The sequence below is a fragment of the Dipodomys ordii genome, unplaced genomic scaffold, assembly GCF_000151885.1.
Source record: "Dipodomys ordii isolate 6190 unplaced genomic scaffold, Dord_2.0 Scaffold43, whole genome shotgun sequence".
Lineage (NCBI taxonomy): Eukaryota > Metazoa > Chordata > Mammalia > Rodentia > Heteromyidae > Dipodomys > Dipodomys ordii.
The window spans coordinates 12,029,032-12,097,852 of NW_012267259.1; the positions used below are offsets into that span (position 1 = coordinate 12,029,032).

The 68,821-nt window shown below is 39.8% G+C and overlaps 2 protein-coding genes across 3 annotated transcripts in view; both read left to right on the forward strand.

The window, feature by feature from the left end:
* The window catches only part of Serpinb11 (serpin peptidase inhibitor, clade B (ovalbumin), member 11), a 9,073-nt gene extending 3,423 nt beyond the window's left edge, over positions 1–5,650 (forward strand). Inside the window, exons 4-7 of the mRNA XM_013018939.1 lie at positions 459–576; positions 1,619–1,761; positions 2,425–2,577; positions 5,246–5,650. Coding sequence (XP_012874393.1) covers positions 459–576; positions 1,619–1,761; positions 2,425–2,577; positions 5,246–5,650 — 819 coding nt within the window. The remainder of the gene's footprint in view (positions 1–458; positions 577–1,618; positions 1,762–2,424; positions 2,578–5,245) is intronic.
* Positions 5,651–37,121: 31,471 nt separating this feature from the next.
* Positions 37,122–53,293, forward strand: Serpinb7 (serpin peptidase inhibitor, clade B (ovalbumin), member 7). Of its 2 annotated transcripts, XM_013018936.1 has the most exons (7): positions 37,122–37,289; positions 44,358–44,408; positions 44,987–45,103; positions 47,908–48,025; positions 49,762–49,904; positions 51,248–51,394; positions 52,895–53,293. In XM_013018936.1, exons 1-7 carry the CDS (start codon positions 37,122–37,124, stop codon positions 53,291–53,293), a joined length of 1,143 nt encoding a protein of 380 aa, XP_012874390.1. The 2 variants fall into 2 exon arrangements, with proteins under 2 accessions (XP_012874390.1, XP_012874391.1); XM_013018937.1 differs by lacking the exon at positions 44,358–44,408.
* The last annotated feature ends 15,528 nt before the right edge of the window (positions 53,294–68,821 follow it).

Consider the following 68,821-nt stretch of genomic DNA (forward strand, 5'->3'; position numbering starts at 1 on the left):
TTCTTTTTGCTTATGTGGTGCTGAGGAATCAAACCCAGGGCCTCAGGCATGCAAGGCAAGCGCTCTACCACTGAGCCACCTTCCCAGCCCCAGCAATACATAGTTTTATTGAGTGTTGATATATACCAGTCACTCTACTTAATACACTATAGGCATTACTTCATATAATCCTCACAGTGTGCTCAGGTAGGCACAAAAAAATAACCATTTTAGAACTAAGAAAGGGAATGATATGCCAGAAGCAATCACCAAATATTTCTGAACACTTTGGGAGAAAGCTTTTAAATTTGCTTAAATTTATTTGCTTTGTTAAAAAGAAATACAAAGGATTTTGAATCTATTCAAACTTGGTTAACCGAGTTGCTTTTGTTTGTGAGGATTCTGTAATACATTAGCTATAAGTTTTCCTTTACATTCTTCTCGTGTCGTTGTTTGCTCAGCTGTCCTTTCTTTTACAGCAATATTTAAGCTGTTCTGAGAAACTGTACCAAGCCAGGCTGCAAAGTGTTGATTTTGGCCAGTCCGTAGAAGAAACGAGGAAATCTATTAATGCCTGGGTTGAAAGTAAAACGAATGGTAAGAATAAGGCACATACCTGTGTCTGCAAGTGTTATCTGAGCTGTGTTGATAAACTTCTGGAGGTAATAGGCCAGTAAGAAAGTTGATAATAGTCTAGAACCTGATAACCAGTCAACAAGGAAGGAAATGAAGGCTGTAATTTGGAATACCTCATTTATCCTAAATGATGCATACGAAGTGATGTCAAGAACCAGAATGAGCACTTTTTGTAATTAAAAAATTCTTCTATCTATTGCTAAGTATTTTTCTTTAAAAAATGGCCCATTAAATATTTGGTACAAAGGTGTGCTCATATATTTATTTAAAAAGATTTAGTTGAGAAGAAACTATTGTAAATGTATACATATTTTTAATATATGCCAAATATTATGTTAGGTCCAGACTAAAGCTCTTTCAAGAACAAAATCTTGATAAAATGCACCAAATATCCCTGAATTTCATGTTGTATGAATGACAAAATATATTGCAAAAAAGGCCTTTTAGATTGCAATGCATTAAAATGCATCAAGGTGACTGTTTCAATCAATGCACTTACAAAGCAAGCAACTTCTGGTATTTTAATGTAAACTCTTGGTTTAGAAAAAAAAAATGTTCCCTAAACTGTATCTGAATATTTGTGACCCATTAATTCTAGCACATTTACCAGTATGGGTGAATCTTTTTAATTTTTGATTTACTTGAATTAGTGAGCAGTTAGTAAGTATGAACTTGACGAACAGTAAAGATAATCTATGAGAAAAACAATTTTCTAAATAAGAAGCAATGCTCAGTGTATAACCATGGAAGACACTGTTTCACTATTAATATGCTACCTATTCCCTGAATGTTACTATCTAAATGAAAACAATAAAGTATTTGCGGTTCACTGGCATAACTTCCTTTGACAAGGAAGGCTCTAGCACCGGGAGACAAAAAAGTTGTTCTAGAACAACAACATTACAATTAATTTGAAAAAAAATGTCTAAGTTACTTGTGACTATTCAACTGTCTGATATCAATAAGTTCAAATTACCTTTTTTCTGTCTTGTTTTTATACAAGGAAAAGTAAAAAACCTCTTTGGAAAAGGCACCATCGACCCTGCCTCTGTAATGGTCCTGGTGAGTGCCATATATTACAAAGGACAATGGCAAAATAAATTTCAGGAAAAGGAGACCACGAAAACTCCATTTCAGCTAAGTGAGGCAAGTAATTCATTTTCAGACGAATGAGAAGTTTGGAGGCACACAGTTCACATTTCAGAATAGTTCAGAAAGAGTGAAAATATTGCTCTGAATTGGTGTACAATTTAATTCTTTCATATTTAAAAATAAGTTTCCCTTAGCAGCAGTAATCTTTCTCACAGGGCACGTAACGACCACAGACAATGCAACGCCTGGACAGCGAAATCTGTTGTGTGCATTCTGTCCAACTGCAGTGTGGGTAGTGGGTATTTTCTTTAGGAGCACAATAAAATGATCTGTTTTTTCCTTCTCTAAATATATTAAAAATAAAATGATCTTATGATTTTATTTTATATAAAAATCATTTTGCTGGAAACTCTCTTTGTTTTTGGTAGGCTTGAAGCTACCTCTTGTACATACACATTCTATCTAGTCTCTAACTTTGACCTATTTTAAAATAAAAATTCCTATCTTGAGGAAAGATATATCTTATCTTTTCTGTCTTGAGGATAGGTATGTTTTGTAAGGAACTTAAACAAGGATATAGTTTTATATAGTTTATACTTTACCCCTGCCTTTAGAGTACATTATAATACAGGTAGATATGTTATTCAAGAAAATGGTATAGTTACTATCCATTCACTTATGCAACATACTATCTAATTACCATCTTTCTTTTAACAGGGTAAGAGTGTGATGGTAGACATGATGTACCAAACTGGAACATTCAAGATAGCCTCCATAAAGAATCCATATATGCAAGTCCTTGAACTGCCTTATGTTAACGAGCTAAGCATGGTTATTCTGCTCCCAGAAGGTACAGCGAATCTAGACCAGGTAAGATCACTCGAGTGGCTGCATGCAGCTAAAAGCACACACACACACACACACACACACACACACACACACACACATGTTTTGTATCACATCATGTTTGTGTAGTCGAGCACTGATTTATGAGCTACGCATAGCAGAATAGTCTGAAAAGATCTAAGAAGAAGGAATCATGACTCTTCCAATCAGTACAACTTATTTAGTTAGGAGAGGCTGTACATCCAGCCTGTACATACACTGTACACACATACATACACACACAGGGGCTTTGACACTAGAGAGAGACTCCCTGTAGTAATGAAATCACAATGCTAGCTGGGCTCTTAGTTCATGGAAATCTGCTTTGACCACCTTCCTCCAAGGGGCAGTGATTCTGATCAAGTTGGAGCAACGTTCATGGCTAACCAATATTCATGTCTTGGTTTGGTGAGGAGAAGACCATGAAGAAAAGGTCATAATGTTGTTAGGAGATGACCCTTCTCTTTGTCTGCAGCAAAGTTTTAGCACAGAAAGACCAAGGAGTGACCCCTTCACTTCCCCAGACCTCCCTGGAAAACTCCTAGCGTTCTGTGGAATGATGGCTTCTGAGGAGATGAGCTGAGCCTGTTGGACCAGCAAAGCTGACTCATGGGAGAGCTACAGCAGGGGTTTCTCTAAGTCAGTGAATTGCTAAGCCAGAAATTGCTGGCTTTAGGATAAAGCAGAGGAGTCCGGGTGGGGAAGGGAAAGTGGGAGGGTTTCCTGAAAGAACTGGGCTGGGCTGTGTGCTTTGGGATTAAATGAGACAGAGGGAGTTGTGGTAAGAGGAGCACAGTGGTCACCATGGAAACCGGTATGTTTGCAGGTGTGGACACGCGGGAAGGATCAGGTGCTAGGGTGCCTGCAGCTAGCTTGGAGGGAAGGCATTTGGACCCATATGATGTTTGGAAGCAATGTAGACTCAGCAGAAAGTCCTACACAATTACAAAGGGCAGGTTTCCTAGCAGATAATCTCCACTTGCGCCTTGCAAAGGTGTAGTGCATAAATGCAGAAGCAGGTCCTGTCCCCGCCTTGGCAGGGCAAGGCTGCCAGATGGGGGTCACGAGGAGTTCCTGGTAACCTGGATGAGGGCAGAAAAGTGAAAATAATGAATGAAAAGACACTTTGGAAGATAAGCTCTTAGAAAAAGAACTGTTATTTAACATGTGCATTACAATAAGCTTAGAGAAGCAAAGAACAAAGTACGACTGAAAAGGGGTTCAGTTGGACATGGCTGTCTAGATCCTCCATGGGCGTGCGCGCATACACACACACACACACACACACACACACACACACCAATCCCTATTCGGTAACTGAGATTGTACTTCTCTTACACAAGATTTTCTATTGTGAGGCTGGCAGGTGAGGATGAGAATGCTGGGCCTGACAGCAGGGTGGGGGCTGGCTCTTGGGTGGACAGCTCCCAAGGGGAGTGTGTAAGGACTGACCAGGATGATCAAGGAGCAGGGAGGATGAGAAGCTGGCCTGGTGAGGCTGCACTGGGGAGCTGAGCAGGGATGTGGGGGTGAAAAGCTAGGGAGAAGCATAAAGAACCAGCGAGCACACAAGGCCAGCTTCCCGGGGCAGAGTAACAGAATGACAGATGTCCTAGAGGCCAATGAGAACCAAGGACGGGAAGAAGAGTGGGATTAACTATTTCAGGATAGATGACAGGGAACAAATGACTGAATTCATGCAGGAAATGATGGCCTCAAAGGCAACCAAGAGAGACATTTAAGCCTGGTCCTGGTGGCTCATGACTGTAATCCTAGCTTCTCAGGAGCCTCACTCTGAGGATCACAGTTTGAAGCCAGCCTGGCCAGGAAACTACATGAAACTCTTGTCTTCAATTCAGCACCAGAAAGCTGCATGTGTGGTTGGGGCTCCAGTGGTAGAGCACCATCCTTGAACAAAAACAGGTCAGGAATAGCACCCAGGACCTGAGATGAAGCACCAGTACTAACACAAAAAGCGAGGGAGAGAGAAAGAGAGAGAGAGACAGACAGACAGACAGACAGAGACAGACACACACAGAGAGTATATTTGGATATGGCCTAATTGCTGAGTGAAGCAAGAATGCACATTGCAGGTTAGTAATGAAACACAGATGAAGACGTCGTGCAATGCAACACGTTTGTTTTCCAGATAGGTAGGAACGAGAGCATGTTTTATTTATTTTATTTTTTATTTTTCATTTTTGTCGGTCGTGGGACTTGAACTCTGGGCCTGGGCGCTGTCCAGCTCTTCAGCTCAAGGCGAGCGCTCTACCACTTGAGCCACAGCACCACTTCCGTTTTTCTGAGTGGTTCCTTGGAGATAACAGTCTCACTGACTTTCTTTCCTGGGCTGGCTTTGAACCATGATCTTTAGATCTCAGCCTCCTGAGTAGCTAGGATGACAGGCGTGAGCCCCCAGACCCCCGCGTTATTTATTTATTTAGTGAAAACAAAAAAAAACATATTATTTTAGCATGAAGAATGTGACTCGCTGTTCTTGTTCTCCATGGAGAAAAGAACAGTCGTGTCAGGCCAATACAATGTAATACGGGAGAAGGGGATGCGCTGGAACCGCTCCCATTCACAGTCACAGAAGCAGGGCCTCAGCGGATCTGGCTCCTGTGGGCTCACCTGCGTGCGTTCTGTCTCTCAGATAGAGAAGCAGCTGAATGCCAGGACGTTCCGGGAATGGACGCGCCCCTCCACCTTGGTGGAGCGCGAGGTGGAGGTGCATATCCCCAGGTTCAAACTCACCCACAAGTACGAGCTGAACTCCCTGCTGAAAGCCCTAGGCATGACAGACATCTTCGACCAGGCCAGAGCCGACTTCTCTGGCATGTCCCCGGACCCAGGCCTGTTCTTGTCCAAGGTCGTCCACAAGGCTTACGTGGAGGTCAACGAAGAGGGCACCGAGGCCGCGGCCGCCAGCGGGGAGAGCGTGGCTGTCAAAAGACTCCCCATCCGAGACCGCTTTGTGGCCAACCATCCCTTCCTGTTCTTCATCATGGACATCTCTACCGGGGTGATCTTCTTCGCAGGCAAGCTTGCCTCTCCCTGAACAGAGGGGCAGAGGAAGGCTCGGAACCCCAGAGCAGGTGAAGGCCAACCTCTGGGCCGCAGTGGCCTCCTTTTGTGATCTCTTTGACTCCTCCTGTTAGCTGTTGAACCTGACTGTGGCTATCGTGGGGAAAGGCCCAGTCGTGCAAAACCTTTTCTGAGCTCTGCGTCTTTGCTGTTCCACTGGCGAACCCGGCAGGCGACACGATGGAGTGAACAGGGAAAACGTTACAGGATTCAATTCTCCTGATCTGCACGTGTCACGGATGCCACATGCAAGTGTCTGCTGTGCCCCCAGAAAACCAACTGAGTGGATTCTGCTTGGATGGATCTTTAAAGATTGTGTTTTCCCTTGCATGTTTAAATATGCGATACTGTGGATTTTAGTTCAAAATGCTGTACTTACCATAATAAATACCTGAAATTCTGTAAGCTCTTTGAAGATTTATAATACACCAGACGATTTAAATCACAGAGAAAGAAAGATCCTTGAATCAGGATAATGAATTCAATGAACATAAGTGGAACTTTGTGTCAGGTATCAAATATTTGTGTGCATAGATATCCATCCATATATACATATCACATAGGGAGGGAAGAGAGGGAGTAACAGAGAGTGTGTATATCAGAGAGAGGAAGGGAACAAAGGCGGACAGGGGGAAATAGAGAAAGAGATTGGTAGGAGAGTGAATGGTCACTATATGAAGTCAGGACTCTCCAGAATATAATTGGTGCATTTCTCTGCAAGGTGGTGACGAACACACGCCCCTATCAGCTCCCGTTTCCAGCCTATAGAAGGATGGGCACCTCAGCAGCCCTCCAGCCCCGTAGCCCTCAGCTCTCAAGATGGGTTTAGTCAAAGTCTCTTCAGGTCCTGCCAGGCGACCAAGTGTCCAGGTTGCCTCTTTGTTGTATTAGTCACCTTTCTGTCACTATGACAAAATAACTGAGAAAATCAACTTAGAAGGAGGACAGATTTACTGTCATGGTTTCATGGTTTGGGACATTTCATTCCACGAGCGCTTGGCTCTGTCTCCTTTGCAAGGCAGACATCATGTTTGCCAAGGCAAACACAGTGGAGGAGGCTGCTCACTTTGTGGGCAGCCACGAAGCAGAGAGCCGGAGCGATGGGGGAGAGAAGAGCCAGAGTCCCAAGATACCCTCCAAAGATGCCTCTAATGATGTCACTTTGCTGCACTAGTCCCTTCCCCCTAAAGGCTCCACCAGCTCCCAACAGCACCACATGCTGGTCACCAGGCCTTCTACACAGGAGCACAGATCTACATGATCTACATAATGTCTAGCTTGAGTCACAGAACCCAGCATTTCCCAGGGTGACTTCAAATGGTCCCTTTAGGATGTTCACAGCGCAAAGTAGATGACATAAATCCATTCTTCTTCCTACACCTGCCACTGTCGCTTTGTATCTCTCCATGAGACAACATATCCATGCACATATATGTATATACAAAGAAAGGAGAAAAACCTACTTCCTCTCTCTCTCTCTCCCTCTCCCGCTCTCCCTCTCCCTCTCCCTCTTCAGCTCCCTCTCCCTCCCCCCTCTTTCCCTCTCTCCCTCCCCTCCCCCCCCCCCCCCCCCCCCCTCCCCCCCCCCCCCCCCCCCCCGTGGAGTGGATGGCTCATGCAATCTCATGGCTGGATTTTGAATCACAATATCCTCTTTCTCAGGGAACCTCAAGGCGCTTTTCCTTCAGGCTCACCCTGCTTGCCTGAGGCCTGCTCACGGTGAAGGGTAATCCCCTTTGCTCTAAGTGAATTGATTCTATTACTCTTATGTAAAAATACCTGCAGAGAAACATCCAACCTGGAGCTTGACCAACCTGGAGCTTGACCAAATACCTCAGTCCTGTGACCCAAGCAAGGTGTCTGGGAAAATTCACCATGGCAGACACAAATGCTGGGAGACCACACTAGGAGCTATTTTCACCCTTGCAAAGAACTAATAGCACTGTAAAGGATACAATATCCCAGCTGAACTCATGACATTTAATATCAAAAATTGCCTTATTTTTTTCTCTATCATGGTGATTATAATACTTCTCAGTGGGAGATGTGCATGAAAGCACCAGCAGGTCTCATATCTTCCTGGGCACACTTGAACTCTAGCAGGTCTGTGATTGCATCACGTCACAGTTTTCAAATACATTTGGTCTCAGATAGTAATTCACACCCTCTCTGGTCCAAGCATGGTATGAGTCCATTCTGTTTGAAATAGAGCCTTTGGCTCCACTCCAGGCCTATGGAGAGGGTGGGGAGGGGTTGAGAGGATGGGACAAATCTGATTTCTCACAGGTGGAGTAGCCATGTTGTTTCTAGGATCCCTGGTGGGTTCCCTGGACTGGAGTCCCACTGTTTCACCTATCAGCAGTGCCTTCCAGCCGATTAGCAGCATCCTTTCCAATGACCTGGGTTTAGGCTGTGAAGTGAGGGGTTACCAAGCCAGGCCTCCTGGCTTATCTTGAGCAGATGCTGTAGCAATCTTCTTTATAGTGCACTGGGCGCTCATTGCTGCTAATATCTGCATTGAGACAAATTGCATTCAGACAAACTCAGTGGCCAGAAGTGTCCCACATAACATCATAGCATGTGTGTTTTATTATAGGATGAAGAGTTACCTATGGTTCATCTACAGAGGACTTGGTCTGAAAGCAAGACAGAAAATGCTAGGGTTTACATTGTTTGGAAGAAGGTGGAATACCCATGATGCACCTCCAAACTTGTTTGCTTAGCTCTACCAACCCAGGGGAGATTAGTGGCTTTGAGGAACTTTGTGTCCTCATTGTAGACAGCTCCAGGGAAACGGGGCCTGGGAATGAGGACAAGAGGGCGATTTGTCTTGGAATGACCAGAACAACAATCAGGCCCTTACTAGCATGGCCACTCATCCACAAAGGCTGACATCCATGCTGACCTTTGCAGTGATTGCTGCGGAGCAAGATATCTTGGAAATAGAGCCCCAAAGCAGCCAGAGGGGGTGGACGGATCATTGCCAAAGAAGTATGTGTCCACTGCTCAGGTAAAGGCCTTAGGAAGCAAGTTACAGTTACTCCTGATTATTCCCAAAGCTGAATCAAAATAAGGAAAACATGCATTGCCAAATAGAAGGAAATAGTCAACAGTCTATAAACATTCCCACCTGGGCTGCACAAGGAGAATCAGATAACAGAATAATTGATACCACCAGCTGATATTTATTGATGCTTTCCTAGACCCTGCTTACGCTAAGTGCTTTACAATCATTTGTTCTGACCAAGGAGGTAGTGATATGCTAAACTTTATTTTCAAGTTTACAAAATACAGGCCCAGAGTGATGAAGCAATTTAGTGCTGGATACACAGTAACTGGAAAAACCAGAATCCTTACTCAGTTCTTGTTTTATTCACCCTGTGTACATATTGAATTACCTATAATCCAGTGGCTTAAAGCACCAATATTCATGTAAATACTCTAAGTCTTTAAAAATATTGACATATATAAGTGGCACATAATAGGTGCTTTCATCATGACACAATACATATGCATGCAATGTGCTTCTCTTAGAGTTTCTTGTGAAGGATGTGGTTGGGTGGTTCTGACTTGGGATATGCTGTAAAGTGCTGCCAGCTGGTTATGAGCAGAAGGAGGGAGGACAGCAACTCTGGAGCCATTTGCTTCTGATATACTCCCAGGTCCTTCTTGTGAATGTTGTTTGGTTTTCCTTGTAGCATGGCAACCACAGGTCATTGGATTACCTTGGAACATAGGGTTTTGCTGACAAGGCAGACATTTCAAAGCTTTTCGTGACATTGCCTTGGAAACCATCAACTCCAACCCCACAATATTCTGTCAGTCACGGATGCATCCATCTCAAGCCTGCTCGAATGCAAGTGGAGGCAACTTGGACTGTATGTGTAAGGACAAATGGCAGAATTCCAGAAGCTGTTGGGTACGGGGAGGATTTCCCTTGATTGCCTTTAGAAAAAAAATTGAACATAGTTGTGCTGGTAGCTTTAGTATGGCCTTGCTTGTGATCATTTGGATAAATGCCTAGAAGTGGGATTTCTGGATCATAGGAGGGTTCTATGTTTAGTCTTTTGAGGAACCTCCATACTGCTTTCCAGAGTGGTTGAACCAGCTTATTTTCAACTATGTTCATTGCTGCATTATTTACCGTAGCTAAGATATGGAACCAACCAGATGCCCCTCAGTAGAAGAATCAATCGAGAAAATATGGTATATATGCACCATGGAATTCTATGCTTCCATCAGAAAGAATGACATTGCCCAGTTTGTAAGGAAATGGAAAGACTAGGGAAAAAAAATCATATTATGTGAAGTAAGCCAGACCCAAAGAAACATAGGCCCCATGGTTTCCCTCATTTGTAATAATTAGTACATGTCTAGGATAGTCCTAGCAGAGGATCACAATAGCTCAACAGCTATGTACATATGACCATATAAAATGATGCTAATCGAAATGAACTCCAAGACATAGAAACAACAAGGTTGTTGACCTTGTTGTCATCAATGTACTGTATCAAATTATTTTTTTATTTTATTTCCTTTTTCTTTTTCCTTTTGGCTTATCCCTGGCAATGACCGTCTTTGATTCTGGTAACCTGCATCTTGTATATACATTTATCTGACTTGGGGGAAGAGAAGAGAAATAGCAAAATATGAAACAAAGACAAGGCGGGGGGGGGGACCAATGCAACAATGATACCCACAAGACACTATATTGGAACTGAACTTAGCAACTTTGCTGGGGGCGGGGGGATAGGAAAGGGAAAGGGAGAGTGGGAGAAAAATGGAGGGGGTAACCATGCTCAGCAAGAAATGTACTCATTACCTTACTTATGTAACTGTAACACTTCTGGATAGCACCTTTACAATTAAAGTTTTAAAAAGAAGAAAGACAAAAATATTGACAACGGCCTCCTTGTATCCAAAGCCTACATGCTATACTCCCAAACTGCCCGGCTTCTGGAAAGTGCTGTCAGGAGTTGAGCCACACTGGATTTTCTAGCTCTGATTCCTCCCGTTCATCCTCCTTCTCCTTCCTCTTCCTCCTCCTCTCTCTTCCTCCTCCTCTTTCTTCTCCTTCTCCTTCTTCTACTTCTCCTCCTCCTCTTCCCTTTCTTCTCATTCTTCCTCTTCCTTTCCTTCTCCTTCTTTGTGAAACAAGAGATTGGTGAACTACACAACTGAAAGTTTAGCATTCTTAACTCTTTAAAATACATTGCACAACCAATATTCACAAGTCCACAAAAAATCCTTTCCAAATCCGTGCTTCTTGGTTTTGGATTTGGACACTGTAGTAAAGGAATCCAATGAAGGAAAAGGATTTTGTCAGAAAAAGGTGTGTGGCAGGGTTAAGCTGGCTTTTAAGAGGTAGGCAGGAAGAGGAAGCCATGATGAAGCAGAGCACCATGGGACAGGGGAGAAGAGTATTGGAGCTTTTGACCCAAGAGGAGGGCTTTTGTAGGGAAGATGAAGGAAAGGGGTACGGGACATTGTTCCGCCACATTTTATATGCATCTTTGCTCAGCCATAAGTCTCCTAAACCTCCAAAAATTAGTACAAAGATCTATCTAAGATCACACAGGAAATTAATGACATTGAGAAACTGAAATTCCAGAGTTCTTTACATTTTATGGATGGAGAATAGATAGTGTACCTAACTTGAATTCCACATCTATATATTTGGATTTTATTTGAAAGTGGTGAATAGCGCTTAACAGTTTTTAAACTAGTACTTGGGTTTGAATTTAGGACCTTGTGCTTGCCTGGCTGGTGCTCTATGATTTGATCCATACCTCCCACTTAGATTTTATTGGTTCATTGGTTAAAGGGTCTTGAGGACTTTTCTGTTCATGTTGGCTTTGAACTGTGATCACCTAGATCTCAGACTCCCAGTAACTAGGCTTACAGGCATAAGTCATTGGTACCTGACTCATATTTGAAAATTTTTTGAGGGGGTCAGGTCGTGGGGCCTGAACTCTGGGCCTTGGTGGTGTCCCTCAGCTCTTCAGCTCAAGGCTAGCACTCTACCACTTGAGCCACAGTGCCACTTCCAGCTTTTTCTCTTTTTGCTTATGTGGTGCTGAGGAATCGAACCCAGGGCCTCATGCATGCAAGGCAAGAGCTCTACCACTGAGCTACCTTCCCAGCCCCTCATATTTGAAAATTTTGATTAAAGAATTGAACATATTTAATACATGTAAGTTGTCATATTAAAATCCAGAAAAAGGCTTTGTATAAATCATGAAGGATGAATGGCACTTCACGGATAGACCAGTAGATGGCAAACTTGGTCTCAGGAGAGAGAGCCAGGGTATTTGTAAATCTTATTTGTGGATTTATCATTCATACCCTTCTAATATAAAAAAAAAAGTTTATGTGTGACTTCAATATAGAATTTATATCTCCATTCAATTTTTACTGAAGGCTTCTTCCATTATGAATTTAATGGCTTCATTTTGCTGACCACATTCCACTCAGTTTAAGGAGAACAAGTAGGATGATGTGTGGTCAGGCGGTCTCCTTCAAGCCTCCTTTAGAATGGTATGTGCAAATTATTTAAAGTTAAAATGATTCCAGCCCCTTCATCTTGAAAAACTTGTTTTCTTACAAAAATGTTTTTGGTTGCTACTTAGTAGCTTGCATATTTATGGGATACGATGTGATGTTTTGATGGAATACAGGAATTTTACTGTTTCCAATATTCATCCTACTGTGTAACAGAACGAGAGCACTTACTCCTCCCAGATGAAAATGTGTAATTGTTATGAAATGTTTGATAACATGGAGACTTTAAAACAGTATGCCTTGTTTTCTATGGTCAGAAAAGAATTAGAATTCACTGAAGAATGATAATATAAAATTATATGTAACAATTGGGAAAATTGAGTAAAATCATTTGATCAAAGTATATCATCAAGAAATAAAAAAAATCAGGGCAGGTAGCATGGCTCAGTGGTAAAGTATCTGCCTTCTAGCAGGTGCAGGTCCTTGAGTTCAAACTCCAGTATCACACACACACACACACACACACACACACACACACACACTGAAAGAGAGGAAAAAAGAAAGAAAGGAACAAAGGAAGGAAAAAGTCAGTATGGGATCTGAAAATATGGAATGGGATGGCCATTGTGACTTAGCCTGGCTCTTGAGTAATAAGCGATGTATAGATTAAGGAAGGTTCTAGGTGGAGCACAGCCATGTCCCAGAGTCCATGACTGTCTCAACTCGATACCATAATACGAGCTACATTTCTTAAGTGCTTACTGCATACTGCGTACTTGACATGCTAATTATAATCCCCTCAACAATACGCTATCCACATTCTCCCTGTCTTTCAAACAAGTAAAACAAGATTCAGAGAGGTGAAGCAACTGCCTGAAGGTCACATAGGTTCAAGGTGAGGAGCTGAACTTGGAGTCCAGGTTTGTGAGGTTCCATATATATATATGTATATGTATATATACATATATATGTACATGCATACATACATGCACACACACATGAGGCATAGTGTATATATACAAGCACTACACTATGCCTTGTGTATTCTGCTATCCAAAGCCCCTTTTCTAGGAGACAGACGACACATTTGTCTCAGAATATATGGTCTCTACTGTGTATATAAACGGGCCAGTGTTTCTTTGTAGCCACACACTGCCCTTTGTGATTGGCAAAACCATCCATTGGTTGCAAGTTTACCACAAGACTGGTGAGCTCATCTTTCAGGGACATGCCCTGAGAACAGACCAAACCCAGGCCTCCAACCTTACTCCAACGTGGAGGACCATTCTGTCTCAGTTCTACATCTCACCCTTGACCCTTCCTGCCTCCTGCTGGCTCCTCTGTGTGTCCCTGCCCTGGTCTCTGAGTTCTGCTGCCTCTCATGGACACCTCTTCACCCGCAGCCCTTTCTATCTAACCCAGGCACGCAGGGTTTCCAAGGACAGGTGGAAGGGGACACAAGTGATTGACTGGCCACTTTGTTGGGCTTACCTGCCTCCTCCTGCTCTGTGGGAGGAGGGATAACGTGACATCACGGCAGGGCCCGAGGCTTCCCGCTGAGCAGGGCGAGGAAAGCCCTTGGAGCCCCTCCTGGGTGATCTTCCCAGAACATGACATTCCTCTCAGCGCAGTCTGGGAGGGAGGAGGGACTCTAGTCATCGCTGTGTCTCTGCCTGCGGAGCTGAGCCAATGGGAAGACTGGGGAATCTTCCCTGAGCCTTGGCAGAGGTGACTGGAGGGGTGGAGGATCTTAGGAGGAGGAAGGAGGCAGGAGGAACTGGATCCCCAAAGCCAAGGCCACCGATCGGCAGTGGGACGAGGTGAGTGGCGTTCTGACGCACGCGGAGTGACTCTGGGCTTCAGTGTGCTGTGATCCCAGGTGACAGGCAGGGCCCCTGGGGCCCAGGCGCTATGTGCTGTGAGCAGAGACCAAGCGTCAACACAAAAGCTTCTCTCCTCTCCCTGGGTTGCTGGGAGTTAGACACCTCTTTTGTTTGCAAGACCCAGAAGCTATCTTAAGCTCCCTTCCCTCAGTAGAGTTATTGGGGAGTGAGCTTCAGGATCACAGTGTTTGTCACCATGGCTGACACATTTCATATGAGAAAATCAACTTTATTCTTCACTTGCCAGCTGCTGCCAGCTGCTGAAGCGTATAAAATACAATCTCCACAGGAGTTAATGCCACTGTCTGTGTATCTCTGGATGGCCCAGCAAAACTGAATTAAATATGTGTATATAAAAGAATAAGTGGTGATTTCTGAGCCAAAATCTAGGTGACAAGTCACATGGCAGTCCAGGTCCAGAGACCACAAAAATGTGTGACAGTCCCCCCAAAATGTATTAGTAGGTGTCAGATATCCTTTGTGTTACAGGTATCTGTTTCCTGGAGTTCATGTTCACAAATATTTTATATGATCAGAGGCACATAGATATTGTGCCTTTGTGTTCCTCCCCTCGGAATATCCTCCTTTGGACTCACTGATATTCCTTCTTGATTGTATTTTCCTTATTACCACTGAAGCTTAAAAACTTTATTTACTTTGTTTGATGGACTTAATCTAAGCCCCTAACAGTCCAATGCATCGAAAGCTGATACAGCCAGGCTTTATGACAGCTGTGTTTGTCAAAAATGAGCTGCAGCTTCTGATATCTCTGCTGGTGTTTTTGCCTGCTCACAAGAAGTAAAAAACTATGCAAGATCTTCACATCTGTGGCAGTTAGAACAGAAATGTGCACAACAAAAATCTGGAAGATTTTTGTCTCAAAGTCTGTGGTAGGGTTTTCAGTGCTAATATATGACTAGAAAAACTCACAATTTGAATTGGTAAAAATCACATACCGATGCCTCCATAGGGATCTAGAAGTGTTTCTTATAGAAAAACTTTTCTTAAGAAAAACTTGTCTGAAGAGTGTTTTAGAGATTGGTAGATGATGAAACAGGTCGAAATAAATTTCACACCAGCAGTTGCAATTTTATTCATGTTTTATGGTAAAAGCTATGTTTCCAGATGAATTTGTTGCAGAGTAAACGTAGATTTCCTAGTTCATTCATTGAGGACTAATCAGGCATTGTACACAAGAGCGCATATATCTGCCATATGACAAAACAGAAAAATTTTAAGGGACTCCTATTTTGTTGTAAATGGCATTACTGTGGATTCAAATCTCTTTTCCTCTCATTCTCTAGTTCATTCTCTATTTTTTTTTTCTGGTTGTGGGGCTTGAACTCTGGGCCTGGGCACTGTTCCTCAGCTCTTCAGCTCAAGGCTAGCTCTCTACCACTTGAGCCACAGCGCCACTTCCAGTTTTTCTGGTGGTTTATTGGAGCTAAGAGTCCCATAGACTTTTCCTGCCTGGGCTGGCTTTGAACCGTGATTCTGAGATCTCAGCCTCTGAGTAGCTAGGATTACTGGCGTGAGCCACTGGCGCCTGGCTTCTAATTCATTCTATGCTAATCACCATCACCACTTAGAAACATTTTGTTCTATGTTAGGACTAGCAATAGAAGGTGCATCTTTCTTTGTCAAAGCATTTTAATCGGCTACAAAAAGAAAATGTAGAGTCTGGATTTCCTGATTTTATAAAGTCAAAAGTTTATCAGTTCTGCATTACTCTCATCCATTACTACATGGAAAAAATACTTGGAAAGCTAGACATTTCTGTCCTCAGCTGCAAAATAGGAATAATGATAGTAAAAATCTAGATGGGAAACATAGTGTCTGTGTTTGAGGAGCTCAAGAGAGGACCTGGTTTGCTGCCATCTAGACCCTAATCTAGTTACTTACTATAATGAACTGGGCCCAAGAATTTTCCGTTGTGAAGCTAGCTATAGTAAAAATCGACTGGGTGATTTGTCAAATACTTTAGCTTATATTTAACTTCTAAGAAGTCATTTAAAAATTTACAGCTAGGTTGAAAAACTCTTGTCTATCATTCCAAACCTTACTTAACACCTTATTTTATATCTAAGGTTTTACTGGAACACAACCATGTTTTATTTGTTTGCTTATCTATATATCTTCTTTCTATGTGGCAACTGAAAAATTAAATTGCCACAGATGATTGTATTTGTCTCCAAAGCAAAGACTATTTACTATCTGGTCCCCTCCAGAATACATTTGCTAACATCTGCTCTTTGGAATTTGTGATAAAATAGGCTCTTTAAGGTTTCTTTATTGTTATTATAAGGTGAGGTACAAAGGGATTACAGTAATATAAGCAGGTAATGAGTTTCTTTTTGAACCTTGTTACCTCGTCCTTGTTTTCTCCCAGTTTCCCCCCTTCTGACCCCTCCTCCTCAACAAGTTATATGGCTCATTTTCAATCCAGTGTCTAGTGAAAATCATTGCTACTTTTGCTCATCCTTTTCCACACCATTTTTGTGTCCCCCTTCCCCTCCCCAAGACAGAGAAGCTTGCACAAAGACAAAAGATACAGAAATAAAAAAGGACAAAGGAGAAAAAACCCAAACCCCAAACAAAAAGCAAAATAAAAATCCCTCCTGTTTAATTTCACATGACTCTAGAAACTCACACAGTGAGACCCAAGGAGGATATTCTTAGAAGATCCCAAAGGCTCAATAGCTATGTTGGTACAATCATATAAAATGATGTTTTTTGAAAGAAACGGAAACAAGAGTTTCCATAAGTTTTCACAATGAATTGCTTAGTCTTTTGTTTAACTAAGCACTCGGCACTATGTTAAGCCAAAACTACAACAGAGTTCAATGCATAGTTTGCTATACACAGTTTCCTCTAAGTTTTAGTTTCTAAGCAATCCTTTCTCGCCCTGCTCACTGGGTTATGAGCAGTGTGGAGGGAGCGTTGGCTTTGAGGTTTAGTAAGCATTCCTTCATACGTAATGTAGTGTGATTGTTGAGTTGCCAATTCACGACAGCTGATGTCTCTCGGTGTATCTCTCTTCTGTCTTTCTCATTTACACACACACACACACACACACACACACACACACACACACACACACACAGAGTCCCTGCCATTGTTTGCTCTGTTTATAGAAAACAAATGCATGATTTACATGGTGTTAAAATGTTCACGAGCGTGAAGCTCCAGACAAATTTCTCCAGCCCACCAGACTTGTACCTGCCCTGGTACCACCCATGACAGTGAGCTCTTCTCAGGTATCTGTGCCCTTGCTGGCTAGAGACAGGTGACAGACAGGACTTCACTTTTATAGTGTGTCTTGAAATCTAACCTGGACTGTATTCATTCTTACTTTTCAATCATCACTTACTTAATAATAAAATGAGATTATATAAACAGAATATTCAATTAAACATTAACTTTAGTTACTCTCATATGCATAGTATTAACAGATAATTGTGAATTAAGACATAGATAAGGATTTTTTTCTGATGTTAGGCTTTCTCTATTTTTTAAATTTATCAAAGAAGAAGGAAAATTCTACTGTGGTCTAGTGTTGAGCATGTTTTATTGACTGGGATTTGAGTGGATTGGAGTTAGAACAGAGAGGTAGATTGAAATACTGCTCAGGATAGTGTTGATACCTTTATAATGTTACATGAGCTTTTACCTTTCACTATCATTTTAAATGATTTTTATTAGCATATGCTAGATGTACAGTGTGTATGTAGGGTCATTATAACATTTCCACACATGCATGCAAGATTTTCTGATCACTCTCTCTTTATCACTTCCCCTTATCTTCCTACCAGTTTCTAAAAGTTTTAGCAGGTCTCATTGCCCTGTTTTATATATATATATATATATACTTAAGTATATATATTTATATTTGTGTATTTAATCACACATATATGTATGCATGTATGTATATATATATACACACATACACACATACATGTATGTGTGATTAAATTACTTTGATCAAACTTATTCCCTCAACAGAGCCTGCTTCATATCTCTATCATTATAATGATTCTCTGAGCTGTTATAAGGAGTTATTGAAAATGGTATTTTCCAGAAAGTAATTTTACTGCAAGAATAAAGTCTTATAGTATTTCTGCTGCTACCAACCAGAGAGACAAAGGATTTAGTTGCACATGGCCAGCTAGATTTAGTTTATAAACTGTTAAGTAACTGCATTGGGTGGTACGCAAGTGTATACAAATGTATGAACTGAAATATGGTTGATTCAAGTGAGAACTCAAATAGTGTAATTCCTTAGAAAGGCCAAATCAAAGTTCAGCAAAATACCCATGGTTTCCCTTATTTGCAATATCTAGTATATGTATGAGTCAAGCAGAAAAGGTCAGATGTGATGTTAGGAAAATGAACCCTTAGATATGTATTTTAATGTTTTTTTCTTTCATGCATTTATTTCTAACGCATTTATAAGATTATTTCTTTGTTGCTTTGTATGTCCCTCCCCAACAGTATAACCCCTGCTTTCACTATATTTGATGTCGGTATAATTTGTGGAGGAGATGGGGAAAAACAAGTCGTTTAAGGATACAGGTGGACCTGTTGCAACAATGAGAAGTACAAGTTGTCATGTCGAAAACGAACTTTACAACTTTGGTGCGGGGAGGTAGGGGGAGGATTGGGTGGGGGGGTGGGGGAGGCTGGGAAGGGATGTGAAGGGTAAACAAAGCAGGAGGCTGCAATGCGTGGTAAGAAATGTACGCATTATCCTGCCCATGTAATTGTAACATCTCTGTACAGTATGTTCACAAAAAATTAAAATTAAAAAAAAAGTTCAGCAAAATAAAACACCAGGAAGCAGGTACTCTGAAGGTCTGGGGTGTGGTCAAGGGGACAAGGGTAGATGAATGAAGAGAAGAGGGGGATTGGGAAGTAGTAAAAACCCCAGTGTAAATTCTACAACCTGAAGACTGGTGAGGGAAGGGATGGGGAGACATTGATCAAGCTATATTGTGTTCATAAACTGCTTTGTTAAATGGCAATGCCCTTGTCCAACACCTGAAACATAATTTAAAAAGTCAGTCAATGATAAATAAAATAAAAATTAGTAAAGATTCTACCATATGAGATCTAAAAATAGTTTTTTAAATATATTTTTTATTGTAAAGATACTGTACAGAAGGTTACAGTTACATGAGTAAGGCAACGAGTCCATTTCCTATCTCCTCCTTTGTTTTTCCCCTACCATTCCTTCCTTCATCACCTCCACAACTCTTCCCCCACCCTCTCTGAAGTTGTAAAGTCATTTTCAACATAGTGCCTTGTATCTCATTGTTACAATGGGTCAACCTGTATCCTTATTTCACCACTTTGTTATTTCCCTTCCCCTCCCCAAATTAGAAAAATGTATATACATGATATAGGGCACCGGAATCAACTACAGTGAAAACAGGAGTTATACTATAGGGGAAGAACATACAAAAGAAACAAAAAATCACATAGTACAGTATAAGTACTTTGAAAAGAATAGCAACAAAGATAAAACCTCTTGTGTTCCTATCTTGGGGTTCATTTTGCTTAGAGAAGATCTAAAAATAGGGTTTTTTTTCCCAAAAAATCTATAGTTAAATCATGGAGAGAAGCTATTTTTGATAATGTTCAAATTTATCTGGTACTTGACCTAAGGGATGGCTACCATTCAAACCTTAAGTAATTGAAGTTAAAGTACCTGAGGAATATAATTATTTATGAAAAGTATATTAAATAATAGAAAGTCACAGGTACAGAGCTATAATTTAGCTGTAATCAAAGGTTTTCACTGAAGCCTTGGATTTGAGTTTAGTGAAAGAGAAATCATTGACCATCAAGCAAAGAACATATGGACCACTTTCCTTTGTTAAAAACCAATGCGCTTTACATTCTAGTTACTCCACTAAGTCAGAGACTTAGTTTCTGGTTTTTGGAATTGTAGCATCTATCTCACCAGGCTATGCTTGGAGAATTCCTTTGTCTTGGGAACCTATTCTAGGCCAAGGAACCAGAAAAGAACAAGTTTGACCTGTGTTCCTAAATGGGTCACACTCTAAAGAATTGCATTACAATACAATTACACTTGGGGAGCGTTTCCCAAGTCATGAAAACAGAAACTCATCATGCCATTTATGTGGTAGGAGCCAAATTGGAGGCAGGCTCTAGAGTGAAACTTAACCAGCTCCCAGGGAAAGGAATGTGCTTTTCTGCGTTAGACTCCTGTGAGGGGTGACGGATCTGATAGGTGTGGGTGAATTTGTCTCAAACACTTCCAGCCTTCGGTCCCCAGATCTGGTGTAGAATACATAGAGGCAGAATGTTCATCTAGCTGAAGAAGATATGGTTTTGCCAATGTTCCATCACTCTTTCCCCAATTACTTTTAGGGGGCTTCAAAGACCCAGTTGACTTCAAACTGATAGGTCAAGTTAATATGGAATGATAGCGTAGTTTGGTCCTTTCTGGAAGGACATTGAATTTCTGTCCATTTTCTTGTTTTCTTTCTTTTCTTTTTTGTCAGTTGTGGGGCCTGAACTCTGGGCCTGGGCTCTGTCCGTCAGCTCTTCAGCTCAAGGCGAGCGCTCTACCACTTGAGCCACAGAGCCACTTCTGGATTTTCTGTTTATGTGGGGCTGAGGAATCAAACCCAAGGCCTCATGCATGCAAGGCAAGCGCTCTACCGCTGAGCCACCTTCCCAGACCCTTCTGTCCATTTTCTTTCCTTCTCATCTTCAGGCTGACTTCTCCATCTTTGGTTCTCACCTCTAGTCCACTTCACTGCTACCTGGACTGTTTTTCTTTTTGTTTTTACAATCTTTTGTCTTACTTGGTTCCTATTCTTGTCCACGTTTGGTGTATTTTCTACAGGGTAGCTAGAATGTTCTTTAAAAAGTAAAGACAGCCATTTTCTTGCTTAAAATCTTACTGGCTTCCTTTCTCATTTTGCATAAAAAAATCACACTGCCCCTGGGAGAGATCGAGCAAGGGTGACATTGTCCAAAAGAAATCTACACTTTACTTGTGTAACTTTATAATAATTAGAGAATTAAAAATGAATAAAAAAATAAAAGTCACACTTGTTTGACAGATACTTGAAGCTTCACTTCCTCATCTTTGCTCTTTGTATCCTTGCTGTTTCTGCTTTCTAGAATGTTCCTCTTTTCCCCTTCCACTCACCACGTCGAATCCTCCCTCCAATGTACATTCTTGTTCTATTATTATCATAGTAGAGACCCTAATTTATTTGTTCTCTCTCCTTAGAAAAACTTTCCATGATCATATAATCTTCATTCCTTCTAGGAGCTTATGTTTTTCATTACAACACTTATTATTTGTAGTGTATATGTGTGCTTAGTGTATTAGTATTTATTCTCTCATGTAATTAGAAATTCACAATAAGGCAAGAGGTTGGTGTCATTTAGTTAGGTTGCTCCAGTCTATCAGAACATCTATCTCTGAGATTCCTTTGTTCTTTCCCTCAAAATCGTTCCTTTAACACAAAGAGGTTGCAATACACCCAGTATCATATATTCCAGGAAAGAAAAAGGAGGGAAAGAGAAGAAAGTAGAACAGGCAGATGGCAATTGAATCATTTTTATTTTGGAAATGTTTTCTGGGTGCCCAAGCTAGCAGGATCTGGAAAGATATTTATTTCTCTCTGCAGAGTGGGCATATGGGCTTCTCCCAACAAAATTTTCTTTGAAAACAAAAGAGGGAAAATGAATATTGAGTAGGGAATTATCATTCTTGGTCAGCATATATATGTTTGCTTATTAAATCTCTTTGTGTTTTTTGGTACCAAACTTTAAGCCCTTTGAAGGAAGAATTGTGTTTTATCCTTCAAGAACTTTTTATCTATCCACAGTCTCATAAATCAATCAGTAAGTTGTGGAACAAATAAATCTCTTGTCAATCATGTCTAGCATTTTCTGAGCATCTCACTTTGGGCATGCTCTAGAGATACCCAGATCCAGTCAGTCTACATTTCGGTTCAGGCTGCTGAAGTGGACCATACCACAGATCCTTACGGAAATGATCCCTCCACTACACTATTCCCACAATAAAATGAGGGTATAACATCTTCTGACTTAGGATATATACACAGATATTATACACACAAATACATATGCATGAGTCCATCTCTCTCTGTCTCTATCTATCTATCTATCTATCTATCTATCTATCTATCTATCTATCTATCTATCTATCTATCTATCTATCTATCTATCTGTCTATCTATCTATCTATCTTTCTATCTATTTATCCTTCCTTTACTATTGTTGGCATCAATCTTCTGGAAAGAGCCATGGGTGATGATCCTTCTGGTCCCCAGCTCCCATCTCTCCACCTTCTCTTCTGAGGCCTGGGTTCCTATGGTCATCAGGCAGGGATTTCGTTAAAGGCAGCAGTAGCCTCCACGTGGCTGGGTTTGCCGCGTCTCCTCTGGCCTGGCTGATGACAACTCACATACGCTTTCCACATGTCTTCTGGGGCTGCTGGCTTCCTTTTATCCCAGTCTCTCTTTTTCAAAGTTTCCTAACGGCTTTGCCTCTTCACTGCTCCAACTTAGAGCACCCAGTGCTGCCTATCATCTGTCTTCATTTATCCTTTACTTTTCATTTAGTGCCCTGGGTTTCTGGTGATCTGCATGGGCAAAATTTCCATGTTCAGAACTCTGTCCCTGACTTGATACCTGAGCCAGATATGGCCATGTATGAGATCAAGGGTCTAGATAATGAAATTGGCTGCAGTCTGACATGGAAACAAATGGAAATTTTCTCTCCTTTTCCTCCTCTCAGAACAAAGCACAGCATCTACCTTGTTACTCATACCAAAGAAACTGAAGTGATTTTCCTTTCCCTCAGCCAGTCCATCAGCAGTTCTGCGGATCAGCCCTCAAACACAGAGTGAATTCATCTCCACCCTGTGGCCTTGTTCATTCCTCTCCTGCTCACTCCCCTCAGTTCCCTATTGGCCTCCTACTGTTTATTCTACCACCACATAGCAATTAGAAGATTATTTGGCTTTCTTTTAAAAAGTTTTGTCTTGAACTATTTAAAAATGATAGAACAATTCCAAAGTGAGAATCTCTCTGTAGCCTTCATCCGCGTTCCTACTGGCTGAACTGCAGATAGAAATTGCGTCCATTCACTTCCATGTTCTGTCTAGTGGGACTCTCCTCTCACTCCTATGTTTCATGAAGAAGTTCTGCCTGGCATTTCCTCCATTGTCTCTATGTGCCGAGAATTTATCACATATGAGAACATTAGTTGTGGATACAATGCTTGTCCGTTTGGACTTATATGATGTCTTTCCCATGATTAGAAAGAGGTCTTGCATTTTTATTTGTGCAAGACCACCACAAAATGCAAGACCTCTTTCTAAGTCACTAATTTCAACTTTGGGGTACTTTTAATATAGATCCATGGATCTTGCCTGCCAATGTATTTATTTATTTATTTAGGACTGATATTTTACTAATATTCATTTTCTATTTTTTTCTTGTCTACATTTGTTCATTGGAATTTGTTCAATGGAAAGATGTGCTGAAACTCTCCTTATTGATGGACTTTTCTGTTTCTATTTGTATGAATGTGTAGGTTATTCTATGAGTTCAAGTGATGATTACAAATTATTCATTTTATAGCTTGGTGTGCTCTCCCTCCCCCACCAGCTTTGTAGTTCTTCTAAAGCAGCTTCTGACTTCCTTAGACAATTCTTATTTTCCACGAGCACTTCGGTCCTTTCCGTTAGCTTATGACATTCCAGCTTCACCTAGGCTTTCCTTCTTCCAGTGCTGAAATCAAGCTCGCGTATTAGACATTGATGATGAATAGAAACCATAATGCTGTGTGTTCATTGTTTCAGAAATGTCATTATTTCTAACATTTTCACATTTACACATGCATGCATGTGTAAATACATACACAGACCAGTATTCACTTGCATACCACTCAATGTATTGACTTATAAGTTTATAAGCTAAATCTAGCTTTGGTATATAAGGAAAAACACTTATTCTTTGTCTCCCTGGGCTTGACACTGCACTTCATATATTTTTCCCCTTCATTGCTTCTGGAATTTGAGCTGTAGATAAAGAATCTTTTCATATGCCAAAGTTAAATGGAAACTAACCTTTATATGGTTTCCTTTCCTTCCTCCCTCTCTCCCTCCTTCCCTCCCTCTCCCTCTCCCTCTCTTCATTTGTCCCTCCCTCCCTCCCTCCCTCCCTCCCTCCCTTCCTTCCTTCTTCGCTCCCTTCCTTCCTTCCTTCCTCCCTTCCTTCTTTCCTCCCTCCCCTTCCCTCTCTCCTTTCTTCCCCTCCTCCCTCCCTCTCTCTTTGTCTTTTCCCTCCTCCTCCTTCCCCGTCCCCTTCTCCTTCTCTTTTTTCTTCTACCCCTTTTCCTTTTTGCTTTTTTCCCACATGAAGTCTCCCTTTATAGTCAAGACTGGTGTCAAATTTGTGCTGCTCCCACCTCATCTTCCTGAGTGCTGAGTAGAGTTTATAGTCATGCACTTCTAAACTGGTCCTATTTCTTACAATTTAGGTCTGTAATTGATTTTCAGTTTGTGTCTGTGTGTGGTGTATATTTTTCATCTAGTTTTGCTATTTTTCTAACTTTCCAAGACAATTTATTTAAATCTGTATGTTATCTTTATCAGATTGTGACTTCATAAAAGCCTATCCCTCCACATTCTCTGTGATGGTCAGGCATTGGTTTTCTTTACACTAATGGCCCAGGAAGTTGAGCTGCTTGCGTGCTTATTTGCGCTCTTTAGTGTAGTAACGATGCTTCCTCCCACCTGGTGGAGTTTCAATCTATCATCAATGTCTTTTACAGAGTAAAGTTTTTAAATGTTAAGGAAATCTAGTGTATCTTTTCCTTCGTTTTATGTATCACTATTTTTGGTGCCATGTGTAATTCTCATAGTTCAGAGCATAAAAATGTTTTGCTGTGTTTTCTTGCAGAAATTTAAAAAATTCTGTCTCGTAGTTTAGATTTAGACCCATGACCCATTTCTATCTAATTCTTATATATTATGGGAAGTTCCTTTTTACACTTTCTGCATCTAGTTCCAAAGCTATTTTTTCAAAAGATGGTGCTTTCTATATCAAATGGTTTCTGCACATTTGCCAAAAAAACAAGTTGGCCAGATTTGTGAGGACTTCCTGCAAGTATCCACTCTGTTTCTGAGATATAATCATCAGTACCTACCGCCTTGATCACTAGCTCTGAAAGTCAACATTGTGATTCTTCCAGATCTCCTACTGAAACTTATTTTAGTTGTTCTGGTTTCTTTCCTATTTCATTCAAACCTTAGAATGATCTTGCTCTATTGATTAAAAAAATCCTGTGGGTGTTTTTCATTGTCACTATGTTAAGTCTTAAAGAAATTTGGAGAGAATTTACATCTTTCTATGCTGAGTCTCCTAGTGTAAAATATATATGCTTATTTAGATAGTGTTGGGCTTTCTGTGGTTTGTAGTTCTTAGCATAAAGATTCTTGCATATATTTTATTGAATAACTATTTTACATCTCATTCTGGTGTGCGTGAGAATGCTATTGTGTACACATTATCGTGTCTCCCATAAATTTTATCATAAACCTATTATCTAGAAATTTTCCTCACGGTAAGTCATGTCTTTTGTGTCTAGCACTATGTTGAATGGGAGAGGGCTTCATCCTAGGCCTTTCTTGCTGCAATAGCCATGACCAACCCTGCCCTGGGTTCTCTTGAGGACTGGTATGTACAGAGCAGGAAATGGAGAGAGTAAATTTCTGAAGGATTTCCTTCACATCCACTGAAGCGTTTGGAGTACTCCTTGTGGCTATTCAGGCTATAAATACAAGGCTTCTGCTGGATTTTGCTCTGTCTGCTACTCATTAGTCGACTCAAGATTTTGGCCTGGGCTGAATTCAAGATGGGACTGGGAGAGGGAAGAATACTAAACTCCTCACTCTGTACTGAATAATCAGTACAATGCAGTTTTATTTTCAAACATCTGTCTATATATTTCCCTCCAGTTATTATAGCTGAGTTGTGGGAGATGAAGAATTGTACTAATTCCCTCTCCCCTCTTTCAGACTTTTAAGAGAGGCTGACATTTATTTAACTGCCCAAGAAGATTAATATGGTATTTATTGCCAAGTGAAAGCTAAGATTAGTCATTTCATAAGTAGCCAGAAGAGAAGAAGTAAGTGGATGAAATAAATAAAATGGAGAAAGTATGAGAAAGGTAGACTAGTTGAATTATTTTGTGTTTTGCCCATGGTAGAACAGCAGAAAAATTACCAAGAAATGAAAACAGACCTATCATGAAATCACTTAGAATGAATTCATTATGCTACAACATGCAATTACTCTCCAGAACTGGCTACTACTGGATTTTATTCAAATAAATAACTTAGATAGATTGGAAGGATTAGATATGGTAAACACAGTTTGTAAAAAATTCATCGCCTGGAATTTGGAACAAGCAAGATATCAAACAAATAAATGAAAAGGACTTCACTTCCAGGGAATAAGGCATATACCTTAGCACATGCAGGGAATTTTGCCTGGCTTGGATCTTTTATATCCAGATCATTCCCTTTTGCAGGGTCGCGCTCAAACTAGAACTCCTGTCTATTAGTACACCATTACAAGAGAATTTTTATATTTTCAGCCTGTTTCTCTAACCAGAGTCTACAACTTCCTCTATATATAATCTTCAATTTATCTTTAATATTTCTTTAAATAACTCTCAAGTAGAAGCCATTTATTTCCTTTGTGCCCTTTAACAAAGGCCAAGGAGAAAGCTCTTATTTTCTTCCCTTGGTCCCCATTGAGAGGCACAAAGGAAACTAATGACTATCTCAGGGGTAGATGTCCATGGTCCTGAAAAAGAAATCTGGGAAATTGTGAAGACTGTCATCACTTCTTCCCATTACTGGGCTGTGTCTAACCTGAACTCCATGATCTGTGTCTTAGAAGCTGCACATATACTAGGTATTTCGGCTAGGAGCCCATAATAGGATTGAGAAATCATCCTTTCTTCCTACTTTTTCATGGGAAGGAGTGAGAGTTCTGACCACCCCTATGAATAGGCAGACACCATGATGCTACCTGGAGATTTAGACTATGGGTGAGAAGCCAGAGTAGGTCAAAAGAAACTCAGGATTCCAGTGCAGCAGCTATAGCTTAAAGAAGACTTGTTTCCTTATGGGGCTCTCTGCCATCGTCGTGAGCCCTAGCCCTTGGTAAGAAAGGATTAGGAATCAAACTTAGTTTGCTACAATTACTGTGACCTTGTCTGTACCTGTGAGCTGGGAAGACCTATCAAAAGCTGGATTATCGTTGTATGGCAAGGAAGTACATGGCATGTCAGTTCTCATGACTGAGTTTCCTTCTTGGACTTGTGCCAGTTTGGGATTGGTTAGATGTAAATAAACTGTTGCCGACATCATAGTGGGAGGAATTTGTGAGTTAAGTGAAGAAGAGAACAATGGTGAGCAGACCTTTAATTACGGTGACTCTTGGTAATTCCGGGAGGATTATCCAGTAGGTGTGCCACTCGGTCTCCTTGCCTCCCATTTCAACATTTTATCTAGAATGGGCAGAGAATAGGAAGTATGGATCTAGAATCAAAGTGTAGGATTAAAAATATTCTAGCTGGGTGCCAGTGGCTCACGCCTGTAATCCTAGCTACTCAGGAGGCTGAGATCTGAGGATCACTATTTGAAGCTAGCCAAGGAAGGATAATCTGTGAGACTCTTATCTCCAATAAACTACTCAGAAAAAGCCAGAAGTAATTCTGTGGCTCAAGTAGTAGAGTGTTAGCCTTGAGCACAGAAAGGCTCAGGGACAGAGCTCAGGCTCTGAGTTCAAGCCCCAGGACTGCCAAAAAGTTACCCTAGCTTACTTTAGACAATTATCACCATGACTAGAATGCATACAGCAAGAAAACTCAGTTTTGGGAAGCATCTATCCCTTTAATTTTTAACATACTATTCAGCCTCCCTTCTTGGAAAGGAAGATAAAAATTGGCACACTAAGGGTAAAGCCCTTGTAAGTGGATGATGGTTTCCAATCCTAATAGTCTTTTACAACAGAGTACCAGTCACTGTGGTAATATCAACTCTATTTTAGAAATCAATAAGCAAGAAGAACCAGGGCTGTGGTTCTTCCCGTGTGCAGCCAATCAAAGTGGACACAACCCAGAACTCATTACCATGATGCTAGAGCCAAGACTGGATTGGGCTGGTGCTCCTGTGTGCGTGTTCTTATGGCAAGTGAGAAGTGATTGTTTATAAGCACTTGCTTGGTCCTGATCTACCTTTGGTCCTCACATCTTGTCACTTTTTCAGGGGGCTGATTCCCCAGTCTGGGTTATAGCAGAGATGGGTAGGGGTGGTGCAGATATGGCTTTCCATTGCTAGTCAGAAGGGTGGAGAAGAATCTGGCAGGGTGACAAGAATGAACCAACTCTCCCAGTTTCAAGTGCTATCTGTAGCTGCCTTGGTTTGGGCAAACACCTGAAGAGGTCAGGTGAGATAACTAATCCAACAGATATGTCTTCGGAAAATTCCAGGCCAGAGCCAATGGGAAGAAGAAGGAACAAGTAAGGACAGAAAAACAGCAGAAAGTGAAGCCAGTTCCCGAAATTGGGGTCCAAATCAATATCTGAGTTTGAAGAATAATTAAAATTTTTTTTCACCAAATTCCATTTTGAGTCATTAGGTCAGACAAATTTGCATAGGATAGGGCAAAAAAGACAGTGGGTCATGAGATCAGAGACAAAAAGCAATAAAATTAGATACTTAAACTCTCAGAATTAACGCTGTTTTGCTTTAATCTATTTATAGCTAATTAGTCTACTGCTATGTCCTCTTGCAGAGGAATGTGTTTTGAGACAGGCTGATAAACACTGTTGATGTTTAATTTAGTTGCATGGTCACATTATAAAGAACAGACATGGAAAAATCACCTCTTCAATTCTGATTCACCTACACCAAATGAATCGCATAACGATCATGTTAGTCAGATACTATTTTGAAACCTGATGGAAAGCTAAATGCTCATAAACTTTTTTAGGGACAGTGTTGTGTTCTGACTCACAGAGAAACCATCTCAGAAGAGAACAGCAAACATCAATCAGCAGATGCTTGGGTAGGGTGCAGACTGCCCCCAGGCACCGCCACTGAGACCTGATTTTAAGATTTTTAAAACAACTATGTGTTTAGAAACCCCACTTTACGAGGTGGGGTGGGACAAAGGGAAAGGGACAGACAAATGGAGGAGGGATGTGGGGGGAGACCGAGGTGAAATTTACGAAAAGTAAGGGAAGATGTGGGCCACAGGGAGAGGGGTTGAATGTTGAAGGGCATGGCACTGGTCACGATGCATGGTATTTACAAACTACTTTGTTTAATGGTGATTCCTTTGTATACTCAAAGATAATCAACTTTAAAAAAAATTCCAGGATTGGAGAAGCATGTATAATATGTGGATATTGAGTGTTGAGTATGTGTGCATGTGTATTTGCGCCATCATATTCGGTAGTGAGTGACTCCTTTGCAGATAGTTATTCTTGGGAACACAGGGATATTGTATTTTTGACTTTTTATGAGATATATTGGTAATTTCTCTACCTTAATAAAAAGAGAAATGTCTTCTTAGACTTATTTATACATTAGAAATCAGGGTCTTATCTCAGACCTTCTTTGTCATTCCTAAGTGCCTGGAGAAAAAGCTTTGTGGCTGAGGGGTCGAGGGCAATATGGAAATATCCCCTCTCTGGGTTAGGATGTTGGAGTGAGCACCTTGCTTACTTACCTGCCCAAATATGCTTCTTCTGTCCATGTGGGTAAGAGTTCAGTTCACAGTTGAATTCAAAAGAAGATGTCGATGGCAAATGATAGTATGGAACTTGAAGTCTCCCTAGAGTGTTTCCTGACCAGATTCCTCTTCCAGGAGGACAACTGGTAGCCTGTAATCTGCTGGTGTGTAGGGGTGGAGGTAATACTGTGACCCCTCTTTTCTGTTGTGGGCCATGCCCTTCAGTCCTCCAGGCCTCAGTTTACATTCTCTTCATTACTTATTTATTCTAGGTCTCTGGATTTGTGTCTATCCTCCAACAAAACTTGCTCTCAGGATTGGGTTAGTGATCATTTAACCTTTCTTTATTTAACCTTTTTCTGTTGACTTTTTAAAATCTGTGATAGATAACTTGGGTACAGAAAAGTACACCCAACATGAGCATACAACAACAGCCCAGAACATCGCCAGAAGTTCTGAGACCTTCCTCCACATTCTTTGGCTATAAAAATCTTTCTCCCACTAGAAAGAAACCTGGGCTGTCATTGTTGACATGGTCTATCAACCCACAGAAACATTGTTAAACTTGATGCTCGTGCTTGTCTTGATCTCTTCATGAGGGAATCACATAGCAATCTTTTGTGGGTGATCCTAGGTTTCTAAACCTCATTTCTGTGGCCTGGTTCCTGTCATGGATGTTTTAGGTATGGCTGAGTGGATGATGGCATATTTTGAGGGGTACAGAATCCCTTCTGTTAGCTTTAGACACGGTGTTCCACTGTGGAGCATGGTTCAGGGGTGTAGCAGTGAGCACATTTCTTGTGAGAAGCTTGGCATATATTCCTGGAAGAAGGAAATGGTGAAAGTCCAGGGATAATACAACCAGGAAGTCCCAGCGCATGGGCGGATCCTCCTGTTCCCTTCCACACATCATCCCCCCCAGGACCTTAACTCTGAGCCTTCTCTTCCAACGGCCCAAACATCCTCAATTCATCCAGGGCTAAAGTCTCTCTTAGAAGCCCTTGCATAACTTTCCTGAGGAGGTCAGAATCACCACCCTAGAAGGGGTTCAGTGGCAAAAGCCTAGAACATGCAAAGTAATGTGCTATGTGAGAATAGCAGGGGTGGCTGAGGTTTTTTTTTTTAATATTGTGTGGTGAAAATACATATAGTGAAAATTTATGTAAATTCTAATGTTATGGGTGAGAGAATGGAGGGACTGAGAAATTAACTGATCTAGGTCACACAGACTACGGAGTTGCGAGATTTAGTCATTTATTCTTTTCCAGGTTATGCATTAGGTAAGCAGAGAGGGCTCCAGATGAGAGCCAAAAGCTCATGTGCAGTCTTCATCCTAGCTACATTCCCACTTCGAAGCAGCATCCACAAATGGCTGCGTGAATGCATTTCTTAAATCTTCTTCCATGGTATTTCTTTTCCTGTCTGCCTTTTGCTTTGGGGAACTGTAGAATTGTTTTCAAGGAAGGAAGATGCACTTCTTGAATTCTCTGCTCTTCACCCCACTCCTTCTAACCTCATCCTAATCTCCCTTGAGAAAAAAATCATCTTTTGGTTCAGCTTAATAGTCAATATTTATCATTAAAGCGAAGAGAATTTTATCCGTGGCTGACCTATAACATAAAGTGCAATAGAGCTCACAGGTAACCTTTGTCATCTCTGGAGTTAATAAGGAACACGTGTTATCTTTTAGTTTTGTGAATTATTCTTTTCCTATTTTATTATCTTTTATTTTTGTTATTTTTCTATTTTCTGGTCACTTGGATGGCTTTCTCCACATGCTCTGCGAGCAGTGATCAAAACATGCAATGTCAACACTAAGCCAGTTGATGGAAATCAGTGTTGACCCTCAGCCATGCCATGAAGATGGAAGCAGTGTGGGCCAAGGCCGAGGCCCGAGGTAAAGCCAGCGACATTACTTAGAATATGTTCCTGCGGCTCATCTCCCCTTCCACCCCAAAGGCAGTATCTCTCAGTTCAGTTCCAAAGACAAACCCTAGGCTTGTGATCACTCTGTGTGTGTGTGTATGATATGAATTTTTATTTTAAGACTAGGAGATGCCCACTCTATTCTCCAGGACTTTACTTTCTTTGTGCCTCTAGGGGTGCATGGAAAGCTTCCTATTATAATAATGAACTCAAAAATGCTAGAATATGAATCATTGGAGGATAGCTTTATTGTGTTTCTTTTCCCATGCCAGAATTGGTACGAAACAAACAGCAATGATTGAGCTGGACACTAGTGGCTCATGCTTGTAATCGTAGCTACTCAGAAGACTGAAATCTGAGGACTGCAGTGTAGCCAGCCAAGGCAGGAAAGTCTATGAGATTCTTATTTCCAATTGCCACCAGAAAAGGAGAAGTAGAGCTGTAGCTCAAGTGGTACAGCATTAGCCTTGAGCACAGTGTCCTGGCCCTGAGTTCAAGTCCCATGACTGATTAAATAAATAAATAAGCAAATAAAGAAATAATCAATGATCGAATTTCCATTTGTAAGAACTACCTGTTGTGTCCCGATACGGGATTTTTTATGCTATCCAAAAATGTCCTAAAATAGTAAATACCAATGAATAAACTTTCCTGGTAAAATTTGATTTACTAAAGCATTATTTATTTTAACTACTTGGCACAGAAGCTATAGTTAAATTCCCACATTTCTTTTAATCTATTTTCTAAAGGGCCTGAACACAGTTTCACTTAATGGAATTATTTCAAACTATCATGATGATCACCAAAGGAAACAGGGAGTGTCTTAGTCAGAGGCTTTATATTTCAGAGTAATGCAGAGAACTCTCTCAGACTCACCCAACCAGCTGCAACTTCCTCTATGAAGACAATAAGGTAAATACGTCCCAAGTTCTCAACTTGAAGGGTAACCAGACAGACAGACTGAGGAGAGCAATGAAGGAATTGTGGCTACCTCTCTAAATGAGGTGTTAAACTCATAAAACTATCAGAATGGTCTCACCCTATTCGCTGCTTTACTGGTTGGCTTCTCTGTGACTAATTTTAAGCAGCGTCATGAAGAATAGCACAGAGGAGGGTGACGATCACAAATTTTATGTTCCAACTTTTGACAGATAACTAGGGAATTAAGTACAAATCTGGATTCTGTTTTTGCTATGTTCTTATTTAACTCACTGCAGCCTGGAATGTACTGATTCTTGGGAGCAAGATTCAACTCCTTTAATTGTAAAGTGGGATACTCATCGAATTCGAGATTGTTAAAGTTTGCAACTATTTTCTGAAAGAAATGGAAAAAATTCTGAAGATTCTCCTGTAGAGTAGCAACTATCTTTGCAATATCCATTTAACATTGATAAAGATAAAAATTGTACACATTAGTATTTACCCTTCTAATACATATTTTTAATTCAGCAAATAGAAAAGCCTTTCTTCAATAATTTTCTGTGAGCCATGGTTAATTTTCCTTGTACAGTCAGAATTAGCTTAAGGTTAGGTAATATTTTTATAGAGACTTTGAGGCACATCTTATCAATTGTGTAGCAGTAGAGATCCTGAAATATTATCATCAATGGCACATTTTATTAAGTTTGTGTTTTGGTTGGTTTTTATGTGTTTTCTTTTTAAAGGTCCTTTTCTTTTTATTAGACTTTTCCAACAAAACTTCGGTGAAAATACATTTGTTGTTTTGTTTGTTTGACAGTGTACTGACAATAGAATGGAAAAGTAGAATGTTTCTTAGGCTGAAATACCATAAATTTCCTAAAGGCCACAGGATAAACTACTTACTTGTATATTAAGCTAACTATCTATGCAAGAAACATATAAATATATTTTTGGTAAAATGAAATTTACTCTTTAGTAATTTTGGCTTCAGTTTTTATTTATTCAGGTTTTATTTATGATTAGAAAAGAATTTTCCTTTGTTGTTCTGTCTTTCAATGATATGCTAGCTAATGGAAATCACATCTGGTGGTCTAATATAGCTTATTTTCCTTTTTCAAGTTTTGTAGTTATCTAAATTAAGTTCCAAGTCATTTGGCCCTTACTAGTATTTCTTTGAATATATTTTATTTTTGCTGAAACATTTTCTATATCTATTTAGTTATTTGTTCTTATACAAGTGGCTAAAAAGTAAATCATTATTTTGGTTCCATGTTGATGTTTGTTCATCTGTCACTTGATGGAATTTTAGGGCATCAAGTCATTAATTTACCATTAGATAAAGTTATCTATTTTCTATTAGGACTCAGACTTTATATTAGATGAGACCCTACATTTCAGAAAACTATAGGGCATTGTGCTAAGAACCACAAAACAATTATGTGAAGTAGAACACATTTTTGTCATTTACTTTCAGCATGCATGAACCTGTCTGGAGAAAAGTGTTTAAATGAATGGAATGTAATGCTGTCTATTATTCTGAAAGTTATTTGAGAATTTATAATTGTCTAGGAATGTCTTGGCTCATGTTTTTCTGTAATTATGTTCACTTAGTATTATGTTCCTGCCATAAAATTTATCCTAGGCAAAAAAAAAAAAGATTATGACTCTTGAATGAACAAAATCCTGTGTAGCTCTTCTTCTCTTCAATCTGATGACAGTTTGGTGGAAAGTTACCAAGCAGATCAAAAGTTTAGAAAATGAAGATTTGTGGTTGCCATTTAGATAGTACTTAAAGAATGATGTTGAAAATTAAGAAAGTCATTTTTAACCCTCGGGATAAATTAGTAAAACATAACTTCTAAAGCAACAAGAAGCATTGGGCTTTTTCCAAATAAAAATGTGCTGTAAGATGTGTGTTTGGAGTTTGGGAGATGATAGCATCTAGTAGCTTCCAGACTCCATCGATCTGTTCAAGCAAGTCCCCAAACAAGGTCCTAAAATCTTTCTTTTTCATGGTGCTAGCCCCCTTCATTTTCATGTATTCAAATAGACCCACAATCTTCTACCTAATGATTTTCATTATATATTTTAGAAAGGGTTACTTAGACCTTGCCTATGAAGTTACTTCCTCAAAGCAACTAATTTCACTAGCACAGGATATGGTTTCCACTGATCAACATAAGGCCTTGAAATTTCTTTTGAGGGAAGAAAATCCCGCACACAATTCCTCCAAATTGGCATACATATATTTATGTTATTTTCTTAATACTTTAGTATTTTAGAAGCGAGATTCTTTTTCCACAGTCACTGCCAGCGTGGCTCGGCGTGCAAGGCTGGCCTGTACCTGCTGGCTCCTACCTCAGCCTCAACTTCTGCTGTTCTTCCCCTTGGCTGCTCTGGAGTTTGTCCTGTAGCACCAGTGGCAATGGCCACAGCTCCTGGCTCTGGATTATTTGGATTCGCTATTAAAACAATATAATACTTTTGGAGATTTTTTTATTTTCTTGCTTGACATTGCTGGGGTTTGCACCCAGGGTCTTACACATGCTAAGCAATCTCCCTACCATTGAGCTACATTTCAGGCCCCGAATAAGAACATAGCTATTGTTGTTTTAAGTAAAGATATGTGGTACCTTTTTGGGGAATGCCACCAAGGAATGGGAGTTGCACTGAACCGCAAATGGCTCACCCAGAAAGACTACTAATTTGTGGTCTCTCGGCTCAATGCTCTTCCTGGGCTTGGAATTCCAAAGTGAAGACAATGAAATGCTCTGGAATATGCTTTCTGGAAATGTCTTTTAAGACAGAATAGGTTCTTACCACTTTACAGAGAATAATGAATACAAGATCTTCAATCTATCAAATCTACTAGAACAGCTGTTCCTTAACTTTTTAAGCTCAAGCTTGAATCTGACAAAACTTGAAGACTTACTTTCTATATAGTTTTTTTTTTTTTTTTCGGTCGTGGGGCTTGAACTCTGGGCCTGGGCGCTGTCCTCAGCTCTTCAGCTCAAGGCGAGCGCTCTACCACCTGAGCCACAGCGCCACAAGACTTACTTTCAGCAGTTGTTCTTTGAAATGGACGTATCTCTCTTCTTGGCATCTTCTTTGTTTATTACATTATGTTTTTCCCACCAGAGACTTGTTATAATGGTGTATTCCTTTTATCAGGCAATGGGTTGAAAAGTGTATGGTTTACCCTTGAGTATGCTGTAAAAAGATCATCTCACTGAGCAAGCTTGAACTCAGATGCACAGAGAAATTCAATACTTGGCCCAGATGGCACAGTTATTGGGATGTTGGTTGTCGCTGGCTTTGGGCACCTTGAACACTTCTGATTCCTAGATCTTGTTGCTTGTCATACTCTGTAACATTCAAGGGGGATAAATTTGCATACAGCACTCATGCAAGTTGATGGACTCTGAGGCATCTGTACATGTGATATTGGGACCAATACGTGAAAGACTCATCATTTGTCAGTTCTCAGTAGTTCAAACATGATGTTATCAAGAATTCAAAGAATAGTGTTCTTCCTTAATTCTAAATATGCTACTGCTTTTCTACTAGTGAGCAGAGTTAGTGTTGGCATATCTTGAGCACGTTGACCATACATATGATGATAATCATATTTTTCATACAAAAGGTAGTCATCTATAATAGATATTTAAATATGTATATTATCAGAGTGCATATCTGAATTGCTCAAGAATGTGTACAGTGGAGAAAAGGGTGAGGAAACAAACAATGTGTTAAAGTTTCAAATATTAACACCTTATTAAATCACTATTAGTTTAATATTTTATTAATTTAGAAAACAAAGTTCACAGCACCTTCTGTCATCTGTGCAGTGCTGTAAAAACTTTTGCTCTATTCCAATTGAGAAAGCTGAAATGATTTGAGAACATACACCATTTAGTCCTCATACTGTGGCTTTGAAAACTCAAAGACCTGAAAGTCTAGAAATTTTTCTCAAGGAGAATAAAATATATATCTTTGATATGAATAGGAGAATTTAAGTAGAAATATTTTGCTGAAAAAAATGTGAGAAAATTAGTATATCTCAATATATATGTATACACATATGTGTATATATATTAAGATATATATACATATATATGTATATATATACACCACATATATATGCATATATTCCAGAAAACATTAGTTTTAGACTGCTGATACCAAGGGTGCTGAACCCCAGGAACTTTGTCTTTCTGTCCTATTAGTTATTTATTTCCTGTTACTACACGATTGCTTTCCATGGTGAAGAAATGAAGCTTTTGAATGATCAAAAACCAAATGATTCTAAAGACCACCATAGGCAGAGCAAACGTGCTGTGAAGTAATGTGATTTTCCATCGCCTTCTAGGCTGCAGTCCACTTCACAATGGCCTCCCTTGCTGCAGCAAATGCAGAATTTGGCTTCGACCTGTTCCGGGAGATGGATAGCAATCAAGGAAATGAAAATGTGTTCTTCTCCTCTCTGAGCATCTTGACGGCGCTGGCCCTGGTTCGTTTGGGTGCTCGTGGCGATGGCGCACACCAGATCGATAAGGTCAGTCTCAGCTTTTGCAATCACTCACAGGACAAATCATTTTTACCAATAGTTTTTCAGTGTGGGGTCCCTCTGTCAGTGGAGGATGATGTCAGGGTTGGGGGGGGTCACATCTTAACACATCCTTATGCATCCTGCTTCATGTATGACTGAAACACACAGCTTGCAGTATTTTTGCTCTTTTTGTTTGTTTGTTTTGGGCTAAGGCTCGAACTCAGGGCTTTGTGCATGCTAGGCATGTGCCGTACCATGAAGCTACACACCTGAGACCTTGTTTTTAAACCAGAAGGCAGCAAGACTCCTTGTAGCACTGGAACTTAGATTCTTTTCCTCCATATGGTGGTTCCTGAAGTGTTTTTCCCAGATCCACATTCTCAGCATCACTTGGAAAACTTGTTAGAAATGTAAATGCTTGGCTCCACCCCAGGTCCTCTGAATCAGAAACTATGGGTGTGGGGCCTGAAAACTGGGTTTTCATAAGCTCTCCAGATGTACACAAAGGTTTGAGAACCACTGCCTGGGAAGATGACAGCAGATAGGAGAGCTAGAGAGATACTAGTGATGTCCTAGTTCAGTACTGTTTGGTTTGCGGTTCTAAGTATTGGACCCTTGCACAGGCTAGGCAAGTGAGCTACCACTGAGTTAGCTACACCTCCTGAGCCAAATGTCCTAGTTTAAAGGCTCATGATAAATGGACAGGAATGACATAATAAGAGATACCAGATGACAGGAGACCAGCTGATTAGTCACCATCTCTATCACCTTCTCCCCCATCTTCCAAAAGCATCGTGTGCCTTAACGCAGCTATGTGCATTATAGTGGCCACTGCTTCCTTCTCTCAGGAAATTGCCATGCAAGTCTAGCAACTCAACTGCAATAAGATACTAAGTGCAGGCTGCAGGCAGAGGCTGCTGAGTTATCCTTCTCTTCCCCAGATCCTGCCCATTGTTTTAGTTCATTGATAGGTGCTACGAGCTGGGCCATCTGTAACATGTCACACAATACTTGTCAAAGATTATTTGTGTCGATACATAATAAAAATCCTTCTATTTTCCCTGCATAGCTCAGTGTTCAGTGTGTGTGTTGCAAGGGGGGCATCTTTTGTGTCTTTTTTTTTTTGGTGCTGGTCTTGGGGTTTGAATTCATGACCTGGATGCTGTACCTGAGCTTTTGTGCTCAAGGATAATGTTCTACCACTTGAACCACAGCTCCATTTCCAGATTTTGTGTGTGTGTGTGTGTGTGTGTGTGTGTGCTTATTTGGAGATAATAGTCTCATGGACATTTAAGAAATTATTTTAGTGTTCGCTTCAGCAGCACATACACTAAAATTGGAACTATACAGAGAAGATTAGCATGGCCCCTGCCTAAGGGTGACACGCAAATTCATGAAGCGTTCCATATTTTTTCAAATGTTTTTTCTTTCTTGCGATTGTTTCTAACATATTTATAAGATGATTTCTTTGTTGCTTTGTATGCCCCTCCCCCATGGTATAACCCCTGCTTTCACTGTATTTGATGTGGGTATAATTTGTGGAGGGGAAGGGAAAAAACAAACAGTTTAAACAGGGATACAGGTGGACCCATTGCAACAATGAGATGTGCAAGTCGTTATGTCAAAAAATGAACACAACTTTGGCCGGGGATGAGGGGTGGGAGGGAGATGGGAAGGGATGGTAAAGGGAAACAAAGGAGGAGGATACAATGCTTGATAAGAAATGTACTCATTACCTTGCCCATGTAATTGTAACCCCTCTGTATGGTATTTTCACAATAAAAAATTTTTAAAAATATTTTATTGTCAAGGTGATGTACAAAGGGGTTACAGTTATATATGTAGGGTAGTTCAACAAGCGATGTTCTCATGGACTTTTCTTCCTGGGCTGGCTTTGATCTGCAATCTTCAGATCTCAGCCTCCTGAATAGCTAGGATTACAGGCATGAGCCACTGGTATCTGGCTAGTGCTGTCACTTTTGAAAAAGTGTGCTTGCATTGTCATGGTAGATATTCCTTTAATGGAGGTTGTCTTCTAAAAACAGATCCCTTGAATTAGCCCTAAAATCTACCTATATTCTGCTTGTCATGAATTTTCTTGGCTCATCTCTTAGCTCAGACATTCTCTCAGAAGAGCTAGCTTATTTACTGGATTAATCAAGAATCAGCATCCTGATTCAATAGAGTTCAAAAGAACCACAAAGGCTGCTCACTATTTGGTGAAAGAGTTTATATCTCTCTCTATATATATTTATATTTATAAACTCATCTGGTCAGGCTCATATATTTTTATTTAGCTCTAATAATATTGTCTTTTTGGAGCTAGTTTTAATTCAAGTGTGGAAGTATCACTTCCTCATCTTATTGGAGGGAGAGACTTCTCTTTCCTCTCCTATAACATTTTCATTGAAATACACTGGACCATATTTATATTTTTTCTACATCATGTGTGGACTACAGTTTCATTTAAAAGTTGAACATATTTTAGCTTTCTAAAACACAAATCTATTTTAATGAAAATGCTTGACACTTAGCCATAGCAGATAATTTGATTTTACTATTCTTCAGAAGCAGTAACTTGTGGCATGAGTACATAAAGAGCGTAAAACATGTTTTATACCTTCTCTGTCTTTAATTTTAACCTTCATCCCCATCCTAAAATACTCATATTGCATAGATCCATGATTTTTTTTACCATCATTTGATTGTGTTAACTAGTTATTGGAAAGTGATGAAACTGATTACCTAGGAAATATGAAAGCATAATACTCCTCATACTCCAAGGAATCTGATGGAAAAATTTAGAAATAGAGTACTTGTGATAAGTCCTTTTCCATTTTATTGAATATTTATCACAGATGAATAGTTACTAGTGTCATTATTGCATTTTAGATATGGGATTCTTCCTTGTTGAATCTTAGAAATATTTAGGTAAAAATGAACATGCTTCCCTTTAATAGTGCAGCATTTCAACGTTCTAAAAGCCTGCTAGAAATATTAGAAAATCAACAAATTAATGTCAAAATGGATTAAAATTAGTAATGATCAAAGAATGACACCAGACCTTTATAACTTTAAAACTTCGCTCACGAACTTAAAAGGGAGGTCCACTGAATATTTATGTAACTTTCTTGTATTGCCTAAGTGTACCAAGAGTTAACTCAGAAAAGCTATTTGCATGTTGCAGTCCTAACATCATATCATGGTATTTGTTCTCAAATATCATTCCTTTGTTCTCAATACCATTTGTTCTTAGGTAACAGTGTATTCAATAGTAGCTTTAGGATTTTTTTCTAGAGCTCTGTAGGATCTTTGTTGTTTTTTTTTTTTTTAATTAACTAAGCATCTGCTTTAGGGTAAGTGTTGGCCAAAGAAGGGACTTCTTTCCCCTTCTTAGACTTCATGTCAATTATTTTTGACAAGATTGTCTTTGACAAGCTTTGAGTAAAAGCTTCCAATCTCTGAGGACCAAATAGCAGTCCAATTATGTCTTATAATATATATATATATATATATATATGTATTTATTTATACAAGTTTACAAAGCCATTTATGGTTTATTGAAGACAACATTAAACCATAATCAAAGATAGCTTCCACTGTGTTAGCAGATTTCCATTGGTTAAACTTTTGTTCCTCACTTGTTTCAAAGCACTTCCTACTCTGGGCCATTAGTATTAGGAAGGAAAGGTATGAAGGAATCACTCAAGTTCAAGGCGAGTGCATACCAATGGACCACGGCTTCTCTTCCTCCCCATCTTAAACTGAGATGACTAAGGATAGCAATAAATTCCACTTTTTGTTTTTTTTTTCCATTTTGGGGAACACTGAGAGACAAACTTCAGTTATTTTCTAACCGATATTAAGAAGACACAAGAAATACAAGTACATATTTCATTATATAAAAATTCATGCTTCAAATTTCTCCCTTGTAATAGAAAAATAAATAATAGCATGAAGGGAGCAGGTCCTTGAGCTTTCCTCTCCTAATGGAGTCTCAGTCACAATGAAACCGACTAAAAACTGGAGGCAGGAGAATCTAAATCACCTTGACATATTTCCAGATCCTTCTATCAAGTGGTGTGAGATGACTACTATATTTCTTTAGGACACTGAATGCTGAATTCTTCATGTCCTACACAAGTCAGAACTAAGGAGATAAATGTCACCCAGGTTGATCTGCAAAGTCCAGGCTGTTCCTTGTTGCCTGTAAAGACATTATCTGTGAATGTTAAATAATTACTAAATTTGCATGTGAGATCTGCCTTGTGGACTCTGCCATATCACTCTTTCCATGCCACATTTTATTCCAGACTAACAAGAGGTGGAAATTGAGGATAAGTACAATTCCAGGTAGCCCATTAACTCTAATGGTGACATAGAGCTTGTAAGTTTTCTTACCTCCTCCAGAACCATTCGACTTCAGTCTGTAAAGTGATGCTGTTCATTTTAGGGCTATGAAGCCTTACGATGAAGTTACCGAGACACAGAAAGTAGCATTGGCTGGTTTAATTCAATTTCCACAGAATGTTTAGTCACTTATATGCAGAATGGCCCTCCCCCATCTCAAGTCTCTTCCTTGAAGCTGTGGTCAAATAGAGCACACACGACCCATTAGTAAGGCAAGAAATAACTTCATATAAAATGTAGTTGTGACTCGAAGAGACAATTATATATATTTTTTGAAACAGTCATATCTTGTGTCAACAGAACAAATCTATGACCATCTGTCAATGCTGTAGAACTTTCATCACGGTGGTTGTAGGAGCAGAGTCTGAATGAGTCCATGGCTGTTTCTGGGTCTTATCGATGGACAAGTGGCACATGTTCTCCTTGCCTGTCCTAAGTGGATGTCATCAGGACAGCACATTTTATAGCTTCCTAATTGCTAATTGCATTTTAGATCTCATAGGTTCTAAAGGAATCTAGAAAAAAAAGAATAAATCGACTATAGGAAACATTATTAGAAAAATGAATGGAGAGCCATATGAGAAAAGAAAAAAAGCCTCTTAAACTGCTTCACCTTTCAAATAATGAAAGAATCTTAAATGCCTCTCAATTTCTGACTGAGCTCCACAGTGAATAATTCCTAGATAGTAAATGACTACTTTTCACTACTTGTGTCATGGCGCTTCTGGTAATTTATACTTCTCCTGTCTTCTACTTGATTAAAGACATTTGCAAATCAGCCAATACTGCTCTTATAGCTGTTTATAAATAAAAATATATGAAGCTTTCCAGTGTGATTAGATTGTGGTTATAACATTCTTTTTCTTTAAATTAAAATATATGAAGTGTTCCAGTGTGATTAGATTGTGGCTCTAGCATTCTTTTTCTTTTAAATATAAACCCATCTAACACCAACATCTTCACATTTAAAACACTTAAATTGTTATAAACACTGTGTTGAATTAAAGTAAGAGAGGGCAAGAGTCTTTTGCCATAAGTCACTGGAACATGACCTTAAGTCAAAATCTCTGAGGGCAGGACCGAGCGAGGAGGATGACAGAGTTAATGATAACATTTTGTAAAAAAATGTTTTGGGGAGGAAATATGTCCTGTCAGACATCTTCATTTTCTAATCACAGTCATGGCTGGCATACAGAATGTAGTGCTTAGATTTTCGGAAGTTTCAGTCTGTGATGGCTTGTGCCTGCTGCCTGGGGCCTGTGATGAGGGCCGACATCCTGGGGGGGTGGGGAGGGGAAGAGTGCACAGTGGAGTGAAAGCAGCTCCCTTCATGGCAGCCAGAGAACCGTAATTACAACCCGTGAAGCTGTGACTCCACAAATGGGTTAATCCATTCATCCAGCTAGGAACCTTACACCAAGTTTACTGTCCATGAGCGTGAGCTCTGGGAATCTTTCAGGCCCAAACTAATCCAAATGCATCTGTGTTTGGGCTTACCACTAGGCTGAAGTGTTTCAGTGGAAGCAAAGCTTTATAGCATTGATGTGAACCAACACAAATCCCTGAATCCTGGTGATCCTGAGAGCAGAAAAGGAAGATGTGATGAAAATAAAAGCTAGAACATCTTTCCTAACAGCCCGTCAGTATGCACTTGTAGTCACAGAAGAATTGGAAACTGGGACACTAGTGAACTTGAAAACGAAACACATGTTTTAGGGAAGAAATATTTTTAAATGTTATTTCATTGTAAAGATGCTGTACAGAGAGGGGTTTCATTTACATGAGTAAGGTACACTTCTCACTGAACATTGTTACCCATTCCATTGTTGTATTCCCACTATCCCTTCTTTCCCTCCCTAATTCTCCCCCCACGAAGTTGTAAAGTTCATTTCCAACATAGTGTCCTGTATCATTGTTACAATTGGTTATCTTTCAGCATTTTGTTTATTCCCTTCCCTTTCCCCAATCAGAGAAATGCATATTCAAGATGTAGGGTACCCGAATCAAAGACAGAGATTGCCAGGGATAAACCAATAGAAAAACAAAAATGGAATAAAATAAGAAGAAAGAACTAGATAAAGTGCATTGGTGACATCAAGGTTGACAACTAAAAAAATAAGACCTCTTGTTTCCATATCTTGGAATTCATTTCAATTAGCTTCTTTTAGTATTACGGTCATATGTTCATAGCTCTTGAGCTGTTATGATTCTTTGTCAGGACTGACTTTATGCTTATACTAATCATTGCAAATGAGGGAAACCATGGAGCCTATATTTCTTTGGGCCTAGCTTACTTCACTTAATATGATTTTTTCCAAGTCTTTTCATTTCCTTACAAAAGGGACATCATTCTTTCTGATAGAAGCATAAAATTCCATTGTGTAAACACACCACATTTTTTTGATCCATTTATCTATTGCGGGGCATCTGGGTTGGTTCCATATCTTAGCTATGGTAAATAATTCTGCAGTGAACATTGTTGTGCTGGTAGCTTTAGTGTGGCCTACATTGAGATCATTTAGATAAATGCCCAGAAGTGGGATCACTGGATCATAGGGGAGTTCTATGTTGAGTCTTTTGAGGAACCTCTTAATTTTAAAACCTCTTGCTGACTATTCCCCAGTTCCTCTGAGTCTGATTGCTTTACTTGTGGCCTGTTTGCAGATGCTTTACTTTAACAACCCTTCAAGACAAGGAAACTCTTCTAATAACAAGGTAAACATGATGTGTTCTCTATCTGTTTGTTTTTCTAATGATGTGTTCCTTAAAAAGAAAAAGAAAATGTGAGACTAAATTGAGAAAATGACTGCCTCATGAAGAATTTTAACTGTATTCCTTATATCTTCTAAAAGAGGCTGTTTCAAATTCTCAGATTATAAATTTTTCAAATACAGTTTTGGACAATTTATTAGGTCATATTAATTTATCAGAATTTTGCATGTATACTGGCTAAATATTGGTAAGATGTCACAGAACTAAATGGTCAGCTTTATCCTTCATTCTTCACAGCAAATTTACATTAGTAAAATTATTTCATTGTGTACAAGGAAAGCTCATTGTTTCTTAATAATATTTTAATTCTAAGTTGATTTATTTCAATAAGCTCTTTATCAGATGGGCATTACTCATAAAGCCATTGACTATGTATGCTGCATCTTTGTTGCTTTTGTAATATACCATTATATTCCAATTCTTTTGTAGTAAAATATACATGATTTGTTTCACATGTTAATGAGAGTAAGCATAAATTAATGATAGTAAGGATAAATTTTGGTTCATCTTTTTCTAAACAGCCAGGACTCCAGTCTCAGTTGCACAGAGTTCTCTCTGATATAAATTCATCTCACAAGGATTATGAGCTCAGCATTGCTACTGGTCTTTTTGCAGAACAAGTGTTTGACATTCACAAGGTAGGTGAAGGTGTACATCTTAGAAAAGCTTTTCCATCCTGGACCAGAATCATGTTCTGTCCATTATGTGAATAAAGGCTTTGCCTTTCTACTGAGCCAGACAAAAGGGATCTTTCCTTGATGCTATGAATTGGTTCTCAAAGGTCTTTAAAATTTCCTCACCTCTTCCAAAGATTGACTTCACCCTGAAAAATCTGCGTCTTCAAAAGGGACAGGTTGCAGGGCTCCAAAACAGAGGAGAACTTCTACATTGGCCATGTTGCTAAGTCATAATTGTTAGTGGTAGGATGAGTTATAGGAATTCCAGAACATTGAGGAGAGACCCCAAAGTAAAATGCCTTTGATCTTCCAGTCTGGAGAGTTTGGGGGTGAGCAGATTAACAGTATTTCTCTCTGGTGTTGATTATGACTCTATTTATCAAGGCATTCTGTCTAATCAAAGATCACTTGAGCCTGAGAGGTGTTTTTCAAGCCAACACAGCCAACCTATTCTTTTCCACATACACTGCTAGGACTACCAGAAGCTGCTTACCTGATCAGGACAATTAGCTGCCACAGTGCCCCTGTGTTTATCTGGGCATTTTCTTTCCCTTTTATTTCTCCATACTTCAGACAACTATCTATGGAACTCTATCTCTGTGACATTGCTGGGTTAGTCTCCACCCAGGTCTCTGTGTTCCACCCAGCCATTACTGTTCCCTCTGTTACCCACTCAAATTCTTTGCCCCACCCTACAGCCACTCCCAAACCCGTTGGGACCTTTCCAATTATGAAGCATTAGGCCAGCATTTGTTTTTCAGGCCTCCCAAATGATTTCCACACAAGTTTTACAGAGGGCATCTAAGTATCCTTCACAGCACACTGCTGCACCCGGAGGGACCATGCACTCTTCTACATTGGTATTGACTTGTCTATCATGCTACTTTCGGTGTTTTTCCCCAGTATTGACATTAAACTCAGGGTCTAGTCTTGCTACAGAAATACTTTACCAACTGAGTTTTACACCAGTGCTTATGTCTTTTTTCCTTTCAGTTACGGTCTCTGACTTTTGGCTGGATAGTTGTGGACTCTAATCCTCCTATCTCTGCCTCCTGAGTGCTTGAGATTACAGCATATGCCTAATATGCATCACCATGACCTGGCCCTCATTCTGCTATTCATAGTAGATTTTCATGTTCACGTTGTCTGATACTCATAGTATATAAAAAATAAAAGTAAGAAGTAGCACTATGGCTTCAAGAGGTAGAAGGCTAGCCCTTAAGGAAAAGAGCTCAGGGACAGCACCAGGCCTTGAGTTCAAGTCCCAGGACTGGCCAAAAAAAGAAAGGAGAGAGAGAGAGAGAGAGAGAAAGAAAGAAAGAAAGAAAGAAAAGATGTAGTCAGAAGCACAAAGGGCACAAGAAAGATAAGAACTGATCAAAAACACAGAATGTGAGGAGATTACACATTTTGCCCTCCCAAGCATTTACAAAGGGAATTTTCTATAAAATGACTTTTATTTTAAATATAATTAATAATATCTATACATCATTGTTTAACAGTTTTAGGTATGCAAATATCTAATCTCCTTGGTTAAATTAATTCTTATTGCTTTTTTGTAACAACTAACGAAGGGATTGATTGATTGATTGTTTTCTCGATTTCTTTTTGTTTTCAGAAAGCTTATTGATATGAGTGTTACAATTTTATGTTGATTTTGAATTCTACACCTTGACTAAATTTAGTTTTGGTCTACTGAGGCTTGAAGAAATCAGGGTCTAGGCACTGTCCTGAGCTTTTTCCCTCAAGGCTGGTGCTCTGCCACTTAAGAACATCTCCACTTTTGGCTTTTTGCTGGTTAATTAGAGATAAGAGTCTCATGAACTTTTATTTTTTTTGGCCTGGGATAGCTTGAAATGTTGATCCTCAGGTCTCAGTCTCCCAAGTACCTAGAATTTTAGGCAAGAGCCACTGGCACTCAGCATATATATATGTATATATATATATATATATATACACACACATATATATATTCGACATTTATATGTATATATATATATATTCGACATTTATACGTATATATCTATATCTATATATCCATGTTGAAGGTCTTGGTTGAGAGAGAGGACTGTGGGTGGTATATTTGAGGAACTGCAAGGAATTAGTTGTGGCAAGAAAGCAAAGTGTGACTGGGAAATAGACTAGAAATAAATGATATAGGTGAAAATTAGCAGTCTGAGATCAAAGGCTTGCCCTTTATTTTAAATACACTAAGCCACTTTGGGGGTTTGTAGCAGGAAGATTGTAGCTAAGATGCTATCAGATTATTTACAATGAAACACACAGCCATAAAGCCGGCCCAAGCAATGGGTTGTAGCCATAATCACTGGTAACATCCCTCAATCTATTTCAGGTGAAGTTAAAAGAGTGTGCTTGGGGCTGGGAAGGTGGCTCAGTGGTAGAGCGCTTGCCTTGCATGCATGAGGCCCTGGGTTCCATTCCTTAGCACCACATAAGCAAAAAGAAAAAAGCCGGAAGTGGCGCTGTGGCTCAAGTGGTAGAGCACTAGCCTTGAGCTGAAGAGCTGAGGGACAACGCCCCACGACCAGACCCTCCCCCCCAAAAAAGAGTGTGCTTGTTTTACAAATTCAGTTTTGAGCTTACCCATCCCCTTTCAGTGTCAGCCAGTTGCATGGACTAATTTTTGAGGCAGACTTGAGTCCTTGAACAAAGCAGAAGGAATTAAGAGACAAATTCAACAGTGAATTTCTTCTATGTTGGTTGGTGGTAATTTGTAGACACAACAACTTTGTTCTTCTTTCTAGAACTACATTAAATGTGCTGAGAAACTATATAATGCCAAAGTAGCAAGAGCTGACTTTACGAATGATATAGAAGACACCACATACAAAATTAATAAATGGATTGAAAATGAGACACATGGTAAGTGCAATGCCTTGTTTTTCTACAAGATTTGTCAGTCATATATGAATATTTGGGACTGTCAACTCTAATGGTGAGAATTTTTGTACACCTAAAATGCAGCTGCTTCTAATCCAAAGGAATGATTACTATTAGGTAACGTTACTTTAGTATTTGTCTGCAGTATAAATTGAGTAATCAATGTTTGCAGAACTTTCTCATTTATCAAATTAACCTATTTGGCGATGGTATTGTACCTTTCAGACAAGGGACAATTATTTGTTTGTGAAATCATCTTTCCCATCTAACAACCTGATTCTAACCTTGTCCTGGTTACGCTTGAAAGAAAGAGGAAAATCTGTTCATCTTTTGTCTTGTTAATCAGCTGTTTTCAATGCTAGTTGTTATTTCTTTTTTTTGGGGGGGGGGTGTCCGGTCGTGGCTCCTGAACTCTGGGCCTGGGCACTGTCCCTCACCTCTTCAGCTCAAGGCTAGCGCTCTACCATTTGAGCCACAGCGCCACTTCCGGCTTTTTTTCTTTTTACTTATGTGGTGCTGGGGAATCAAACTCAGGGCCTCGTGCATGCAAGGCAAGCGCTCTACCACTGAGCCACCTTCCCAGCCCCTAGTTGTTATTTCTTTATGTCAAGATTGATTCTGAACATTGAGCTTAGTTGGGAAATAGGAGATGTAGAATTTATACTTTAGGTGCAAAAAATTAACAAGGTACACTTAGTCCTGGATGGTAAGAATACAGTATATTCAAAATCCTTTTTGTTCACTTTCCTTTCATCACATCACTGGTGGGTTACATTAGCCATTATGTTTCAAATATAGCACTTACGAAAAAACCCTCATAAAACTATTACTTTTGTAGCAACTGAATGGAATCTTAAGTAGTTTTTAAGGATATTAGATTACTAATACGGTTTCCTTTTGAACTAGTTTTACATTGTTTTCTCTCATGCAAGTCTATATATGATTATGATCATTTTGCTAAACATGCATAAAATGCTTATATGGAAGCAAAACTTAGCATTATTTTGGGGAGATCTCTCCACCCCCTTCTGCTATGGCTTTCCACTTAAGTAGACACTCCTATCCACACGTAAGAGTCTAAACTCTGCGTCCTCACCACTGACCAGCCGACACCCCTCTGAGCCAATGGTGTGTCACAATTGCTTTCTTGGTTGTTGAATCCTGCATGTTACACCATGAGCCTCAGTGATGGCATGAATTATGGCTTCGGCTTTTGCAATGCAAGCACCCTGTGTAGTGCAAGGCATCCAGCAAAGTCACATCCATCTAGAATCAGAAGGGCGGGATTAATGCTTTCAACCTGGTGGAGGTAAATGACATTGGACTGGCAGGTACCACAGGTAGCCTGGTCTAAGCAGTACCGGCAATCCTGGGCCTAGAAGCCCAGCTTGTGAGGCTGCCTGGGGAGGAATCCTAGTGCCATTGCTTTTTTGTTGTGATTGGATGAGTTACTTTATCTCTCTGCGCCTCCATTTCCTCAACAGAATGTGGTAAGAGTGCCTCAGAAATCTTATGAGGCTTAAAGAATTTAGATACATTCATTGCTTACTAATAGTACCATCATTAGTATAACTATCGTGTGGTTAAGAATAAAAACTCATGCCCATTAATGGCTTTTGGAAATATATATATATATATATATATAATATATATACACATATATCTTTTGAAATGTATGTAAAGAAATGACTTCTTTCCTTCAATTTTTGTTTCAAAAGGGAAAATAAGGAAGGTGTTTAGTGACAGCAGCATTAGCTCGTCTGCGGTCATGGTGCTGGTCAATGCTGTTTACTTCAAAGGCAAGTGGGAGTCGGCCTTCACCAAGAGTGAAACAGTCAAGTGCCGATTCCGATCTCCCCAGGTATGTGGGAGTTCTGCTCTGCAGGCACTTGTGATCTTTACACAGGCAAAATAACGACCTCACCATTTCTTCCTGTCCTTTGTGTCACCTCTCCTGGAGTAATGCACTAGCCCCATCTTTTCTCCTTCTGTTTAGTCCTCCCTCCTGCCCTTCTTCCACTCTTCCCTGCCTGCCTTCCTTCCTTTCCTTCCTTCCTTCTTTCCTTCCTTCCTTCCTTCCTTCTTCCCTTCCTGCCTTCCTGCCTGCCTGCCTGCCTTCCTTTCCTCCCTCCTTATTGCCTTCTCTTCCCTTTTCTCGCCTTCCTGCCTTCCTATCTGCCTTCCTTTCCTCCCTCCTTATTGCTTTCTCTTCCCTTTTCTCCCCTTCATCTCCTCCTCTCTCCTTCCTGCCTTCTTTCTTTCTTTTCTTCCTTTTCCCCTCCTTCCCTTCTTCCTCTTCCCTCCCCTCAACTTCTTTTCCATCTCCTTCTCACTCCTCCTCTCTTTCTTACCTTCTCTGTTTCATATTTTCATTTCTTCTTTCATTCCCTTCCGCCCTCCTTTTATTTCCCTTCCTTCTCTTCTCCTTCCATCTCTTATCCTCTCCCCTTCCTTCCTTCCTTCCTTCCTTCCTTCCTTCCTTCCTTCCTTCCTTCCTTCCTAGCACACATACACAACATGAATGATGAGGCACTCCTGTAATCCCAGCTATATATAAGGAAGATGTATGAGAAATAAAACACTTGATGTGCTCTAAGTGTTCTACTTCTTGAAGCACTTGGTTAGTTATTTAATTAATGTATTTATTTTACTATCCTAGTTCTTATTTTACATCTTATTTTATTTTGCCAATTTGGGGTTTGAACTCAGAGTCTTGCACTTGCATGACTTGCTTGTTTGGCTGGTGCTTTATCACTTGAGCTAGGCCTCTGGCCTGGATTTTTGCTATTTTTGGAGATAGAATCTCCTAGATTGTTCTTTTGTGGTTGGTTTCAAACTGCAATCCTTCTAGTCTCAGCCTCTCTAGTAGCTAATATTCTAAATGTGAGCCACCAGCATCCTGTATTTTGTCACTTATTATAAGGACATTTTCAATTAAAACCCTAAGTGTGAGGCAATGTTCCAACAACTGGACATATTAACACCCCCCCATCCTCACACTCTTCTGCAGAGGGGAACTGCACCCCCCTCCAGACATAGAACGGGGGCAGGTGGAGGCACATAGTGACCATAGTGATCCATAGTAACCACATATCAGAAGAAATCGACAGGACTCCGTGACCAAGAGCACGGGAAAATACTGCCCCTGGTGGGCCAGTCAAATGAAATGGGATTCTCAGTAACTGTCTGTGGTCTGACTTGCAGTGCTCCGGGAAGGCGGTTGCTATGATGCACCAGGAGCGGAGGTTCAATCTATCTGCTGTTCAGGATCCGCCCATGCAAGTTCTTCAGCTCAGATATAATGGTGGCATCAGCATGTACGTACTGCTGCCCGAGGAGGACGTGTCTCAGGTGAGTTCCCACTGTCCTTTCCAGTGCTGGGAAGAAAAGGGACTTGCCATATGCCAGGCATTCCATGTATATTACTTTGTGGTAACACATGATTGTATTTTAGTATATTCTTGGAGGAGACAAGTGATAAAGGAAAAGGAAACGGATGGAACTTAGGTAATAGATCTGGTAGATACAAGTAACCCAACATGTATCTGTGAGTATGCAGGCAAATACACACATGCATTTCAGTTACACTAAAAGTTACAAATATAATTAAAATGTTGACTGGATTGTGATCTGGAAAATAAGGAAATGCTAGTATAGAACAATTTGGAAATGCAAAGAACATAAAGAAATAAATGCTTCTGCTAACCAAGGGCATTATTTCTACCCAGGTTTTTCCTATGTTTTGAAAATATATCTTTAAAGATTTTAAATTTACTTTAGTTTTGTGGTTGCTTGTTTTGCTTGCAGGACCTCATACTTTCTAGGCAGGTAGTATACCTCCAACCCATTTTGCTTTGAGTATTTGTGAGAAGGCTCCACCCCCTCCTCCCCTGTCCAGCTTAGAATATGATCTTCCTATTTATACTTTCTGCATAACTGATAAGATAAGCAAATGAAAAAAACAACCAGGCTTTTCTGCTATTAGCTGTATGCCCCAGGAATCACTTTGCACATTCTCTTGATTTTCAATGTCTCATCTGTTGAGTAGAAGACTCAATTTGAATCCAAGCTTTCTGATGAATATGATTAAGAAACATGAATATGTTAAGAAATATTGATCTCCTAAACTCTACCGCTGGGGTTCTGGGTCATTTTCCTCAGTCTATCTGGCTTTTCATAGCTTACTCCTGTCAACTGTACAGACATGACTACTTTCTGTGTATTTTATGATGGGTAAAATGGTTAGAAAGCACCGATTTAAATAATCACTGAGCTCCTTTTGCTCTTTGATGATCTCTGATTCCTATATTCTTTTGCCAACTAACAATAATAATATGACTTTGTCTGAATCTGTTCATATGTATGAGGAGAAGAGATATGTCCTAAAGGGCAAATGAATCATGCTTCAGTATCCAAGAGTAAATTAAATATGTGATTCATTACAAACCACTCAAGCTAGTTACTGAAATAATGTCTCACAATTTTGAGGAGGAGGATATTATGGAAAATCGTGTGTGTGTGTGTGTGTGTGTGTGTGTGTGTGTGTGTGTATGTATGTGTGTGTCTGTGTGTATTTGCCAGTCCTGGAGCTTGAACTCAGGGCCTGAGCACTGTCCTTGAGCTTCTTTTGCTCAAGGCTAGCACTCTACCACTTGAGCCACAGCACCACTTGCAGCTTTTTCTGTTTATGTGGTGCTGAGGAGTTGAACCCAGGGCCTTGTGTATGCTAGGCAAGCACTCTACCACCGAGCCACCTTCCCAGCCCCTGGAAAACCATATTTTTTTGTAGTTTTTGTTTCATTTTTTTTCTTTCCCATGTGATTCTAAATTACCTTCTGCTTCTCCCTACAGATTGAAAAGAAACTGAGTTTTCGGAATCTAATGAACTGGACCAATCCAAGGAAGATGACTTCCCAGTATGTGGAAGTGTTTCTTCCTCAGTTCAAGATAGAGAAGAATTATGAAATGAAACGCTATTTGCAAGCCCTTGGGCTGAAAGATATATTTGAAGAATCCAAAGCTGATCTTTCCGGAATAGCTTCAGGAGGTCGTCTTTACATCTCAAAACTAATGCACAAGTCGTACATAGAGGTCAGTGAAGATGGCACGGAGGCCACGGCCGCCACGGAAAACAACATCGTGGAGAAGCAACTCCCGGAGTCCACTGTGTTCAGAGTGGACCACCCTTTCATGTTTGTCATCAGGAAGAATGACATCATCTTATTTATTGGTAAAGTCTCTTGCCCTTGAAAACCCCAATTGGTTTCTATTAATCTCTGTCACACACAAGACACAGAAGCAATTTGTTTCATTAAAAAGTCCATGGTGTTGCCTTGGTGTTTATTTCTTCCTAACATGGGTCATCAGATGATATTGGTGACTTGACTTCTCAGCGGCCCTTGGTTGATGGGCTTGGTCTTTGCTTCTCGAATGTCTACTCTGCTTTGCATCATCTGTTTCTAATTTCTTTGACTTTTTAACCCACCATCGTTGAGACTATTTTATCCCATGTTCTGTCTGAGAATTATTGAGCTTGGTGTACTAGTAATGAGACTGTAGAGGTGGCCCTGGCAATGACATTTGACTTCTACTGTTATTGAAGACATTCTAACTTCATCATAAATTATCAAGGAAATAAGCCCTACTGCTTTTTAAATGTAAATGTGAAGGATATCACATTTATTTCCTTGCTGACTTAAGAAGACATACAAGTTCATTTGAATACATTTGATTCTTTTAAACTCAGTGCATAATCTATGTTTTAAGAAAATATAAAAGATTGAGGACCAACCAAAATGTTTTATTAATAATGTTAGGTCAAAATCCTTTGGGCCATCCTTGATAAGACTTAATATGTACATAGTTTTTCAAATATTAAGTACCTCTCAACTGTTGGTAGTTGTTGTTTATATTAGTTCATATGCTCTAAAAATTACAAGTTTTCCTGTTTATCGTAATAAAGAAATACAATGTATGTCTTCAGTGTGATTGCACTCCTCTGACTGATTTTGAGCATGTATTTTCTATATGAAGCAAGCAATACAGGGAAAGAATGATTTTGTAACTTTAAGTCTGATTTGCTTCGATGTGGCTAATTTGGTTTTACACAGGAAATTACTCAAATCCTTGTACAAGGATTTGAGTTTATAAGGGAAAATATTCGCAGATATACATATTTATAGGAAGTCACAAGCTATTTTTACAGATGTGCAGAAAATATATTGAGGTCAGTAGACTATGCTGAACTTACTTATGAATTTATAAGCAATAGCACCTCATAGGTTTATATTTGATTCATAAAATGCTTTTCTTGAAAAGCATTTTCCTGAGAACTGTGGAAGTTAGTGGTAGCTTACAATGCTCAGCAGTGGACCTGGAAGATACTTGATTTTTTTTCAGCAAGTGTTGTGGAATTCACCAATATGGTATAAATGAGTAAATGTGTCACAATATAAAAGATGCAGAAAGTCTCCTGACCAAACAATTCTATAGTATATGACTATTGTATGCCATAATCTGTGATACCTATTCTGCCTTGGTGGGAACTTGGTAGGATAAATCTAACTGGTCTGCAGTGCTTTGCTTGGAGGGAGAACTTGATCATCCTGGTTACTATTCCTATCTATGACTCTTCAAAACCAGTGTAGCCTCCAGGGAAGTGGGGACAGGAGCATGTATTCTGATGGCAACAATAAAGTTCTGCTGACAGGATTCTCCAGGTAGCTACGGGGAGATTCAAAGCCTCCAAGGTTTGCTGTGAGCACCGGAAGGTGTGAAAGTGGGGGAAATGACATGGGTAACTGGCCAGCTTAAACTTTTATAATGGAATAACTTTGACCAGGTGATATGTTTTTTAAATAATAGAACTTTTTGCTCACAGCTCTAGAAGCTAGGGAGCTCAAATCAAGAGACAAGTGGATCCAGAGGCTGATGAGAAACCCTCTCCTCAGGGAGCATCTTTCTGCTGTTTCCTTCCATGACTGGAGCTGCACAAGCCACAAGGCAGCTCCCTGCCATCTCTTTTACACCAGCACTGATCCTGTTCATACGGGTGGAGGTCCTGGGGTCTAGTCACCTCCGAAGAGCCCATTATTGCATGGAGGGTTTAAGTTCCAGTGCATGGATTTGGGATGGGCATTAGACCAGAGCAATATAGATAAACTCAATATAAACATTCCCCACACTTTTGACAGGTTGATGTCTTCATTGTGTTTGCCTCATGTTTAAAGAGTTCCATTCCATTCATGGAAGGTCTACATGTGTTATTCTCACCTAGTCTTGGTTTGGGGGATGTCGCACAAGGCTGACACAGCTCCTGAAAATGTGACCCACATGGAGCAAGTTTTCATCTCAGTGGTGGCAAAGGCAATAGCTGTGTAGCTCTTTCCATTGAACCACATTTATGTTGGGTTTGTTTTTGTATTCCCACATCCCTAAAACAACCTGACACATCAGAGACCCTCTGAATATCTTTAAAAATTAATATAATTGTTACTCCATAGGATTTGATTTGGAAAGGAAGGAACGCTCAGGGGTCGTTGAAGTTGCTGACCCTGTAATGAAGTTGTTTTTACATAAAGATGACTTCAAAAATCTTTTCTTGCTTATTAATTGGGTATTAACTGTAGGGCTCTCTTACTCAAATGATTTCAGTCTGTCATATCGCTTTAATAATTGCAGAGCCAGCAATATATTTAAGTAACTTTATCTAAATTCAAGAAGCTTATAAATCCAATAAAGCTAAACATTTCTAAGGTGGAACACATCAGCGTCCTCTTCATGCCCACTACACTTTCTTGAGTGCTCACTTTTAGTGACATATTCTCTAAAGTTCAAGTATAAAGCAGCAATCCCAGTTTTGTGCTTCCCTTATTTATACTGGAAATGTGTGTGTTGAATATCCCCGCCCTTCTACAGGACCAGGAAGAAGTGGTTTTCATTGCTCTTTTCATGCAGAGAAAAGACCTTCTGCCATCATTGTCACCTTCATTGCCATCATCATCATTAGTCCTGCTTCATCAAGGATAAAACATTTGCACATTTTTCATCCCAATGGTCACTAAAGCTTGTGTTCATTATTGTCATTTACACTTTATAAGAAAAGTGAAGATCAGAGAGGTTAGCAACTGCCCCAGATCCTGTGTGCTCTTTCCATTAGAGCATGCTGTCACAAACTTTATAACAGATATCACTTCTAGACTGGCAATGTTCAGAGGCCTTTTGTGTCTCCCCACCTCACATAGCTCCCTCCTACCTTGGCATGATTACTGACTGACCAATTCACTCTACTGATCTCAGACTTTCCTGGAATACCACACCTCTTATAAACTTGAGCAAGTCTGTAATTACATAACAATATGTTCTTAAGTTTAGGTTGTTTATACTTTTAGATGATTTCATTGGCTTGGTATTCTTTATTACAATAAATTTCTGAGAGTTTATATAATCATGATCTCAATAGTAAAAATCTAAGAAGTACTTCTGAGGATTAATTCTGACAGAAGGGACACTTATTCTCTGTTCCAATGATAATTCTTCTCCAGAATTTTCCATATATATTTACAGAAGAACACATTCTACTCATCAAGAAAGAGAGCTAGTAGTATATGTATCTTTATCCAACTGATTATTGTTTGTTTGTTGCAGTAATGAGGTTTAAACTGAGAGGTTTCTGCTTGCTAGCCACATGCTCTACCACCTGAGCTACAGCCTCAGCCCTTTTTCTATTTAGTTATTTGGGAATAGGATCTGTCTCTCCCCTCTCCCCATCCCAGGTCAGCTGGTCTACTTGGACTTTGATTCTCCTGTTTATGTCTTCCACATAGCTGGCTTGACAGGCTCTCACCCCAGGTACTCTTCCTGTTTATTGGTTGAGATGAACTGAGGTCTTAGTAATATTTTTGTCTTACTGGCAAACTGTGATTCTACTGATTTATAAGCATAAGGAGATGCCTTTTCTTCCTGAGGTTCTGAAAGGAGAAAGAGACTCCTTATGGTAAGATCACATAAAATGGAAAACTTATAGTTGCTAGGTGTGGGTTGGAATATTAATGAGAAAGTCATAATTCTTTTCAAAGCTATTAATTTTTTGGAGCTATTAATTAATGTCTTGCCAATACCCAAAGGTCTTATTAGCAACTCTCCCAGTCTAGAGGTGTGATTCTAATAAAACGGCTTTGGGAATTCCTACACGTAAAAGGATCAGCTGAAATAACTTGACTGGCTGATGTTCCTTAGAGACCTGAAAACCAGAAATCATACAACTTACTTGAAAAGCTATGGCTCTCCTCACAGAAGTAAGAGCCTCTGAGATGCAGCGTTCCCTGTTGAGCCTATTGGCGAATGACTAGGACATCATGTAAGTAGGAAGGCATGGGTGAAATGAAAGAAGTAGAGCCAGCTGTGGTTTGTGTCTCAAGGAGTTAGATGTAAATATAAGGATGCATTGCTATTTCTGAGAACTTGTGAGACAAGGGCCCCCCCCTTGGCCCCTAAACACAACTTAAAGCATTTCCTTCCATTTGGTTTTATGTGTGAGTTGGGAGAAGGGTGGTAAGAGGAGGTTGCTCACTTCTTCACTTCCACTCTGGAAGTTTCCCTTTTTGGTTACTGATCCACTGCTACTCACTCAGTGCTTGTTGGTTTGTGGTCTCCTTAGTGTACCCCTGGGGCAGCAGGCGGGATACCCCTGTGCCTGCCATGGAGGGACAAGTAACTCACTGAGCTCTGCATTGGTGATAGATATCAGGGGGACTCAGGTATTCTTTTTAAAAAAAAAAAACACCATTATTGTTATTGTAAAGGTGTTGTAGAGAGAGGTTACAGTTATATAAGTTGGGTAATGAGTCCATTTCTTTTTGAACAGTGTGACTCCTTCCCTTCTCTCTCCCAGTTTCTCCCTCCCATCCACACCCACAAGTTCTATAGTTCATTTTAGCATAGTGTCTAGTGAGTATCACTGCTGCATTTGTTCACCTTTTTCCTTGCATTTCTGTGCCCCTCATGCCCTCCTCAAAACAGATAAATAAGCAAAATGAAAGGAAATGAAAACAAAAACAGCAACAAAGAGAATAAAAAATCTCTTTTTTTCATTTCCTTGAGTTGATTTTGATAAATACCATTTATGTAGTCAGGTGCAGATGGCTATTGCTCCTTTGTGACTCTTAAGAATATCCCCCTTCATCTCACTCTGTGTGAGTGCCTAGAGCTTTGTGTAATGTATTATGTCCCAGTTCCTCAAAGGACTAAACCAGAGCTTCCCTATGGCCTGCAATTCCTCTCCTGGGTATTTAACCAATAGAACACAAACAAGGCCACTAAAGTGACCAGCACAACCATGCTCATTGCTGCATTGCTTACCATAGCCAAGATATGGAATCCACCTGGATGCTCCTCAATGGACTAATGGGTCAAGAAAATGTGAATGGGTCCAGAAAAAAAAATATGTATGGGTAGGTTATGGGGTTTGAACTCTGGACCTAGGCACTGTCCCTAAGCTCTTCAGCTCAAGGCAAGCACTCTACCACTTTGAGCCACAGTGCCTCTGGTTTTCTGGTGGTTTATGGGAGATAAAGAGTCTCACAGACTTTCTTGCCTAGGCTGGCTTTGAACCACAATTCTCAGATCTCAGGCTCCTAAATAGCTAGGATTACAGCTGTGAGCCACCAGCGCCTGGCTAAAATGTGATACACACACACACACACACACACTCACACATGCACACACACACTCACACACTGGAATTCTACTCATCCATCAGAAAGAATGCTATTGTACCATTCATAAGGAAATAGAAAGATGTAGAAACTGATGTAAGCCAAAAACATAGGCTGCATGGTTTCCCTCACTTGTAGTAACTAGAATGTGCCTATAGATTAGATTAAAAAGGAGAAAGAAAATGAGTCAGGTAAAGTTAGAGATGGAAATGAAATCCAGAGCATAAGGGAACACTTTGGAAACATATATTAAACTGGAAAACCTAGGAAAAAGAGATACAGTTTTAGATTCACTTGATAGATCACAATGAACCAAGAAGATGTAAACCATTGAAACAAACCTATAACAATGTAGTTGAAACAATAATCAAGAGTCTCTCAACAAAGAAAAGTCCAGGATGAGACAGATTCACCACCAAATTCCATGAGACATGTAAAGAATAAAGCCTGAGTTCCCTTTCTAGGGCATGTCTTGAGAAGGTGGTGGTGAGATCACTAGACTCAGTATCTAGTGACAGAAATTTAAATCCTGAATCTGTACTTGGTAATGAACAAACCTGGGCAAGGCATGAACCTCTCAGAGCTGAGCTGCTTTCTGCAAAACAGGCATTCTAATCTTGCCTCCTTCACTAGGCTGTGGTATCTTCTGATACCACTATTTCTCGTGGCACCTTTGCATGGTCACTTTGCCAGACAAATCATTTAAGGATGATTGTTCCATGCATGAGATAGTTTTCTTATCTCTCTTATCTCTCTCTACCTACTACTAATAATAGGTTTAAGATGGGACATTCCAATTAGATTTTCACAGAACTGAAAGCAATCAGTGGGTGTGTAACTAATGAAATATTGGTAATATTGGGCTAGTATTAACCTTTACTGGCCTCTTGAGGTCTTGTTCATTGAGTAAATTTGTGCGCCTAGTAACTCATTCCCTAATTTGCTCTAAGCACCTTCCACTACCTTAGTTGGCTTCTGAGTCACTATAATTTCCAAATTAAATAGTTCCAGAAGCAGCCAAGAAAGTGTATGAAGACAGTTGATGTTGGTCACCCCAAGAAAGTTAAAGTAAATAAATAAATATGGGAAACCCAGATAGAGTATACAAAATTTTGAAATAGTCCAACTTAATTGAACTCCCTCATTTTCAGTGCTGAAAAAAATCACTAATTCTTCTTGTCAGTCTGATCAACAAAACAAAAAAGAAAAAGGTAAAGAAACAAATACAAAAACAAATGGGCTTGAGAGAAGTGGTACTTACAGGACGTAGGTAATAATGAGAACTCTCCGAGAATTTAAGATTCCAAGGGTGAAATGGTTAGTTTGAATGGGACACATAGTGCTGGGTACTAAACCACTCTCTATTACAGGCAAAACAAGCAGGCAAAATGAACAGATTCCCAAGAACCTAAAGTTATGGCAGCGATACCGCCGTGGAAAACGTGTCCCTCCGCCAGGCTTCTTCTCGCCAGCTGCTATGTGTTTTGTGTTCCTGGGGAGCATGGCGGGCAGCTCAGCTGATGGATGTGAAGCGAACCCTTGAACTTCCCAGAAAGGAGAATCTTGATGCTTAATTGACCTTGACCTTTTATGAAGTGTCTTTGAATCCAGCCTCTCTCTCTCTCTCTCTCTCTCTCTCTCTCTCTTTCACACACACACACACACACACACACACACACACACTACTGTAGAAAAGAAAAGGTAGTGTAATATTTTTGAATTTTCATCAGTGAACTCACCAAATCCATGGCTTTGTCCCGGAATAAATCCATGATGGTCTTCTTTCTGACGTACATGATACCATGGACCACCAGGTACTGATCAGCGTCTTTTTTCCATTAGTATTTGTTTTCCTCTACAATGTAAGCCATCCTGACTGTTGTGGGGGTTTTGTGTTTTGTGATTTTTTGGCATGGACTTGAATTTCAATGGTGGTTGGAAAGTGTGGGATTTGATTCCTCGATCTCTCTGCCCTGTTCCTCCTGATTCTGTATCATTCCATCAGCCCTCAGGGGCAGTCCCATTCTCACATTTATCCTCTCACTTGGATCTTCCTTGAACTTCTCTGTTTAACTTTCTTAGTCTTGCTTTTTTTCCTGCTTCTCTTTAGAGAGAGACAGAGACAGAGAGGAATCCTGGGCTCAGGGGACACATCATTTCCTGTAAGGAATTACTCCTCAAACTAAGATGTTACTCAGTGCTCTCAAATGATATTAAACACTGTATAATAGAGGAAAGTTTTATTTGTGACAGGGTGTAACTTTAGTTGTAAAATCATTGCTAAATGTAAAAGTAAATTGACATATTTGCCTCATGTATTTTGTTCTAAGCTATATAACTGGATAGAAGGCAACATAATGGAGTCAAGATTGCATTGAAGTTTGGTGTAAATATAGACAAGGTGTGTTCTGTGTGCTGAACCACAAGAGTCACATAAACTAGGTCCCCTAAGTAGGAACTATTTCAATGCTCTCCTCCTCCTGGCCCAAGACTGATACTGTAATGAGGAATCTGTGAATTTCACTTTCCTAATGAAGAGAAGTAAAAATAAATCAGTAAAGTAAAAATAAATAAATTACAGGGCAACAGTGGCTCAGGTCTGTAATTTTAGCTACTCAGGAGGCTGAGATTTGAGGACTGTGGTTCAAAACCAACCCAGGAAGGAAAGTCTATAAGATTCTCTTATCTCCAGCTAATCACCAGAAAATTGGAAGTGGAGCTGTGACTCAAAGTGGTGGAGCACTAGCCTTGGGTGAAAAATGTCAGTGACAGTGCCCATGTCCTGAGTTCAAGCCTCACAACCAAAGAAAGGAAGGAAGGAAGGAAGGAAGGAAGAAAGAGAAATAAAGAAAGAAAGAAAGAAAGAAAGAGAAAGAAAGAAAGAAGAGAAAAAATCAGAAGAAATAGATTCAATCCCAAAAGAGAACACGAAGGAAAGTAGAGGAAAGGGAGCAATGGATTTGTGAAAAGCAAAAGTAATTTGAAGAAGTAAAGATAGACATGGGCGACTTGTGTGCATAATCTTAGTTACTTGGGAGACATGACATCAGGGGGATCATATTGCCAAGTAGGCCTGGGCAGAAAAGTCTGTGATTCTCTGTCTCAATGAAAACAAGCTAGGTGTGGTGCTGTTTGCCTGTTATACCAGATAGGACAGGAAGCCTGAAATAGATAAATAGATCATGTCCCAGTCATGCACACAGCCAGGAAGTAAGACTTTATCTCAAAAGAAGAAGGTTGGAAGTGTGCCTCTGGTAGAATGACTGTCTAGCAAGCATGAAGCCCGGCCTCAAATCTCAGTATTACCACCACTGCCAAAAGCGAATAATCAACTGATATTGCCATGCTAATTATCATTAGAATTTATCATCACAAATGCTGGCCAAAAAATAAATGCTTAAGAGAAATGAACATCTTCTAGTAGAAAGCATGAATAAAAAACTTCATTCATTTCACATAAAGAGCACATTAAGACTATGCCAAGTAGCCACCAAGTTAGATAAGTTACGTTTTATGTTCAAAGAAATTCCTTATGTGCTTGATATTTAAAAGAAAAAAAACCCAGTCACTATTCCTTAACATTTGTGTCTTTACACGCCTCGCCCCAGACGTAGCATACTTGATTTCTTAATGTACTCCTGTACTTGGATCTGACAGAAGAATCTGGGTGTGGTGATACACACCTGTCATCCTAGCAGTGGGGAGGCTGAAGCGAGAGGATGGAGTTCGAGGCCAGCCTGGCTGACACGTGACAACCTACAGGGAGGGGGGACAAGAAAAAAAGAGAGAATGCGAGCACTGTGGAAGCTCCTTGCAGTCCGTCCCCTTAAGCAAAGATTCCAGGCCTTCTTGTCCAGAGCATCTAAGCAAGGCATTTCTCCAGAGAAGTCCCGCAGCTCTCCTCCAGGGGGCGGCGCAGAGCCCGCCCCGGGGCCGGTCTACAGTCCTGTTCCAGCAGGCTTATGCTTAATCATTGTCTCTCTGTTTTTAGAATACGTTGGCATACGATGAAAGATAAACATTTGAGGTTAAACATGTTACAGATCCATCTCTTTGATCTTGGTATTTCAAACTTCAGAAAGAGGAATTATGGCAGAGAAGATGGCAAGGTAATAAATAAATCATTAAATTGAACAGTTAAAGTAAGTGCCACCTGGTACACTCATAGACTGGGGGCCAAAGATCAGGAGCAAATAGTTGCAGCGTATTTTAAGGGAATAATTAAACATGTAGAGCAGAAAAACCACATATGGAAATGATTACATGTGTATATATGCTATTATCTGCATATAAATACAGGTGTCACCCAATGACATATATCATATATGTGATATGAATCATAACATGAATCGTATGTTCTGTATCTATATACAGTTTAGCTAGAGATAGATTTATAGGAAGTATAATATTATCCGAATTGTAAATAACACTAAAAAACTGGAGAAGGGCCTTCTACTTCAGATTACTTGTGAAACAGACATTAAAGCTACATCTTATAATTGGTACACTCTCATAGTTTGTTCTATCAAAATGTAGAATTTTTCTAGAAAGAAGGATTCCCCCACTTTTGGAACTGTTGTATAGAATCATACGAAGACATAGCATGCTCTACCATCCTGATGGTGTGCAGTTTTAACAAGAGAGTAACTAGGTGGTGTTGCAATAGAAATCAGAAACAGGAAATTGTGCTGGTGAAACAATGTAAAAATTAGGATGAGTGAGCTTATTAGCTTTAATTAAAAAATTATGACATGCTTAGGTCAGAAGCTGGCACACATCCTTCTAAAATTGTGTAGGGATTTCCATCAATGAAAAGACACCGGAGAAAGGAAGCAAGCAGGGTCTTTGAATTTCCTCAGCTTCCTGGAGGAGCGGAAGCGCTCCCTGCCCTGGCCTGTCCTTTCATTCCACATGGTGCTCTTACCAGGGTAGGAGGAATAATCCAGGAGTGTGATTTCCATTTCCAAACTGGCCTTGCATCTTTCTTGAATTATTACATGCCTTTCTTTTTTAATTAGAATAATGTTTTATAAGCTTACATTGGTCAGACAGAGGAGATTTCATTGTTAGAGTTCACACATTTATAGTGTGGCCCCATCAACCTAATCCCTTTCTCCACTTGCTTTCCTTTTCAAGACAATGTCAGCAGCTTTCCTTGAGTTTTTATAGTTGCAAGCCATCTATTTTGACCACACTCATCTTCTTCCAAAATATATTTCAATAATTATTTAACCATTTTTTCTTCCTCCTTTTCCATCTCCTCTTACATAGTTCCTTAGATTCATGCTCAGCTCATCTATACATGTAGTTATACAAGTAGATGTCCATAATGTCCCTAAATATGTATGTATTTGACATCTTTCACATATGAATAAAACCATATGTTGTTTTGTCTTTTTAGTTTCACTTGTTTTGCTCTGTAGGATGCCCTACAATTGTGATCCAGTTTCCTGCAGATGACATGACTTCATTTTTCTTTATGGATGCTTAATATTCATATGTATAACACATATGTACCACATCTATTATGATGATACATATGACATTCAATGTAGATGGGGTGATCCCATCATTTGGCTATTGTGAACAGTGCTTCAATAAATATAGCTATGCAGATGTCTTTCTGATATATTGACTTATTCTACTTCGGTATGGAGCAGCCAGAGGGAAGGTCTATTTTAGTTGTTTGTGGAACCTCCATACTGATTTCCATAATTACACTCCCACCAACAGTGTATGAGGGTTTCTTCCCCCCCCCCCGCCCCCACCAATCCTCACCAGCATTTGCTTTTATTTGTTTTCTTGTTGGCTGCCATTCTCCTTGGGGTGAAATGGGACTCAGTGTGGTGTGGTTCAACAATATTCCTTTTCACTAAGGATATTGAGCACATCTCCATGTATCTATTAGTCATTTATATTTCTTCTTGTGGGAACTATCTGCTCAGTTTTCGTGGGAACTATCTGCTCAGTTTTCTTGCTGGCATATTAATTGAATTGTTTACTTACTGTTTAATTTGTTTTAGTTCTTTACATAGTCAGAATTTTGATCCATTATCTGATTATTCACACATGATTTTAATACTTTAATCTTCTCTTTAACTTTACAATGGATCTGGAATAATATACATTGATACACATATCTATATGCATTCGTGTTAGTGACTCTCAAACCCAGCCTAGTATGTGATGATAATCTTTGTGGAATATACCTATCAAAAATTCCAGAGAAATTTGCATACATGAATGTATAAATGTGGACTTCTTTATGTGTATCTGTATTCATAGATTACATGATTTACTGTATACAACATTATAGTATGACCATATTATGTGGAGATGCTATAGATGATTGCATACTATTACTATATTATACATATTATTAAAAATTATATAATCACTAAGTGAAGTTAAATACAATGAGCTACTCTAATTCTTCTTGTTATAATTCGTGGCTACTTGTTTATGCGTTCACTACAATGTTGGAAACAGAGTGAGGCTTAGCAAGGATAGATTTTTAACTCATGCAATTAACATAGGTTTGTTTGTTGGTTTACTTTCTGAGATTGTTTTCCAGATAACTAGTTTTCTGCCCCTCATATTCCATGATTTTTGAAAAGCTGCCTGAGTAATAGTGCACAAATACAAAGCAAGTAATAGGTGGTACTGGGGAGGGAACACAGACTGAAACACTAGAGCTTTACTATTGGTCCTCCATCTTGGGACATCAACCCTAGAGTCTCAGTTCTTGGGCCCATTTCCTGGGGCTCTGGCTGCCCACATGTGGACTTGACCTCTGGGGAGTGAGAACTACCTTGGTGTGGAGACTGCAGTTGTGGTCAGGTGGGTTTGCAGGTGTTGCTTGCTCCTCTGGGTACACTAGGGGCCGGCTGAGGGACCTCAGTAAGCCTTCTGGCAATACATACTGAGGTACTGCTGCTGGGTGCTTGGCACAGCTGGTACTAAGCACACCTCCATAGCAACACAGACCCAGCCCCTCACCCCGTGGAGTTCGGAAACACATTCAAAAGCGAATCCAGAAGTGTATGTTTAATTACATGTTTTGATGAGGACTATGGAATGAAAGTATGGGGTTCAGCCGAGGGAATCTTCACAGAAAGAATCTTTTCAGTGTGAATTCTTGAGGAAAGTAAATGAGTTCGAGCTGAGGCCCTTGTGTGGTACATGTAAGAATTCTGACTTACCCCGTGTGGAGAGCACTATGCAGTTGCTTCCTCTGCATGTATAACAATGATCACCTTAATCAGCTAATTCACCTTAATCAGCCTGAGTCATTCCTAGCTTGAACTGAGCACAAGCAAAAGCGTAAAGTTTGACTCAGCAACCACAGGGATGTCTGTGGCTTCCAGAGCTTGAGGATCATATCCTCCTCTTTGGGGACACTGTAAATCACTGCAGGTGACGGCAAAACTCAGACCCACTGATGCCTCCATTAAGGACTCACATGTCCATGACTGGTTAGGGTTTGCAAATTTCATTTAATATCTAAAATCTATCAGCCACCTGTCTTTGGTAGAATGTTAGGAGGAGAGGAGACCCTTCCGCTTGTATTTAAAATACATTTCCATATGCAACGAAGTTCTTCAAAAGCTTATGGAGATTTAGAATGAAAATTACTAAGGGTAGAAATGGTGATGATAAGAAGTGAAACTTGGTACAGTTTTTTGTTTGCTTATTTGTTTTTCTTTTTGTCAGTCATGGGGCCTGGGTGCTTTCCCCAAGCATTTCAGCTCAAGGTGAATGCTCTACCACTTGAGCCACAGCACCACTTCTGGTTTTCTGGTGCTTTATTGGAGTCTCATGGACTTTCCTGCCCAGGCTGGCTTTGAACCGGGATCCTCAGATCTCAGCCTCCTGAATAGGATTACAGGTGTGAGCTACTGGTGTCCAGCAGTACAGTTTTTAAATTGTCATTGACTTGTACCCAATCTTCATGTCTTAAATTTTGAAAAACTTCAAAATTATAGAATAATTTAAAAAACTATTTAGAAAACATGTGCACACACCTCAGATTCACGAGTTATTTATTTTTTTACACATCTACCTATGCATCTATCACCTCCCAAACAATTTGAATATAAGTTGAACTATAACAAGATAGTTTCCTCTAAATACTTTAATATGCTTTTTCTAAGAATAAAGACATTTTTTTCATAATATATTTTTCACAATACATAACACTTGAGGAACAAAAGCCTTAATATTATTACCACATGTATTTTATGAAAGACACTATAAATTGCTGAATTGCCTTAAAGCTTCATACAGTTATTTTGAGTGACCCACAATTCCACAAAGTGTTGATATTATATTTGGATGTGTGTCCCATCTCTATTTTTAATAGGGAGCTGTTCTTGGCTTTTTGAGTTCCTGATCTTGATGCTTTGAAGAGTTCAGGAGAGTGGTCTTGTATAATAAATCTTCATGTCCTGAATTTATCTTATTGTAGGAATTGGTTTGATGCAAATTAGACATTTGGCCATGATGATTATGTGGGTAACATCACATCAGAGACAGATATCCTGCGATCCACTCTTGGTAAGCTGAAGGTGACGACCTGGTGTGGGGCTGAACATTGGATCTCAGTTGTAGAAGACCTTCTTCCTTGGTTGTAAGCAAGCAATCCAGGTTGTAGACAAGGATTACAGAGTTTGTTACTATAGGGTTTGATCACTTCTGTGCAGTTTTCAAATACTAAAACAGAAAGAATTTAGATTATGAACTTGTTCTGAAAGTAATATTTCACCAAGGTAGATAAGAAAGTTGGGCAGGCTGTTTTCTACTGAAATGGAAATCTGATTAATCACTCCTCATCTTTCTCAATATGTATCAGTTGGGCTAATCTCAAAAAGCACCTGAAAAATTTTCTGTTTGGTTTTGGAAGCATATATAAGTTCTATCCTTATACTCCTCTTTAAGACCATTTTATTTTCATGCCATGTCTTACTAAATTTCCCAAAGTGGCCTCAGCCTCCTGAGTCACTAGGATTATGGTCATGCAGGCCAGGCCTGGCTTTTCTGACATTTCAAAAGAAAAAAATCTAATTATGTCATTTGCTGTAAATATCAAATCAGGAGGAACTTAGTAAGTTGCCTGTGTTTTTATGTACAGGACCGAATGACAAAACTTCTCAGAAAACACCATTAACCTGAACTGAAGGAAGGAAATAGAAACTGTGCTCTCTTCTGGTAGCATACAGGAATAATAAAATGAATGCATAAAATGCTGTTCTTAGCTCAAGAAACATTTATTAAGAAATACCTCTGTGAAAAGTACAAGGAGGAAGGAAAAATGAGTAAAAATTACCTTGTCTCTAAAGTCTGGCACTGCTTTTGGAGACTGGGTGTTTTAAGATCCATAAAATAAAATAAATGAAACAATAGGAATGAATAAAGGAAAATTGGATCCAAGTTTGGCAGAAACATATTTGCTCTGTGTGAAAATTAGAAGACATGTCATAAGAGCATCTGGATGGAGTTGAACTTGAGGAATAAATGGCATTTGAATTGGCAGTTGGAAGCTGAGAAAAGCCAGGGACCTAGGACCAACCCAGTGTTCTAGTAGCTTCCTGAATTGTTTTCCTGGTTAAGTCTGCCCCCTAGAGGACAGGAGTTGCAACTAACCCAGCAAAAGGCCAAGACTGGTAAGTCATGGAGAATTCAGGTGCTATGTGGAGTTAGGCAAATGCTGAGGTTGGTATGGTGTAGAGGTAGGATCTTAATTCTTCATAAACTGGCTAGAGGAAAATCCTATATCTCCTTTATCTCAAGTTGAGTTTTTACAGCTTTATTAATGCATAGATTAGGCTTAATAAACTGCACTTATGTTGATCCATTTCATCAGTTAGACAATTTTAAATACTCTCAGTACCAAACATTTGCATTGCCCTCTAAACTTTCATCCTCCACCTTTCAAAACCATTTTACTTCTTCTTTTTTTGTGTGTCAGTTGTGGGGCCTGAACTCTGGGCCTGGGCGCTGTCCCTCAGCTCTTCAGCTCAAGGCTAGCACTCTACCACTTGAGCCACAGCGCCACTTCTGGCTT

Bases quoted from the DNA above. Each gene is read 5' to 3' on its own strand.
- Serpinb7 (XM_013018936.1), top strand. From the start codon at position 37,122: ATGGCCTCCCTTGCTGCAGCAAATGCAGAATTTGGCTTCGACCTGTTC. The intron at 37,290-44,357 runs GTCAGTCTCAGC...GCCTGTTTGCAG, and splicing joins GCGCACACCAGATCGATAAG to ATGCTTTACTTTAACAACCC. The intron at 48,026-49,761 runs GTAAGTGCAATG...TTGTTTCAAAAG, and splicing joins GATTGAAAATGAGACACATG to GGAAAATAAGGAAGGTGTTT.